This window comes from Mauremys reevesii, linkage group 1 (assembly GCF_016161935.1).
Source record: "Mauremys reevesii isolate NIE-2019 linkage group 1, ASM1616193v1, whole genome shotgun sequence".
NCBI classification, from domain to species: domain Eukaryota; kingdom Metazoa; phylum Chordata; order Testudines; family Geoemydidae; genus Mauremys; species Mauremys reevesii.
The window spans coordinates 178,443,518-178,504,465 of NC_052623.1; the positions used below are offsets into that span (position 1 = coordinate 178,443,518).

A 60,948-nucleotide genomic window follows, 5' to 3' on the forward strand; every position below is an offset into this window, starting at 1 on the left:
AGGCCCAACTTCAATGTATACCCCAAATTAAGAAAAACAGTAAAAGAACTAAAAAAGAGCCACCGTGGCTTAACAACCATGTAAAAGAAGCAGTGAGAGATAAAAAGACTTCCTTTAAAAAGTGGAAGTCAAATCCTAGTGAGACAAATAGAAAGGAGCACAAACACTGCCAACTTAAGTGCAAGAATGTAATAAGAAAAGCCAAAGAGGAGTTTGAAGAAAGGCTAGCCAAAAACTCCAAAGGTAATAACAAAATGTTTTTTAAGTACATCAGAAGCAGGAAGCCTGCTAAACAACCAGTGGGGCCCCTTGATGATGAAAATACAAAAGGAGCGCTTAAAGATGATAAAGTCATTGCGGAGAAACTAAATGGATTCTTTGCTTCAGTCTTCACGGCTGAGGATGTTAGGGAGATTCCCAAACCTGATCTGGCTTTTGTAGGTGACAAATCTGAGGAACTGTCACAGATTGAAGTATCACTAGAGGAGGTTTTGGAATTAATTGATAAACTCAACATTAACAAGTCACCGGGACCAGATGGCATTCACCCAAGAGTTCTGAAAGAACTCAAATGTGAAGTTGCGGAACTATTAACTAAGGTTTGTAACCTGTCCTTTAAATCGGCTTCGGTACCCAATGACTGGAAGTTAGCTAATGTAACGCCAATATTTAAAAAGGGCTCTAGGGGTGATCCCGGCAATTACAGACTGGTAAGTCTAACGTCGGTACCGGGCAAATTAGTTGAAACAATAGTAAAGAATAAAATTGTCAGACACATAGAAAAACATAAACTCTTGAGCAATAGTCAACATGGTTTCTGTAAAGGGAAATCGTGTCTTACTAATCTATTAGAGTTCTTTGAAGGGGTCAACAAACATGTGGACAAGGGGGATCCGGTGGACATAGTGTACTTAGATTTCCAGAAAGCCTTTGACAAGGTCCCTCACCAAAGGCTCTTACATAAATTAAGCTGTCATGGGATAAAAGGAAAGGTCCTTTCATGGACTGAGAACTGGTTAAAGGACAGGAAACAAAGGGTAGGAATAAATGGTAAATTCTCAGAATGGAGAGGGGTAACTAGTGGTGTTCCCCAAGGGTCAGTCCTAGGACCAATCCTATTCAATTTATTCATAAATGATCTGGAGAAAGGGGTAAACAGTGAGGTGGCAAAGTTTGCAGATGATACTAAACTACTCAAGATAGTTAAGACCAAAGCAGATTGTGAAGAACTTCAAAAAGATCTCACAAAACTAAGTGATTGGGCAACAAAATGGCAAATGAAATTTAATGTGGATAAATGTAAAGTAATGCACATTGGAAAAAATAACCCCAACTATACATACAACATGATGGGGGCTAATTTAGCTACAACGAGTCAGGAAAAAGATCTTGGAGTTATCGTGGATAGTTCTCTGAAGATGTCCACGCAGTGTGCAGAGGCGGTCAAAAAAGCAAACAGGATGTTAGGAATCATTAAAAAGGGGACAGAGAATAAGACTGAGAATATATTATTGCCCTTATATAAATCCATGGTACGCCCACATCTCGAATACTGTGTACAGATGTGGTCTCCTCACCTCAAAAAAGATATTCTAGCACTAGAAAAGGTTCAGAAAAGAGCAACTAAAATGATTAGGGGTTTAGAGAGGGTCCCATATGAGGAAAGATTAAAGAGGCTAGGACTCTTCAGTTTGGAAAAGAGAAGATTAAGGGGGGACTTGATAGAGGTATATAAAATCATGAGTGATGTTGAGAAAGTGGATAAGGAAAAGTTATTTACTTATTCCCATAATACAAGAACTAGAAGTCACCAAATGAAATTAATAGGCAGCAGGTTTAAAACAAATAAAAGGAAGTTCTTCTTCACGCAGCGCACAGTCAACTTGTGGAACTCCTTACCTGAGGAGGTTGTGAAGGCTAGGACTATAACAATGTTTAAAAGGGGACTGGATAAATTCATGGTGGCTAAGTCCATAAATGGCTATTAGCCAGGATGGGTAAGAATGGTGTCCCTAGCCTCTGTTCGTCAGAGGATGGAGATGGATGGCAGGAGAGAGATCACTTGATCATTGCCTGTTAGGTTCACTCCCTCAGGGGCACCTGGCATTGGCCACTGTCGGTAGACAGATACTGAGCTAGATGGACCTTTGGTCTGACCTGGTACGGCCTTTCTTATGTTCTTATGTTCTTATGATAATTGGGGCGCAAGGCACCCAGACTATAACTTCCATGAGGCATTGCAGCAGCTCAAGCAAATGCAGCTTAATGTAAAATCAACCTAAATGAAATGTTTCAAATTAGGTGCAACAAATCAGGTGCTCACTCCCAAAAAACTAGTTTGATATAAATAGACCTTCTGTATACAGGAAATATACCAGATTTTATTCTTCATGTCAGTTTTTCTATCCTCTCTTCATCTCCCCCCTCCAATCTCTCCTAAGCAGAATGAGAACCCAGTAACCTTCAAGTATGAGTAAAATGTTTAAGCTCATAGAGCTTGATTCACCACATGCTCTAGGGGCTGCTGTTCCAGCAAGGGCATTCACCCTGGTGAAAGCAGGCTACAGACAATAGTGTGGAGATTTTCCAGAGCATGTAAGGAATTTACAAGCGCAACTACTATTAAAAATCAATGGGAACTGGGTGTCTAACTCCTTTGAGGTCAGTTGAAAATCCCAGCATAAATTCTGAGCTGTTAGCATTTGCCTTACAACTCACTCATTATTTGTTAACACAGCTGAGAGTCATAAAGGTTTCATCTCTCCAGGATTATAGAATCTTCTACTAAAAATCCATATACTTAATCCCATGCCTGTCTAATATTTCTTATTTGTATGTGTTCAGTTCAAACTTCTAGTCATTGCCTAGTATATATAATTTTTGTTTTTATGTAGTATCATTTAATGGAAAAGTAGTTACAACACCATGTGGTAGCTGAGTTATGATGTGGTAGGCTGTTCCTTAGTATGGCAAGGTCAGCTTTCAAGCATTATTCTCTCTCATCCATATCAATGTATAAAGGAAACACACACTGTTATGTGCTTGTATGAACCCCAAAGGCTTTAAAGTACTGAAATTCTCATGAGGAGACTGATACCGCAACATTTCAGCTCATTTGTCAACAGCTCATTTGTCAGGAAGTGTACAGTAAAACAAGTGCTAGAAGTGAAGTATTGTTCTGCATCAACAATATATTTCTAAAGTAAGTGTGGACTGGACTGGAATAGACATAGGAGCTGTAAAAAGGAGGAGCTGTGAGCTTTCACATGTCCATAGTTGCAATTCAGGACTCTGTTAGGTTGCAGTGTTTCAGTACAGTCCTGGACAGAATTTCTTCATCTTTATGGCAAACAGGGAAAGTCTCCAAGGTTTTTATGTGTGTTGCAGGTCCTTTATTTACCATTCTTACAGCCTCTTCCGGCCCAGCACTGAAGTGCAGTACAGGCCTTAAAGTCACTTTCAAAGTGTCATGTCCAAAAGAGTAATAAATTCTGCAGAATTCCAGCCCTTTGATAATTCAGCTGTAAAATCATCCTTACTTTCAATCTGGAATATGGAGAACTCATCCATTCGTTAACAAGCTTCTTTGTTCACAAGTAGAAAGCCAGATTGGCTTTAGCTTTGGCTGACAGTTCAAGCATGGTAAAATGGTTCAGAAACAACCTATTAGTGATAATCCTTTAATAATTTTGCTTAGAACAATCAAGGCAGGGATTATGTGCATTGTTTCAATTAACGTGCCAATTATGCCTTCCTTATATTTTATTTTACCAACACAAATCTTATTTTGATGGCAAAAATAATTTTTGATCCTCTAACATCAAAGATAATTTTTCTAACTACAGCATTTTTCAAAGGCTTCAGCAACATGCAAGAAAAAAGCTGAACTCTCTTTCATAATTCAGTATGCAGAGTCATCATCTAAGTTTCCCTTACTTATTTGTTTACTTACTTGTTTATATTATACTAACAAAGAGGACCCAGTGCATAGTTCAGGAGTATGAACACTGCTCAGGATTCATTTTGTAGCTGCTGATGCAGAAGTTCCACTTTGGCAGTCAAAGATTGTTGTTGGTGTGTGAAGTGTCCTGCAATTTGCTTTATTACCCTGCAGATTTGGTCCCATTGTAGGAATAGATTTCTATTTTTTTCAATGGCTCTGCACCATCACAACATAACCTTTGAGAAGGTTTTTTTGTTTGCCTGTGAACTAGAAGAAAACTAGCAGAGTATTAATTTCTAATGTATACTAACTGGTAGTGAGACACCCTTAATCCCAAACTTGCTGCAGGCAGCACATATCTCTTAGTTTGGACAACAACATTTCAAGGTACATTGACAGTGGAAAATGCAACAAGCTTAGCTTGAGGAGCACAGAGCCTTTTTAATTAGTCCATAAAGAAGTCAAAGATTGTTTGTCCAGTACTTGCTGTACACTCTGGCATATCTGAAAGCTGATGCTTTCATCAAAACAGCCAACCAAAATCCCCACGGGCTTTATATCACAATGCCAGTGTATAGCTTCAGGTACATAGGAACTGCCATCCTAGATCAGATTAGTGTCCGTCTAGTATGATGACCTCTCTCTGACAGTGGTTGGTACCAGAGGCTTCAGAGGAATCCCTGTAATGGACAGTCATGAGTAACTTCTCCATAGGGGAGGTTTCTAACTCCAGGCAGTTAGTGGTCATTTATGCACTGAAGCATGAGCTTTTATATCCCATATAAAGAGGGTGTTTTTTTTCATCCTATCCAATGTAACTGTACATCTCCTAATTATTCATATAAATGTCTGTTCCTTTGTTGAATCCTGGTAAGCCCTTGGTCACAATTGTCTTATGGCAATGAGTTTCACAAGTTAGTTATGCACTCTGTGAGAGACCTATTTCCATCTAGCAGTTTTAAATTTCTTGCCTGTGCATGTAATTGACTGTACCCTCTTTCTTGAATTCTGAGAAGGGGAGATCCCTGTGCCTGATTTACTTTCTCTGAACCCTACATTATTATTTCATATCTCTCTTTTCTGACCTCTCATATTCATTTCCTCTGCATCTTGTTAGTGTCCCTTCATGCTGAGGTCATCATTCCTTTGGTCATTTCTTTTGCCTTTCAGTACCTATCTCTGCTGTGTTGTTGAGTTTTTTTGTTTTTTTATGAGGTGACTTGCATTGACCACAGTATTCTGGGTGATATATGAAAATAGGCCAAAAATGACACAGCAAGGTGCACTCAGAGCTAATTTACAGCCAGGGGTGGCTCTAGAGCCCAGCGGGGCAAGCACCCGCCTGGGGCGGCCCTTTCCCAGGGGGGCGGCAGGCTGGGCCGGTGGACCTGCCGCAGTCATGCCTGCGGGAGGTCCATCGGAGCCTCGGGACGAGCGGACCTGCCGCAGGCACGACTGCGGACGGTTCGCTGGTCCCGCGGCTCGGCTGGACCTCCCGCAGGCATGACTGCGGCAGCTCAACCGGAGCCGCCGGACCAGCGAACCGTCCGCAGCCGCGGGGGGTCCAGCTAAGCCGCGCGACCAGCGGACCCTCCGCAGTCATGCCCGCGGGAGGTCTGCTGCTCCCGCGGCTCGGGGGCGCCTCCCGGGCATGATTGCTTGAGGCGGCCAAATTTGTAGAGCCGCCCCTGTTTACAGCGGTGGGTAAACTTCCAAATGCATCTGAGTCAGTGCAAGCAAGAGCCTAAGCAGCCTGCATTGGTGTAATTACACTTGCTCCTGAACCGATAGTCACTTTTCTTCAACATTCCTCTGTCTCTGCTTCTGAGGTGCTACTGATATCATTGAAGTCAATGGGAGTTTTGCCATTCAGTAGGCCCAGGATTTCACCTCCAGTGAGCAGATGCTGCTGATCTCCATGGTATCGAAAAAGATGCATCCCTTTTCACCATCCTATGTCTGCCTTGCATATCTAGGTTTTAAACCCTTTGAGGAAGGTACAGTCTCCTATGTTTCTACAGCACCTATCACAACAGGACCTTAACCTTACTAGGGGTTTGTAGGCACAAGCGTAATAATACAAAGAAGTTCATTTTAAAATTAAATATCCAAAGAACACAATTAGATGTAAATATAGCATAATTTTAGAACTGTTTCCTCTTGCCCATTTCTATCAGTAGTGCCACAAATTAATACTTATATAGGTACAGAAAATATTAGTCATGCCCAATGCAAATTGGGACTCTATGGGTTGTTTCATATCCCCTAGTTAGCAGTAACAAAGCCATTTGTTTTTAACAAGTGCACAGTCCGTAATGCCTTTTAGAGAGAGTGCACATTAATCCCCAAATTGTAGATATTTTAATTATTATTAGCTCCTACATATTACTGGATGACAGGCCACAGTGGATATATAAGGAACTTGAGTAGCTGATATATGATTTAGTCCTATCAGCAGCAGGTGAACAACATTCCACCCTACAGAGTAGTAATACTATAAATACACTGCTTTATGTAAACGAATTCCATAGAGAGGAAAATCAGGTCCAATCTCTCATTTCCAGCAGTTTTGCAATGGTGTAACTTCTGATTTATACCAGTACAGGTAAGAGTAGAATCAGACCCCTTATTATTAAAAAAAACAGATTAAGTTTGTGTATATATCATTAACCTTTCCCACACTAAAATATCATGGAGAAGTATTTATATTCATACAAAAACCTTTCTTGAATGAAAGATTATCCCTGTTGGAAACTAATGAAGCTGTGTGGCTGAGATAATGACAGAAATATCTATTTCTGCAGAGGGCCTATGAGCCTAGCCTGATGCTATTGAAATCATTGGCTAAATCAGACCCATTACCCTGCCCTTGCAGGAGGTTATAAACTCGGGTCCTGTAGCATAAAGTTATACAGGTTTCCAATGTCATTTATAGTTTTGGAGCAAAATTCTCCCCTCAGATCCAAACTGTGGCTATGGGATCATGCTGCAGATGTAAGGAGAGAGTTTTATCCTTGCTCTGAGTTTTTCTCTCCCTGTTCCCACTTCAGTTTCAAAAGGGAAACAAATATTACAAAAATTATAGTAATTGGAGCACTCACCAGCACTTCAGAAAAAAAGTATTTTCTTCAACATCCTTGCTGCAATGTTTCATTAGTTGCCACTACATTATATTTAAGAATCACAGAACTATTTTCATATTTCAAAATAAAAAGACCCACCTCATACAAGCAATTAGGGCCTGATCCAGAGTCCACTGAAGTTATTGGAAAAGCTCCCATTGATTTCCATGGACTTTTGTCCTTAATGAAAATAGAGATGAATTTTCTATACACAATTTGATCCATGCAGTCTGTATTGTAAACAAAAAGGCTATCTTGTGATGATGAAATTTGAGCTTCTGCCTACATAGAACCTGATGCAAAGCCCACTGTAGTCAATGGGAAAACTCCCTTAACTTGAATGGGTTTTGAATCAGGCTCACAGACTGCATACAGTATGTAACCCCTGCAGGTTCCTATAAAAATAAAAATTAAAGGGAGGCAGAATTAAACATGTTTTGTGTGCATCACACTTTCTCTAACCACAGGTCCATGATGATGCATTTTAAAAAAGTAATTTACAATAAGAGAAATGAATTAACACTAGTGTGGGTGGAAGGTTAGCTTGCGCCTAAAAACAAGAGTGTCTTCTATAATAAAAGAGAGCTAAGAGCTATGGTGATAAAACTTTGTGGCAAAGCATGGAGGATCACCGCAACCTACCTCATCCCTTATTTTTTTGGGGGCTAACAGGCCCCAGTCAGGATCACCTCCGTTGTACTAGCCACTCCTGCCTGTTTGTGGATGTCCAGGCCCTTGGAGAGATCTCTGAACAGGCCACACAGCTGTAAGCCACTGACTTCTTACCCACCCTGTTTCCATAAGTGGAGGAGAGAACAGTTACAGTCCTTAATAAAGATGTCATCCTAATGTTTTAAAGAGTTTGACTGTTATACAAACTCTTCATGTGGCTGAAATCTGGGGGATTGACTTAGGGGAGCTCTCTGGGGGCAGGGAAGCGGTAGAATAAAGAATATTTTTAGGTGGTTTATTTCATGCTCTAACAGGAGTGTATTTATGAGCTGAGAAATGGGAAATAAATGTAGCTGTTAGAATAAAAAAAAATTGACCATGCAACCATTTTAATTTGCTAAATATCCCAGACTGTGCTTTTCAGGGGCTTTTGTGAAATGTGAATAACCTTTTCTGATACTATATTACATTCAAAACAGGAGCTAGCTTCCCACGGACCATGACAATTTGGATTTTGGAAACTAATAAATGGCCAGTTAAAAGCAGCAGTAATGATATTGCCAGTCAAGAAGATATGACAGGTGTGTCTAAGTAATAAGCTCTTTCCTGTTTAAAAAAGAAAATGAAAAATGCCTTTGCTTTCAAGAAAGGGTTATCTGCATAAGACACGCCAAATAGCTTACCCAAGCTCCATGTTGAGCAGATGGAAGGAATAATAACACTGAAGCTATGAGGAGTCCCTACAGGGTGGGTCAGCTGGAAGGTCTAGTTCATTATCTGTTGAAATGTAAATTTTATGTTGCCATGGGGGAAGGGGAAAATGGATTACGCCTTTGTTTAAAAAGACAGGACTCCATGTTTCCTATACTTCAGCAGCAATGACGTTTGCTGAAGCCTTCACTCCCTACTACGGAATCAGGAATCAGCATCTAAGCTTTCATCAAAGAGAAATTAAATTTCTAGCCCTTCTGGCTCTGAAGAAAGATTCCAAAATGTGAACCAAGTATTAACTGATTTAGTCTTGATTCTCCCTACCCTGAAAACAGACAGCTTGAAACAGTAGGCCTGATTTTCAGTTACATTGAAGCCTCTTTATGATGCTGTGGCAGTGTAAAGGAGCCCCAAAGGGGGGGAAAATGGCCCCCATGCAAACCTCCCCACCCTGCATAGAGGACCTTCCTTGCCTATTTTGAACTGTTTTAAAGGTTCTATGATGTCCTAGTCTCAGCCCTCTGTGTAGGGAGCGGATTGGTAGTATCTCCAACATACCCTCAGAGTCCACTCCTTTGTACTTTGTCTATTCTCTGCTTCCAGGACTCCAAAAAGCCCTATTTTACAGGTGAGGAAGGTGAGGTGGAGAGTGGTTCGATATCTTGCCCAAGGTCACACAATGAGTCAGAATAGGACTTTGGGCCTCCTGTGTCTCAATCCCAGTCCACTAGACCACACTCCCCCATTTAGAAGGAGAAATGTGGTGGGAATTGTTCCAGATGCTGCTGTGACTTACCGTATGATGTCTGATGGGTGCTCATGAACTGTAAATTAAAGACTGATTCTGAGTTGTACTGGGCAGCAAATCTGTTTTACTGAATCTATTTGCCTTTTTACTCATGCTATTTAGTATGAATTTATCCCTCGTGGCAAAAATCAGATTAATAAATAAATTTTATTGGTAGGATTAAACTTCAGCTCTGAATTTCCTTGAATTCTGAGGGTTTAAATTAAAGGTTATTTTAACAGAAGTTTTTTGGTCTAATCACTTGTGGCATTTCTGAGGCAATTAACTTTTTATTCTTCCAAGAATGCCACATCCATAAAGAATATTCATTATGTTCCTGTGTCCTGCAGTATTTGGTGGAATATAGGCTATGCCTACACTAGAAATACTACAGCAGTACAGTTGCAACATGTTATAGCACTGTGCTGTAGACACTACAGCAATGGAAGAGGTTCTTCTGTCACAGCAGTAAATCTACTTCTCCCAGAGGTAGAAACTAGGTTGATGGAAGAATTCTTCCATGGACCTAGCATTGAGTATATTGGGGCTTACATTGGTTTAATTACATTGCACAGACCATGAAAAATGTTTACAGCCCCGAGCAAAGCAATTAAAATGACCTAACATTGTAGTGTAGACCAGCCTTATGTGTGAATGACAGTAGAGATGCAGAAAAATAAGATGAGGACAGTTAGCTGCATTCACAGAGACAATTGTGTCTTAAGTCATTTGGGGTACACAAGGCCAGGTGCGGGGGACAAGAAGCCTTTCCTCCTCCCCAACCCTTGTGCAGGGTTTGAGCACCATCCTGATTGTTGTGCTTCCAAGACTTGACCTTACAAGGCACTGAGCGCTCAAATCAAATCATATTGAGGAAGTTGATCAGCACGTGAAAGAATGCTGAGTTCATTGCAGGAGCGATCCCTTGTGCCATTGCCAGTGCAGAGTTCCCAAAAAGGAGAGGGGCCATATCTTGAGGAATGCAGAGGGAGCACACACTCTATCCGATAGCAGTGCCTCCAGTTTTTAGGCTCTTCCACTGTAAAATCAGTAGATACATTTTGTAAAATTCACTTGCACTGCTGGAAAAATGCTTTGTGTGGTGGTCTCAAATATATCAAACCCAGTAGCTAATATGCCTTTCATGAAGTTGATGGAGCTCTTGTTTCACAGGAGATGGAGAAATTGCACTTAGGATAAACCAACAAGCCTGTTTGTAGGGACTTCTAAACCTGAAGAAATAACAAAGGCCAGGCAGGAAAGAAATAAGTCAAGAAATGGTGGAAATAAATAAAAGGCTGCCTGCTGAGCAGGTTACAATAGTGCTGCTTTGTCAGTCTCCTGTGAAGGAATGTGTTTTCATGTCAGGTCAGGGGTGAAGGAGGCTGAAGTGTTGATCTGACTTTCTTCCCAGAAGGATCAATGTGTCACCTTGATTTAAAATTAACACCATTTGGGGAGATTAACTTCTAAGCTACACAGTGCTTTATACTAATCAAAATATGTGAAGAAAATTAACACAAAGTCTTTAGTTCTCCTCAAGGGAGACACTTTTTGGAGTTGTTTCCACTTGATTTAGTTTTTAAATGAGTATGGTTATAATTGGTAATTAAGCTGGCTGCATTTGGGGTATACAGATGAAGATGAAATGAGGAGTTGCTGCTTCTGAGGGGGAAAGGAGAGTAAACATATGGGAAGCAAATGAGGGTAATATGACACAACTCAGTTTCATTAACATTCAGTATTCAAGTCATGCAGTCTCTGCTTCATGTTAACACTACATTTGCTGAACTTTGTGTTTAGATTATATCACAGTCAGTAACAAGGCTGTAGAAAATGCAGAGTTTTCATACATATCTGCCATTAGACCCTAAAAATTAGATGGACCCGTGCCTCAGTTATAACCTAAAGTTTAGACATGAGCCAAGGTCACGAAGGTCAGATCTAGATGAAGATCCAAATTTCCCCAAAGTCTGGAGGACATCTGAAAAGTACAGAATAATCTCAGCTATCACTGTTCCTTTGCCTTATACCAGGCAGAAATTTGCACTGTAGAGAAACATGTCTTAAAACAATAAATAGTTTATATGCATGCCCCGCTTTCCAAGATAGTCAAGCATCGTTCACATGAAGACCCTGGCAGGTTTAAAATATTTCAAGTCCTTTCACAGGGCCTGTTTCTGTTGGTCATTGTTTAATGCCTATACACTCTCAGATGGTGTGTCTCCCAGGTCATTTGATGCAGCTTTGAGTTCTTTGTTTTCTTAGTTCTTTGAACCACCAGACCAAAGCATTCTCTGTGCTTTGTTGGGGGAGAAGGGGAGAGGAGTTTAAAAAGACATGTTACTTGCATTGTTTCAGTATTGCGGATTTGCATTAATTACCCCCTATTGTCTTTAGTTCCTGCAGGAAGTGCTGTTTATCTTACCCATTTAGCCAGGAGTATAATCACTAACAAGCCCTTACAGATACATATAACATTTATAAAGTTAATATAATAGTCTTTGAATATTCCATGATTACATAGCATTTGTCACAGCATCATTCTGTGGTTTGTAAAAGGTGGTTTCACTGGATGTAGTTAAATCTAATGGTATGTAATAAATGAATTGCAATAACATGTATATGGTCAGTTTTAAGTTTCAGATTACAAATTGATTAGGGGAGCACTTCACATTTTAACTCAAAAGGAATTTAGTTGCAACAGGTTCATGTTTTTATTTGTTTCCTGAAAGATAATGTAAAAATTAGATGGTGGCAATCTGTTAATCTATTACAGGGGAAGTAATCTACTAGAGTTCTGGCTTTCTTTCCTGTGTGCCCAGTTTATACCTGAGAAAATAGTTTTGAAAACTGTGACATGACAGTATTTACAGGCTTTGGATTTTTTTTGCTGAATATTATATGTGTGTGTGTGCATGTTTTTGTTTGACCATCAGAAATTGGATGACTTAATTATTTGCTGTTTAATCTTTCAGTTGTTATTATTTATGAATACGCATATGAAGTAAGTAATAGTGTGATGTTGTTATGTGTGAAGTAAGAATCTTCTTCTTTTCTCCTTAGTTGATGTGATTTTTACAGAATTTACACTGTGAATGGCTCTCTATGCAATAGGGATATAGGACTATTGTCCTATATCCCTATCCCTATTAAATGGGAGTTAATTATGGTCACTGACATTGTCTTTATGCCTCGAACTGTGTAACATGTAGGAATAGCAGTGGCTGGGATTATGATGCATAACTGTCTTGAACTGATAATATGGATAATTTGCCATGGACATCATAGGAAGTATAAAATGTATGAAAAAATACAAGTCATGAAAAGTTAACTTGACATATTTGTTACTAATTGTTTTATTGTCAGAATTATAGGGGAAAGTGATTTTGTGCACTGCCCTTATAGAATTGTGCTGTGATTGCGAAGCACCTCATTTGAGTAAGGGACTCAAATTTTCCACTCGTGTCAACATGCAAGGTAACTGTGACATCAGATAACTGCAATTCTGTTACTACAACAATCCAAGGCTGTAGTCAGCATGGCACCAGAACAGGTATTTTGGCTCTGTGGGTGTGTGTGAAGAGTCTGCCCAATACTGGAGGTCTCGAGAAATGTAGCAACAGAGGAGGCAGAGGAGGAGGATATTGAACCAGACATTGCTGAGGACATCCTTATTCCCCTAGACAGAGATAGGTACATAGAGGTCTTGCTAAAGATGAAAATATATTTTATGAAAACTTAGTCTTTTCCCATTTTTAACACACTTGTAATGGGGTATATGGACCTTTAAGGCCAGAAGAAGTCTCAGGAGCCAGGCTGCTCATTCTAGGAATTCTGCAGCAAACAGAAATCTAGGAAATGACTGACAAATGTTTTGAGAAGATAAATGGTACCAGGGTAACAGCTGGGTCTAGAAAAACCCAAGGCAATTGCTCTCTTTAGGGCCTGGAACCAGGAAGGAGTCTTGTAATGTAGGATGAGGCAGAACTCCCCCTCAGCTAATCAGGACAAGTTCTGGAAAGAAGAACAGAAAATGTTCCATCTCTTTCCTATTAGGAGGGAGACACATGTAGGAAGAGGGCTGCCTGCTAACCTCTTCCAGGCCAGAGAGAATAACATGGAGCTGTTTGACTCTGCCTCCAAACTGTAGTGTTGGAGAAACAGCAGACATGCCTGGGGAGAAAGGAATATTTGGTTGTGCAGATTTTGTTTCAGCTAGGAGAAGCTGTCTCAGTGTCATAGCCTGCCCATTTTAAAAAACAGGCCTTTGGGTCAAAGATTTCTTCAGCATGAGCCATAGATGCTGGAACTAGGGGTACTGGGGGTGCTATTGCACCCCCTGGCTTGAAGTGGTTTCCATCATATATAGGGTTTGCAGTTTGGTTCAATGGCTCTCAGCACCCCCACTATACAAATTGTCAGGGGCTTTCCCTACACAAGCGGCATCCCAAGTTTGGGAAACACTGCACTAAAAGATCTGGGCCCTCATGTTTAAAGAACAGTTTTCACCCTTTTAACACTTTTTTTGTTTTAGATGATCCTAGAGGGAGATTATGTTCAAATGGAGACATAATTTCCATAGCACTATGATGTCACACACTAGACTGTGATATCACGGTTGGCTATAGTAGAACAAAAGGCTGGAATATGCTTGAGGGAGACCTTAATGGAGCACAGATAGTTTTGATACTATCAGAGGTAACAGAAAAATACTGACTATACTACATTTTCTATTAATGTTGTTTTTTCCAAGTTTGCTCCTGTGTGATATTATCTCTTTATGACCTTCCCACCCTTCAACTAAAGATTGAGTTCACTGTGGTATCTACTGTGATTTCCTCAGTCCTTATCAACTGGGAGATACAGTGCATTCTAAAGTCTCCTCTATCACATGCTGTGTAGGAAAACTGTGAAAGTTAGCACAGTGAAACTAGTGGGGTTCCCTTCAGATTGCTCTGTCATAAGGGCCTGGGGTTTGGTCCACTAAAACTGGCAGGCATATGTTCTGAGACCCACAAGGAAATTTCACAGATCTCACAATACTTGGGGGAGACGAGTATTTTTAGGGAGGTGCACTACCTCGGAATTAATCTCTGGGCCCCTTTCCCACCATGACAGTGTGGCTCCCTCAGGAGATGGGTTGCACTCCAAATGCTGCAGCCTCTTCTCCCCATCTGGGCACATTCCAATGTGCAAAGGTGTGAGCAGCATGAGAGTCAGCGCTATCTCACCTGGCAAATACTTCTCTGCTATGAAGTGGGGTGATGCTGAGAAGAGCAGTCATCTCTCTCTACACCTTACCCACTCACAGCCCCCACTCCTGTATCTGGACTCCAAGTCACAATGTGTCTGCAGCAGAGCTTCCACGGGATCTGGAGAAGGGGATTCCATTTGCTTCTCCCCTCCCACTACACATCCCATTTGCACTTTCTTTGGAAGCCCTCCACTAATCCAAATGAAGGTGACATTCAGGCCCTAAGTATCTCCAGATGCCAGACTTTCACTTTCCAAAAAGGGTGACTCAAAATATTTTTTTAAAGTGTTATTTTGGATTAAAAAAGAACCAGACATGATGCTCATTACATGGAACCAGCAGGATTTGAAATGAAATAGGATTAGTTCCCTATCCTGCTGAGTTGTTTTCAAGTACCCGGAATGGATTAACAAAACAGGGTGGCTCTTTCTGAATTTAATTCAGGACTGTCAGTCAGTACTTTTTCCTGACTTTGCTAGCCAAAACTTTTAATGAACCCATCAATGGAAACTAGACCTTTGTCAACAATAAGCCTAATACTTTCTGACAGTCTTTAAAGATTAAGGCTCCGCTTGCAGATACATTGATGTGTCCTTTTAGCTTTAATTAAGTAAAAAGCAGAGCTAAACGCAGTCTTTACTATTCATTTAGTTCAGTATAGAAAATACATGTATTTAGCAGTTGAACATGGCACTGTCTGCAGCTTTTACATAATGAAAAATTGGTTCTATATGATGGTTTCTATAATATGGCTAGAAATTTAGCACGTTTTTGTTTAGAAATGTTGGAGTATGTATTTATACAGCTCATCTCTGTGCCCCTTAGGGTTCCCAAGGTCAACAAGCCAACATATTTTATAGGAACTGTCCATCTTCATGAGGCATCTCTCTCTCTCTCTCTCTCTCTCCTTTGCCTACTGCAGCTCAGCATTGAAACTGCGCTTCCTCACAGTGGTATCTGGTAATATTGTACCGTTCGGGGCAACTGCCTCTGTATTTCTCCTCAGTGGTCTGCAAAGGCCCAATCTCAGGCTTCCAGCTCCACAGCTGGTGCCTTTCTTGGGTGCAGACCCTCATCCCTCTCCCTTCTGACCAGGATATTTCCAGGCTACACAGTTCCCTGGCTTCACTGTGATGTTCCCAGGAGAGACAGGCTGCTTAAGTACACCTGCTTGTTTTGCTTCAGAGATTGATAACAGAGTGATTGTCAATAATTATAAGTTACCACACAGCTCTTTCCATGCAAGCCTATTTTATTCTTAAGGTAAAAGCACTACAAAGAAAGCATATTAAAAACAATGAAAGAACCTGGACGCATGCTAATAAGCTTACCAGACACCATTCCAACTCTAACATGGACTCTGGCAAGAGAAGTCTTTCTTTGTGCTCACAAGTCCATCACAGCTCCAACCCAGAACAAGCACATAGTCTTATGGGGCCTCAGTAGGCCAAGATGTTCCAACTCTTCCCTAAGAATTGGGGCCCTCCAGTGATGAGAAGTCCTGTCCATTTGCTGGATCAGAAAGAAGGCCCTGAGCCAGTTTAAAACCGAGCTATTTATTCAAAACTCCATTCTTTGTCTGTTCGTCTCTGGATAATCCAGTTTGAACCAGTATATGTGCACCTCTTCATGGGGATGGCTTCAAAGGGCTGGTAACAGAGGAAGTACATTAGCATCACTCTCCTCCTAGAGAAGGTACATATAATTCCACAATAACACACACAATAACATTTTTAATACAATGGACTGCCAAAGGTATTAACCCTAATTCAATCAGGTTTAATTTAAGAGAATAAAGTTTATTTTAATTCCAGAAGGTTTATCCAGGATATTGTCAGTCTGTCACACTGTGATACGGCACAAGCGCTGACTCCTGGTGCTATGGGATGACTGCATATATAAACAACAAGCCATGATGCTAGCAGTCAGAACTAGCATCACAGTGCTCTGTCAGTGCACTTTGACTCATGCACATGTACCGGGATGCCAGTACTAGCCCCACAATGACCTCCTGCCCCTCAATACGAGACACACAGCAGGATCAGAATAACTTAACTATTGGTGTGATGTCAAGGGTGTAGAGTAGCACTAGTTTAACTAAGGACATATGGAGGATGTGGTTCTCTCTTTCTACAGGGTAAACAAAGCATTTTTAGTAAGTGTTAAGATTTTTTGGATTGTTTATGTCTCTTTTTTTTCTTTAGGAAAAAATGAAATAATTACAATGGAACAGATGAGCCCCTGCCGATATCATGTCAATGTGCACATGAGCACATAAGGAGCCAGGAGCACACTAACATCAGGACTACATTACAGCTTTGAAGCCTGTCACATGAGGCAGTACTATAAAGACAGGCACAGTCTACTTTATATTCTGTTGGTGCAGCTTGTGTTATCAGTTTTCTAGGTAAGTGCAGCGCATTTGCTAAGAGCCTAGACACTCACATACTTCAGCAGTGGCACATCTGTCTGAATGCTCTTTCAGACTTGTATGTGGTTTCAGGGGAATTCTGCACATAAAAGAAAGAAAGTCTTTCAGATGTTTATCATGGAAAGACACTGGCACGTCATTAAAGCTTCCTTGCTCGTTAAAACGGACATCAGTCTAGTTTTGCATTTTCAGGGTGAAGGGAGAGGATTTGCCTTTGGTTCACATAGCTCTTTCAGATCTCTGAAAGGGCACTGCAGTTTCATGATGCTATAAATGAAAGGTTGTGCATCTTTTAATTTAGCTCTACCACGTTGTCATTGCTGTTGTTATAATTTATTTGTATTACAATAGCACTTAGTGGCTCCCAATCAGAGATCAGGGCTCCATTGTGCTAAGTACTGTATACACAAGTGTTGAAAAGACTAGAGTTTACAATGCAGGTTTACAATAAGACACAACAGGTAGATGAAATGGACAAATGGGCATGTTGGGAGGTCAAGGTATGAGTAAAATTAGCATGTTATACTAAGCAGTAGTCTCGGGTCACTATTGCCCAGTCATCATGTGACTGTGCTCTGTAGGCAGCATGGCAGAAATAAGACTATGGGAGGGATTAAAAGAGGACAAAAAATGGCTTTACACTTTTTCCCATATGGAAGGAGCAGATTGGTAGAAAGCACAAAGGTGATTGTGGGAGAAGTAATGTAAAGGAGTAAAGACCAACATTAGCGGCAGAGAGAAAGTGGGAGTTGATTGCTTGCTAAGAGAATAAAACTGATAGACAGGGTAGAGCCAAATAATGACGGGCCTTAAAGAAGAAGACAACAACAAGCTTGTGCACTGGAGAGGAAGAAGTCACTGGGGGGAAGCCACAAAGATGAAGGAGGATAACATGGTCAGAATGACAATCTAGGAAGATGATCCTATCAGCAGCATTTTGAATGATCTTTAGGAGAATTGCAGTAATCATGGTTAAAGGGAAGAGTGTACATTAATTGAGGCATGAAATAAGGGCCTGGACAAAAGCTTTGACAGTCAGAAAAGGCTGGATCTTTGAAATGTTATACGAAGAAGCAGCAGCATCTAGATACAGCCTGAATGTGCTGATCTAGAGAGAGAACCAAGCTGAAGATGATACCTAGATCACAGGCCTGAGTGACTGGGAGGATGATGTGGTATCCACAGTGACAGTGAAAACAGGGTGAGGGAAGGCTACTGGGGGCAAGATCAGCTCAATTCTGGCCATGCTAAATGTAAGTAGGTGACTAGGAGATGTCAGAAAGACAGGCTGAATTGCTGGATTGGATGGAGGGAGATATGGATGGAGGGAGATAGATCAGCAGTAGAGAGGTAGATTTGTGAGTCATTGGCATAAAGATAATAGTCAATGACAAGTTTGTGGATAATGCCTAGAGACAGGACACAGAGTGAGGTGAGGGGCTAAGGAGAGAGTTTTGAGGGGATGTACAATGAAAAAGGGAGTGAGGAGGGAGAGGACCTACTAAACCAGATACTGAAGCAGAGATAGGTGAGAGGTCAGAGGTGAATCAGGAAAGCACAGTCACAAAAACCAATATGAGGACATGGTTTAAAGAAACAGAGAGTGGCTCGTCACGTCAAAAGCCTCTGAAAGATCAAAGAGGAAAAGGATAGAATAGAAGCCCTCGAATTTGGCCGGGAGAAGGTCATTAGACTTTAGTGAGAACAGTTTCGTTAGTTTGGACAGAGTGGAAACTAGATTGTTGGGGGTCAAGTCCACAAATGGCTATTAGCCAGGATGGGTAAGAATGGTGTCCCTAGCCTCTGTTCGTCAGAGGATGGAGATGGATGGCAGGAGAGAGATCACTTGATCATTGCCTGTTAGGTTCACTCCCTCAGGGGCACCTGGCATTGGCCACTGTCGGTAGACAGATACTGGGCTAGATGGACCTTTGGTCTGACCCGGTACGGCCTTTCTTATGTTCTTATGTTCTTATGAGCTGGAAGTGAGAAACTCAAAGCAGCAGTTTTAGACAGCAAATACAATTCATCTGAAGTGGCAGTGGCTTTGTAAAGGGTGTTAAGATCTATAGATGAAAAATGCTGCATAAGCACTGCTTCAGAGCAAAGACTTATTATTAAAAACTAGGATCTTACTCATGGGAGTCAGGAATTTTCAAAGTTTTTCCTGGAAAAACAGAGAATGGGGTAAACTAGTAAATATTGAGACTGCTCAGGTAATTTTCTTAATTAGGTTATTGGAACAACATTTTACGAGAACTTGGAAGGAAGTAGAATCATTCCACTCCTCTGCCTCACATCCGCAGCTGCTGGAGTAGCCATAACTCCACTTTGTTTCATCATGTCTCTAATCCACTGTAATACCTACCACCCCCTCGCTACTGTGACACAATGGAGTAGCTGCTGCTCCAGCCCGGTCCTATATGACTCAGAGCAGTAATTGCAGGTTGGCTTAGCTACCTCACTTCTGTGACCCACTGGATGGATGTACAAGCTTATGGATTCACTTTTTACTTCAGGAGAATATCTGTTTCCCGGCTACCACACACATTTTTTTTTAAATCTGCTGGATGTTGAAATTCAGATGAAATCCTAAAGTAAAAAAACAAACAAAAAAAACCCCACTCTCTCTGCTACTAAAATTTTGTATTTAATAGCAAGATGATGACACTGTCAATAAGCAGGGCCGGCTCCAGGGGTTTTGCTGCCCCAAGCAGCCAAAAAAAAAGAAAAAAAGCCGATCGCGATCTGCGGCAATTCCGCGGGAGGTCCTTCGCTCCGACTGGGAGTGAGGGACCCTCTGCTGAATTGCCGCTGAATAGCTGGACCTGCCGCCCCTCTCCGGAGTGGCCGCCCCAAGCACCTGCTTGCTAAGCTGGTCCCTGGAGCCGGCCCTGTCAATAAGGTCAATGGCACTGAAATTAACGATTAATTTCTTCCTTTTAATGTCCCTCCAGTTCATTACAGAACTTAGTGGTCTATGTCTAACCTCAGTCCTCATGCTCAAAGGAAACCTGCACAGCACTTTCAAAAGATGAACCTTGGAGCTTAAATTCATAACTCTGCTCGACTCTAAAAATCATGAACTGAATAGATACACTGGATTTATGGCTTATTACAACAATTTGTAACCCACTCCCCCCCTCTTTTTGTCCTATAACTGGAGGGGTGTTAATGGGCCACTCTACCTTGAATGGTCCCTTAGAATATGTGCTAACTACTTATGCTAAACAATCTGCTCCCCCTTGCATTTAGCTGTGATGCCCTGAGAACCTGTCCCAGACCCAAAGAAGAGCTCTGTGTGCCTTGAACGCTTGTCTCTCTCACCAACAGAAGTTGGTTCAGTAAAAGATATTACCTCAGCCCCCTTGCCTTTCTAATAGATTTTTATGTCATTTCTTTTTTTTTAATAAAGCAAACTGGAAAAAAAATCCATCGTGCACAACCATATTGACCCCCGCATGGCTCAGCAGAAGGGTTTGGATCTTTAGAGCCACAGCAGAGCCACACCTACTGCTTGAGCTAACTGAACAGCTGATTGCGATAATAGACTGTTGTCCTCTATGGGGACCAGCCACTAGCAGCGGAAGAGAAACATATTTTGCCAATAGGTTTCACAGTTGTTGAGATACTCTGCCCATGGAATGTTGAGACTCTGGACTCCTAGGTCCTATTTCAGGTTCTGAGGGGAGCGTGCTCTAGTAGTCATAGACCCTTCTACCCCTTTTTCCCCAGGCTATTCCCTCATCCTCAGCTCCCCTACACACTACCTCAGACTCATGTCTCCCTCTGCTACTATCCCCTTTCCATTCAAGTCAGGCAATTCCCCCTCCACCACCATGTGGTACAGGTGTCAGCAAGAGGAGCAGTGAAAGCATAGAAGAGACAGTCTCCCTCCTTTGCTCCAGTGCCTGCCACCACAGCAGAGCAATTCTAGGAAAAGTCTTGCATTTACTACAGCCCTAGGCTGGAGCATGTATAACACTGACAGACCCTGGTTGGCGGCAGGCAGGATCAAACCTGGAAGCTTAGTGCATGAGCCTCTACCGCAGAGGTGGGCCCCTGAGCTCCTGGCCAGGGAGGCTCACCCCCAGCCTCTCCCCTGCTGTTCCCCCTCACTGCGCCGCCGGGCAGCTCAGCACCGGCGCACCCCCCTGCAGGGGGGGGGGGGGAGCAGGGGAGAGCAGGGAGGGAGGCTCACCTGCAGTCTCAGGGGAGCAGGTGGCAGAAGTGGGCGGAGGACTGAGGAGGAGCACCGGGCGGCCGCGCAGCCAGATGGAGAGAAGCGGCGCTTTGAAGGGGAAACCACTGCTTCTCTCCGGCTGCGCAGCTGCCCCTGCTCCTCCTGAGTTCTCCGCCCATGTTCGCAGGACCACATTCCGAAAGGGGCTGGGGGGGTTGGATAGGGGGTGGGGTCCTGGGGGATGGTTAGGGGTGGGAGGTCCCAGAAGGGGGCGGTCAGCGGACAAGGAGAGGGGGGGTTGGATGAATCAGGGGCTCTGAGGGGGGCAGTCAGGGGGCGGGAAGTAGGAGGGGACGGATAGGGGGCGGGGGACAGGCTGTTTGGGGAGGGACAGCCTTCCCTAGCTGGCCCTCCATACCATTTTGCAACCCTGATGTGGCCGTCGGGCCAAAAAGTTTGCCCACCCTTGCTCTACCACATGAGCTAAAAGCCAACTGGCTGTTAGCTAAGGCTGTAGCAGACTCATTTTTTATCTCTCTTGCTAAGTGGTCTTGGTGCCACTGGATGGGACAGAACACCACACCCAGGAAGTGTGTGGATTACACATGCATTGTGGCGTTAATGCATGTGAAGTCTGGCCCGAGCATAGGAGATGTGAGGGGAATGGAGGTGCATGCAGGGCTGGCTCCAGGTTTTTTGCTGCCCAAGCAAAAAAAAAAAAGTCAAAGCAAAAATAATAATAAAAAAAGCCGGAGTGCCGCCACCGAAGCAAAAAAAAAAAAAAAAAGGACTGGAGTGCCGCCCCTTAAAAAGTGCTGCATGCCGCCCCAAGCACATGCTGGTGCGTAGAGCTGGCCCTGGGTGCATGCTCAGTACAGAGTGAATCTTTGAAGAATAATACTGCAATTCTCTAACAAACCTCTACTGAGCAGCTATGAACCAATTTTTCAGAGTTCATAACATGGCCACGTTTGAGTGGATGTTCACAGGAACAGCAAAAAGCACATCCCTGACACCAAATTTCAAGTGTCTGCTCCAAAACATGGAGTTGCTAGAGCACCTCACTATAAGAATATAACATAGGCAATTGTTCCTTAATCTTATTCTTGCAAACAGCTAAGATGTTTTATTGAAACTTTAATAAAAATAAATCAGCTTGTGGCAGGCAATATGCAAGGAAAATTTTATCTCAAAACATGTTAAGTTTAGCAAAGTTAGGAGAAACTGAATACAGGGCTTTATAGTGTAAAGTGTTAGGCAACTATCAGTTCTACTATCAATTATACAGATAATAAAGTAAATTACATTTAAAAAAAATCTTTCACTATTATAATCTAATGTGGTAATACAGGTTTAGGTTCCTTGTAATTTTTATTCTTGACAGCATGGAATCAGATTCCCCACAAAAAATGCAGTGAAAAAATATAATAAACATAATTTAAGTACTGTAGAAACAAGTGTTTCTAAGGAGGAAGTATGACGCAGCAAATATCTTCCTATAATATTAAGCCTCTTTCTTGGTGATGAGTGTGGGTAGACACAATCCCGCTCTGACATACAGCCACTGTGACGTACATAGCTTTTTTGAACTGTGGAAACTTCTGAAAGATATAATCTACGCCTAACAGTTTAACTCACTCAGGTTAAGTACAAGTACAGAGCAGACCTGGTTTTCCTTTCACTTTGGATCACACAACCCATATTTGGCAATTTCCACCCTGTCACCCTCCTCCCCCTCCCCACCTTATCTAACCCTCCTACTCCCTCTCAACCCTACTGTCCTCTCTCACTGTTTTGCCTCACTTCTTCACATTCCACATAAAAATAATTTTTAACCCCTCTTTAGTAAAAACACCCTTCCTCCCTTAACTTCACGAGGTGCTGTTGTGAAAATAACAACCTTGTAAAGGATCAAATTTTGCTTCCAAAAAGCTTAACTCTGCAAGTGGCAGGGCATGCTGGCCCTGATCCACCAAAGTACTTGAACACATGCCTATAGTACTGTTGACTTCAGTAGAGTCTATGGGACAACTCGTGCATAAAGTACAGAGGTACCAATTTCACAAATGGTTAAGGCAGCTGAGCTCTGTTTATTTTTCTTCTCAATGTTCAACAAGTTGACTCCTGCCTCCTTCCCTATATACAACTGCTGTATTTACTACACATCCTACTACAGTTGTTCTCAACCAGGGGTACGTGTACCCCTGGGGGTACAAAGAGTTATTCCAGGGGGTACATTAACTCATCTAGATAGTTGCCTAGTTTTACAACAGGCTACATAAAAAGCACTAGCGAAGTCAGTACAAACTAAAATTTCATACAATGACTTGTTTCTGCTGCTCTGTATACTATACGCTGTAAGTACAATATTTATATTTTGATTATTTTATAATTATATTGTAAAAATGAGAAAGTAAGCAATTTTTTCAGTAATAGTGTGCTGTAACACTTTGGTATTTTTATGTCTGTTTTTGTAAGCAAGTAGATTTTAAGTGAGGTGAAACTTGGGGGTACACAAGTCAAATCAGACTCCTGAAAGGGCTACAGTAGTCTGGAAAGGTTGCGAGCCACTGGCCTAATCAATGCGAGTCCCAAATGTGTTCTCAGTTACACTGGTGTATCATTGGAATAAGAGCAGTGATTTCCATAAGCCAAATGCAAATTTAGACTGTGGTAATTACATATGGTATTAGGCCCTACTTGAGACTTGAATTGTATGGAGTCTCTCCCCATTTGAATCACCCTCCAACCTGTTCACTTAGCACACTGTGTCCCCTGGAAATAAGACATAAGATAATTCCAGACTGTAGAGGAATGACCCCAATGCAGGGATGTTTGCAGTGGTGTTGTCTCTTTCACTGATAGAAGATGGCCCAATAAAATATAACATCTCACCCACTTTGCAATGCTCAACCGGCGGGGGCCCAAGTGTGTTTCAACACAATATGTGACAAAACCCCAAAACGCGGGACACAGAAACATCACACAGGAAACTGAGAAGACTGTGGGAGTCACCCCTTCACAGACAATGCATGCCTTTTCCTGGAACTTCAACTTCCCCAAGGGCTAGTTCTGAGGTAGATAACTTCCAGTCACCAAAGTGAAGGGCCGTGCTTGTGGCACCTTAAAGACTAACAACTTATTGTAGCAAGTATGAGCTTTAGGTGACTTAAAGCTTAACAAAGATGCATAGAATGGAACTCACAGAGCACAGAAGATAACACACAGACAGGAGAGCATGATACATACAGACAGCATGAAAAACAGGAAGTCTTGACAGAACAGATGAGTCTAATCAAGGCAGAGAAAAAAAAATTAATTGGAGTGATTAAGATGGCCCATAGAAGGTGGAGAGGAGAACTTAACAAGTGGATAGAGAAATAATGGTGTAAATACCCTTAATCCCAGTCTTTATTATTTTGACAGTACCATTAATGGTCCATTAGTCTACCATATTAATTCAAGTTTAGTCCTCTCTTCTTTCAGTTTTTTTTTTTTTTGTTTTTGAAATTTCAAGTTCTTCAAGTCCACAACTGAGTGGTTCACTGGGTGTGTCTGTTGGTTTTTTTGTTCCTGATGATTGAATGATGTGATTCCTGTGTTTTGATTTTTTGTTCATTTATGTTTTCTTGTTGTTTGGTGGCCAATGTAATGTGCACATGGGGCACACATGCTGTACATGGATGGATATATCACGATGGTAGATGATGGGGTGTCTGAGATGATGTGTGTGATGATGTGTGTGAGGTCCTGTGATGATGTATGTGGATTGGATGATGACAGAGCTGGCATCGAGCTTTGTTGCTTTATTGCAAGGATAGTTTATGTGTTAGTTGTATGTATGTATGGTGTTTTGTGTGTAGGTGGAAGGTTTCAGGTTAGTGTTGGGCCTAAGCTGGGAGGGCTCTCTGTAGAGAGGATCCTGAGTGAGGAGAATCTGTTTAAGATCTTTGAGATATCTTGATGAGGTTTTAGTTGGGGCGCTAGGGGGTTTTTTAGGTGGTGTTCTGTTATGTTCTTTTATTTTTTTTTCTTTTAGTTTCTGGCCTGGTGGCTCTCTCTCTGGTCTCTTCTTCTTCTTCTCTTTTTGTTTTTTCAGTTTTTTAGGTTGTAGGTGTTGTATAAGTTCTTGAGAGGTGTTCTTGTATCTTGTAGGTGTTGTGCTCTGTCCGATTGTGGATTTGGTTGTGCTTGTAGCTTGGCTGTGGTGTGGTGTGATGGTGGATGGTGTGGTGCTGGGAAAATGAAGCTAAGTATGGCGGTCAGTGGGTTTCGGGTATGGGTGGTAGTTGGTATTTATATGTGTATTATTTATTAGCACAGCTAGTGTAGTGGAAATGGTGTGGATTGGGAGGTGTTGAGGCTGAGGTGGGATGGGAATTGAAAAAAATAAAAAATCTCGTGGATTTCCTTCTTTTTTTGAAGAGAGGAGAGACAGAGAGACTTGAAATTGATATATTAATATATACCAACTAAAACCATTCTAAATAAACTAAAAAGATGGTTGGGTCATTATAAATTTGATTTTATTTTTATTTGTAAGTTCTCTCACACCTTTCATGGGCCATCTTTATTTATCACTTCAAAGTTTTTTTTTTTTTGCTCCGCTATAGCTCATCTCAATTGATTAGACTCTGCCTGTTGGTATGCTGCTTTCCACCTTTTCCTTTTCTCTCTGTATGTATATAATATCTGTCTGTGTGTTCCATTCTATGCATCCGAAGAAGTGAGCTTTAGCTCACGAAAGCTCATGCTACAATAAATTTGTTAGTCTTTAAGGTGCCACAAGTACTCCTGTTTTTTTTCAAAGTGAAGGGAGATGTGATGTGTATAAGACTTGGTCAACGTTGGGAACAAAATGCTGCCAGCCCTATAAATGGGAGCCATGCCACCAGTGTGCATGGGGGGGGGGGGGGAGGGCAGAGTTAAGGTTGCCCTGGGCCAGTCCTAGCACCCACACTGACTGTAGTTCAGTCTAGAGTCAGACCGTTTGCGCTCCCCCTCGCCCTGGTTTTTCCCGTGTGGGGGAAGCAACGTCACAATGCGCTGGGTGAGTCCAACTGCTGCACACGGGGAGCGTTATTCCACATTCTACCTGGCCCGCGCGCGAGAGAAGAGAGGAGGGGAGGGGAGGGGCTTTCTGTCCTCTCACTTACCCCGAACCCGCACGGGGCGGGCGTGACGGGAGCCGGGGAGAGGGCAGGGACCACGGTAATCGACCCTTCCCCCCCCCCTTTCTCTGTAGCGCGATGGACTCTCCCGGAAGCGCGCGGGCGAGGCCTCGGGGAGCCCGCCTGGCCGCGCCGCTAACAATAGGGGAGCGGGGCTGGGAGCCGCCGGCCTGAGAGACGCGGGGAGCAGCGCAGCGGTGAGGGGCGGGGCCCGTACGGGGTGGGGGGCGGTTGGTCTCTGTCTGTCCGTGTCCCGGCCGCGCTCGGCGGGCCTGGCCCCGTTCCTCTGCCGCCCCCGCCAGTCCAGCCCGGGCCCCTGGGGCTCGGCTCTGGGAACCTGCTGCGCCCCGGGCCGGCCGCTTCGCCGCCTGGGGGGGGGGGTCCGGCTGCTGGAAATCTCCGTACAGTTTCCAGGCGCTGGTTTCAGAGCCGGGGCTCGTGACAGGCTCTGTCCCGGCAGGCTCCTGGCTGCAGCATCTGCCGGGGCTGCCAGAGGAACCTGCCTGAACTCGTGGTGCCACCAGACCCCGCGGGCGGGCGGGCGGGGGGGACACACCATCGCGTGGGGTAGGAAATGCGTTGTTGTCGTCTAATGTCTGACTGGAGAGTTACGAAGGAGGACGTGGTTTAGGTAAACGTCTCTAGTTCCATTAAAATATTTATGCAGTGGAGTTAACAGAGCGCATATAGAAACCACTTTAGTCCTTGCAGTGTTTTCATGTTGTTTAAATTATGTGAACACATAAGATATGAAAAGGGATAGACATCTGATTGCTTGTATTGCTTTCGGAAGTTACACTCTGATGCATAAAACAATAATACTGCATAAATGAGTTTGTAGCCTTTATTTTCTTCAGTGCATCTGTGTCCAGAACTCAAACCACTTTCAGGAACCACACGGTTTCTGTAGTAAATGTGGATGCATATTGACTGAATAGTGGGTTTTGTTATCTTGTCAAGAAATGCAGAATATATTTCTTGCTTCCTCATTTTGACAAAAGGGTTAGTATAATGTTCTAAAATAACGTTATCACCTTTTCCTTTTTTCTAGGGGCACTATGAATGAAGAGCAGTTTGTTAACATTGACTTGAATGATGATAATGTTTGCAGCGTGTGTAAACTGGGAACAGAAAAAGAAACACTCTCGTTTTGCCACGTCTGTTTTGAGTTAAATATTGAAGGTAAGAAATCAGTACAACTTAGCTCAATAGTGTACTTCATTCTAAATGTCCCAGAAAGAGAAAGAGTTAAAGAGAAAAAGAAGGTTCTAACACAAATTTTAAAAAAGGAAAGTGACTTGGTGGCTTGAAGCCAGAGAGAAACAAACTCTTGTCTGTATCCCTTAGTGCATAAATAGTTATCAGCAAATTTGTAGATGTAATGCATAATTTTAACACTATTTCTAAGTAACTGATAATTTTAAGGATATACTTCCTCAAGGCTTTCAAACCCTGAATATTTAACATACTTTTTTCCATTCTAAATAACTTCTTCCTGAGTAGATAACTTCCATTATTACCCTTTGTCTTTCATGTTTCAGTTAGATTTCTTGATGTACTATAAAAAATCAGCTTGGCTGGGCTTTTGGATAAATAAAAATTTACAAAAAAGTAGACAATCATCTTTTCCGAATAATGCTGTATACTTGCAGTGATAAATAGTATCTAATAACAGGAAATGCTTTTCAAAATACCAAGAGAAATTGTGTAATGGATGTTTTTCTATTTATTATGGGAAAGTGTATTTGTAGAGTGGTAGCGCCTGAAGTTCTCAGTCAGAGATAGGCGGCCGCCTACGCGGTCTTTTCTTCTATGATTTTCTTTGATTCCTGCCCATGAGCTCAGCAGCAGTGATTGGGCTGAATTAAGTCTTTCCACCACTTCCTGTCTTTTTGTGGCTTTGTTCATCTTTAAACCTTTTTGTTCTCTGTCATTCACTGTGTCTATCCAACACATCTTTGGTCTTCATCTATTTCTAGTTCCTTGTTCTCTGGTATGTATCACCATGTATGTTATCCTTTCCGAGCTCATTGCTGACAGGTGTCCAAACCATTGCAATAGTATTTCTTCAATCTTACGTGTTTGGCACTGTACAGAAACGTACTTCAGAAGGCACCCTGTGCCCCTAAGAGTTTACAAATGAACTAACATAATTACATAATTATCAGGTTAAAACATCAGTTTTCATAGGAATAATCTAAACAACCATATTGAGGGCAGGGACAATGCCCGCAGCTTCAAGGGTCCACGTATGCGGATGTTTTTGTGGGACTGAACAGCCTTGTTTTAAAGTGTCAAGTTTTACTTTATTGTACTCTTCTGTGTACGAATTAAATTGCACCACAAAAGGGAGTGCTGCAAATTAGAACTCTTCCATTTTGATACACCATAAATGCTTTGTAGTATCACATTGCTGACAGACTTGGACAACAAAAGTAATCCAGTCTGATTATATAATGGATAGATCTACCCATCCCAGAAGTACTTGTTTAGCAGGGGTGATCCCAGGCCATGCCTGCATTGGAATGCTTTTCTAGTATAAGAATACCATTATACGATGCTGGCAAAGAGCTCCTGGTCTGGATGCATCTGTACTGGCAAAGGTGCGCTTAGTACCGGTATAATAAAACAACCCCCAAAGAGTGAATCACGCTGTGCCTGTAAAAGTGCAGATTTTCCAGTAAAGCTGCTTCTGCAGTGTGGGCTTTTGCTGGCACAGCGATGTTGGTCAGGGATTACAGCATGCCATGCTGATGACCAATATAGCTATGCTGGCAGAAGTCTAGTATAGATCTGGCCTGCATTAGCCATGGGTGACTGAAAGGGAACAAGTTCATTGGTATGCAATGTATGAAGTTAGTGTGCCTTTCTTGCTGTTCTAAGTAGTAGCATCTCGTCCTTCATCTTTTGTCCTGATATAGGAAAGAACTAATTGATTGCATTTAACATGAAGGAGGGGTGGAGGGTCACAAACTTCATCGCTTGTGTAGGCCAAAAATCCCAGTGTGCCATATTCCTGGTCTCTCTTTCAGGGATTCCCTGCATCTCTCCAATCTCCTCCCCCCACCAGAGGTTCTCTGTATTCCCCATTTGCACCACGATGGCTGGTGTTTTGCTTCCCATTTCCTCCTCCCTAGATAGCAAGGGCTGTATATAATAAACGTTCATTTTCCCACTTCCCCCATGCGAGGGGCACTTTCTGCTGCCCCATACCTGGGTCCCTGTTCTCCACTCAAATGAAGGACTGTGTGCGCACGCCTCCATACGCACCCATTCCCCTCCCTCCTCCTCCTCATTTCTGTCTGGGTGATAAGTCATTCATGGTATCAATGTTAAACTATTGGGACGCTGAGCAGAGATGAGAGAGGGTATTGTTATGTTGGAAGACGTTGATGGATGCTATCAACCAGGGTTTTTTAATCTATAGACTAGGGATTGGCAACCTTTGGCACACGGCATGCCAGGGTAAGTCCCCTGGTGGGCCGGGCCGGTTTGCTTACCTGCTGCGTGCGCAGGTAAACAAACCGGCCCAGCCCACCAGGGGGTTTACCCTGGCGAGCCACAGGCCGACGGTTGCCGATCCCTGCTATAGACAATTGTAGAGGTGATTGGAGATTTGCTTACGAGCTGGCAGCAGCTTCATGTGTTTCCCATTGGTCTTGCAGTTTATCCTAAATCAGTCTGGTTCCAGTCTGCATAGAACATTCCCTGAAATATTGGAATTAGTCAGATGCTGCATTCAAAAGTTACCACATTACAAAGAAATGCCATTGAGTTTTTGACCGAGCTTGTAAAGGCCTTAGAGGGTTTTTTGGGAGGGTCAAGGAGCACTGTTGAATTTGAGATCAAGGTCTCCAATACCTTTGCTGTTCCTCAAGCTTTATTGAATGCCAGAAGAGTGAAACTGGTGTGACTCCTTGCTGTCTATAATTATACACTTCTACCTCGATTTAATGCTGTCCTTGGAAGCCAAAAAATCTTACCACGTTATAGGTGAAACCATGTTGTATTGAACTTGCTTTGATCCACTGAAATGCGCAGCCCCGCCCCCCCGGAGCACTGCTTTACTGCGTTATATCCAAATTCGTGTTATATCAAGGTAGCGCTGTATATAAAAATATGCTCTGTTTCCAGTTCTAACTGCAGTTTTAATGCGGACATAATACTAAAGAATGGTAGTTGTACTCCTGTCTTCTAGAAGCCAGAAAATATATTGGTCAGTTTGTGTCGCTTTCATGTGCTTACTCTCAACTCGTTTTGGTAAAAATTAAAATAAAACAGTCTTTAATGTTGTCACTCATTCAATAAAAAAGGTAGTACACATCTTAATCTAGCAAGCACTTGTGTTTAATACTTCGGTAGTACTGCACCATCTGCCTTCCCTTTTTATGTAGAAAGGGCTTCTTACTGTAGCTTCATCTTTTGGTGATGAAACTGGACAGTTGCTTTGAATTAAAGGATATTGTCAGTGTACTTAAAAACTTGGATTTTTTTTTCATAGTTTTTAAAATAACTGATAGACTTACAGATTTCTCTTTCTGGTTATATTTTAATGCCACCACCTACACTTTAGGATTAAAGAAAACCTGGTGCCATAATCCACCAAATACTTTTATTTGCAGTTCAATGCTCTTGTTGCAGTGTAACTGCTGTGCATGACTTGTGAACATAAATGACTTTGATATTCAGACACTTGCTTCTTGCTGGTAGGAGCCTTGATATAAAAATATTTCTGCTTTTATTGTGAGATTACTGTATGTGTTTGTCTCTCCATACTTTGTTTTGAGCAGGTGAGCTTGAATCTGACACAGTAGTGGATAAATATAGCTTTATTAAAAAAACCTCAGATTTAATATGATTGCAACAAAATGCATTTATTTCTGGTAATTTTGAATAGTATTAGAGGTACTAAGACTGCTGCACAAAAGTCTTTGTTATATAGCCTTTATTTTTAAGATTTGTTTTACAACAAGCCTAAAGAAATAGCTATTTAAAACTATTTTTTGTTTAAGGTAAGTGTGATGTGTTTAGTTTCATATACTTATCAATCTAGAAATATTTATTTAAGTGTTGATGCCCTTATCGCCATAGAATCTGAGGACTTCATAATTACTGCCTTTTGCCCTCAGTATACCTCTGTGAATTTGGGAAGTACTATACATATTTACAGAGGGGAAACTCAACTGAGGCACAAAATAAAACAAGTGATTTTTCTGAAGCCTCACTGAAAGTCTGTGGCTGAGCCAGAAAATGAATCCTGGTATCCTGAGTCCCAGCGCAGTGCCATGATCACTAGATCTTTTCTACCTTGAAGTGATATTAAGTTACTTTCATTACCACTTCTTAGACCGTTGACTTTCAGAAGAGTTTGACATTTGGAATGTAGACGAGTAGTAGTGGTCTTCAGTTGTTCAAGACTTGGAAGGGGAACACATTGGGTAATCCACAAACTTTTATAACACAAAATGCATCAGGAATTTTCTTACTAGTTTTACATTTGTATCATTCTGTCATCAGTCACTACTTGCACAAGAAATCAGCAATCATTTGTAATTGCTAATTTTCTTGCACTGAATAGTTATAAATTATGAGATGCAGAATGTCAGAAATGTCAAGACTTTAAAATTTAGTTGCTGCTTTTTATTTGAACTGGATGGCATCAGGCACTCAAACATAAACTTGCAAAGACTTAGTTTATTGGGTGTTTTTTCTATTTGTGAGTGCTAGCTATTCAGCATGAAAAGTAAGCAAGCACTTTTACAGTTCTTCAGAAACGAAAGTGATAGCTAGGAAAGAGATATTTGTTCTAACTATTGTATATAATGTTTGGTTTAACTTAATATCTGAATTTATATTTAGATAAGCAGTTTACGTATAAACAAACTGTTCCCTCTCAATAAAATAAAGAAGCCACTTGTATTTTAAAACAAACTTTCAATACATGTAACTGTGCTTAGTACCTTTCCAAGGTAATAAGCATTTCCAGTGTCCACAGTAGCCCGTGTCAGCTTCCCCTCAACACTTTCTGGAAATGAGTTTTCATTTCCCTCATATTTCACAAAGGACCCAAGCTTTCTCTCTTGACTTGGTCTACTTTAAGGTCAGAGTTCTGTCTTCCCTGGAGAGTATTTGACAGCATTTTTTCCTAAAACTGCCTGTACCAATTTCACACATCTTAAGCAAAACTAAACTTGTTTGGCATGAGATTTAAAACAATAAGAAAACCAGAAAAAGATTGTAGAACATCAAATGTATGTAGATTAAATATTGCAGAAAGTACATATAGCTAGGCTGACTTTTTAATAAACCATAAACCAGTTGGTTAGTATGGATGGAACATTATACCCATGCAGAGCCCCTAAAACTGAAATGAGATTCCAAACAACCGTAGAAGTTCATTTGTATGGATAACAACTGCATCCTTGGGCCTTAGTTAAGTAGAATTAAAAATGTAGTTTGTTTTCATCTAGCTGGTAGGTTGGGAACTTTCCAGTCTGTCATTAGGTTGTTTCCTGGATTGGTGTTAGGGTTTCGGTACGTTTCGACTTCTGCTTTTCTGAGGCTGTTTTTAGGAGTTAAATGTTTATTAGCATGTTTGGACATTAGCTCAGATGGCAGTACATAATCACAAGGATATCTGTACTCAAATTTTAAATGTGTCATTCACAACCTTTTGTGAGTGAGCAGACGAGTTACGAGTTACTCTACCCCCCCTCCCCAGTCACTGTTCTTGTTCATATTAAATGGCATTTTTGCTCATTTAAAAGAATTCCTTTGAACCACTAGGGATTTTAGCCTTTGAGTGAAATATAAATGCATGCTTTGTATAAACTGTTGGTCAATATTTGTATTGAGTTAATACCATAAGCACTAAATCAGGCTCAGACCATTGACCTAGGTCCTGTATAAATGCATATGAAGGCAAGGAGAGTTTTGCTATTGACTTCAGTGGAACCAGGATTTCATTCATGGTCACTCTCATGAAAAGCTTGCAGTCTAAATCAGTAGGGATCCACTTAGGTTTTGGGGTCTACCTGCTTTGAGCTCTTGGCAGGGTTGGGCCAAAATACAGAAGACACAGGAATAGACACATAACATATGCAAAATATTACATTTGCAGCTTTGATTCTCCCTGTTTCTTGATACCTACCTATATAATTTATTTGAAGGGAGGAGGGTTATAAACCATAAATATTTAAAGAAAAACTTGGACTAAGTCACAGTTTAACATTTTTCTATACTTGTGCTAAAGTATTGGTAAACTTCAAACATTATTTCCATTTGAATATAATCTTACATCATTTGTTCACCTGTCTTACACTTTGCTCAGTTTGTGTAGTCAGATTCACTTTCTAGTTCTTATGTGTTAATGTGCACTGTAAGGGAATCTTTGTATCCAAAACTCTTCTTTGGGGGAAAGAGGTGTATTTAGCTATATATAAACCATTTTTATTTTAAAAAAATAATGGTTTTTTGCCAATTCTGAATTTTGTGCCTAAAGTAACTGATAGTGTCCCATAACACTTACTTCAAAATAGACATCTGATAACATTTAAAACCATGTAACTTGTTAGTTATGCTGAACAATGTCTGCAAAAACTATAAAAGGTCAATTCTGTTCATGTAGATCCTCACTGGGTGTTGAATGTCAACTCTTCTATGGCTTTAAAAAGAAGAAAAACCAACAGCTCAACCACACACAATTTAGTTGCTTTTTCACAACTACAGGAAACAGAAGATTTATGGATTGTACTAAGCTCAAAATGGATTTCCTGTTTCTAATTTATAAGGGTTAAATTACTTAAGTAACGTCATGTGATTTCCTGGCTATCTCAGTTCTACGGACTTTCTCTCCCCTCCCCCCACCCTTTGCCCCCACTTTAGAACTCTGTGTTGGTTGTGGGGTAGGGAGGGAAGACTAACTGAACTGTTTTCAGTATTACCCATTAGCTAGCCTGGATCTTTTAACTTTAGCAGAAACCCTGCATGATCTGAGTTGCTTCCCATCCATCCAGACACATCCTCTGTAAACTAGTTTGGAGACTACTTTACTACTGAGCTCTGCTTTGCCTCTCTGATGGATGCTCGTGGGAACCTTCTAATATCAGAAGCGTAAGACATGTGCATGTGCTTATTAAGAGATCAGATTTGGCAGTAAAGGTCTCTTCCAGCATTTTTCCTCCAGAAGTTGGATGTCTTTTTTTTTTTTCTTTTCTTTTTTTTAAGACAAGCAATACAAAAATAGCTCAAAGTATGGTGGTCTGGTGTAATTCAAAAAAGCTTTTACTACTTGCAAGCAAGGTAGTCCATTGTATGCTCCTATCACTTGATATGTTTTGGTGGAAGGGAAAATAACTGTTCAAGATGTACTAACTTAAAATCTCGTTAATACAGAATCATTGAATACGTTTGACAAGTCTATTATTGAACATCAAAAATGTCTTAAATAAAAGCTATACCATATTACATGATAAAATATAAAATCTGACAGCGTCAGATTGAAATTTGTTACTTAACCACAGGACGTGTGCAGTGAAAGTTTCCTTGTCCACTCTTGCCAGTTTTTTCTCCTCCTACAGAAGACTACATGTAGGGGTTTATCTAAAAGAATTTTATGCACTTTACTTATAACTTCACCACCAGCCCAGGAAAACTAGATATTGAGTAATGGCTGGCTTTTGGCCTCAACACATTAGTTCTTGTGTAAGCTACATGGGAATAGTTACTTTGATGTAGTTAAACCAATTTAACATACATTTCCAGTGTTATGTTTACACAGCACGGTGCTATATTCATTTAACTTCAGTATAAGTTGGTATCCCGTGGATGTCATAGCTAAGGCTAGATCTCCCAGGGAAGGCAGAAGCAGACCAGCTGTTAAGTGACTGAAGCATCTCGACAACTGTGGACAAGAAGGAGTGCCTAAAGCCACCTAATAGGCCAGGTAGGAAGGATTGGGTGCTCCAGGGTACTGGATTAATGGGATGGTAACACAGGTGTCGCAGCACTGTCCCAGTGTATCCAGAAGACCATGGAATGCAGTTTGCCTCCTTCCTATACTTTTGTGGATAAGTACCCCCACCCCCAAATCCTGAATTAATGGAAGTTGGGGATAGGACACAGGCACCAGCACTATACCCAGATAGCAGTCTTATACTTCCTCCCCCGGCTCTTTAGAGCTTAGGCCTGGTCTACACACTAAACTGCATCAGTTTAATACTCTTGGGGGCATTCTGCACCAAAAAATTAAAAATTCTGTGCACAATATTTTAAAATTCTGCGAGTTTTATTTGTCAATAAATAAATGCGGAGGCTCCAGCATGGTAGTGGGGAGCACAAGCTGCTGGCTGCATGATGGTGTGAGATCACCCTGCAGCCTGCCCACCACCCACCCCGGGACACAGACTGGGCCTGCCCCAGAAACACCCTGGGGCAGCCTCCCCCCCCCCAGATCTGCCCCTCTGTGCCAGGTGTACCATGTGGGGGGCAGGCAGGCTCAGCCAGGCAGGATCCAAGTATGAAGGGGGATACAGGTGGAAGTGAGAAGGTTCTGTGTGGGACAATCAGTGCAGGCAGCTCAGTGGGGGGGGGGCGGTGTCTAGGTAGGGGGTTCTGAATGCACAGAGGCTTATTTGGGGTGGCAGGGAGGGGACTCTGCAGGGGTTGCAGGTGAAGAAGTTTGGGGCTCAGCAGAGGGGTCTGGGTGTGGGGAGTCTGGATGTTGGGAATGGGGCTTGGTGGGGTCTGGGTGCAGCTAGTTGGGGGTCAGTGGCATGGGGGTCTGGATGTGGGGATGAGGGTGAGGTGCAGGGAGGTGAGGATCATCAGTGTGGGGGTTTAAGTGCAGGGAACTCATGGGGGGTGGTGGTCTAGGTGTAAGGGTTGGGTATCTGGAGGCAGGGGGGCTAGGTGCAGGGGGGCTCCAGATGCAGGGGTTGAGTTCGGTGGGGTGGGGTTTGGGTATGGAGGACTAGGGTGGGTTTTGGGTGTATGGGGTGAGGGTTGGTGGGGGGGTGTCTGGGTATGGGAAGCTCAGGTGCATAGGGGTTGGGCAGATGAGGGAGTAGCTCCACACACAGCGACCCCCTTTCCCCACAGCTGAAGAACGATGGCGCAGGAAGCAGGGGAGGAACCTGAAACGATATACCTGCACTGCTAAGGAGTAGTGCATGACTGCTCTTGCAGCTTCCCTGTCAGAAAGTCATTTTTCTGCGGGGGGACATGAATTCTTCACTCAGGTAGTGGTGCAGAATTCCCCCAGGAGTATTAAAGTTTAATTAACAAGATGCTTTCAAACAGACTCTGTTAACACTTTAAGTGTGTGGACATCTTTAAATTGATTTGTAACTGAATTATCACTTTTAATTTACTCCTGTAAATTTAATTTTTCAGTGGAGGTGAGTGCCAAACTTACTAACCTTATGGTAAACATTTTAATTAAGAAACATTGCAATACAGACCTTCATTAACTGGATTAGTGAGCTTTATAGCATTCATGTATCTGAAAAATGCATTTTATGACTAAAAAGTTCCTTCCTTTCCAGCTACTGATGAAATAAATTGATGTTCACAGTTGTAAAAGCAATTAGAACTGAGAAGTCCTATTAGACGCTTGCTGGGATCTGAAGCTTATTCTGTTACATTAATTTAAATTGATAGGGTGGAAAGACCAAAGTGTCTTAACAGCTACCTAATGAAGTAAAATGCAACAGAAGTTAAGCAAAGCAGGCTGCTGATCACTGAAACTTGGTCATGTAGGCATGTGAAATAGTCTTGGTGTTCAAAAGCACCCTGTTGTGTGTTAAGCATTTGCACCTGTTGAGTGGATTTAATCTTACATCCTTTGAATTTGGGATGACCCCCTCTAGGTGAAGTGATCAAAACACCTGCAAACATGGCTGAGAGCTCTTTTTGTTTAAGCAGCAAAGAGTCCTGTGGCACCTTATAGACTAACAGACGTTTTGGAGCATGAGCTTTCGTGGGTGAATATCCACTTTGTCGGATGCAAGTATTCACCCATGAAAGCTCATGCTCCAAAACGTCTGTTAGTCTATAAGGTGCCACAGGACTCTTTGCTGCTTTTACAGATCCAGACTAACACGGCTACCCCTCTGATAGTTTTTGTTTAGATTATCACCAAGTTTAATCATCACAGGGGCTTGTGATCTGTTACTGCCTAGGTTTTAAGTTGTCAGCCATTTTTGGCTGTTTTTAAATGTACAACTTAATGAATTATACCTGTGATAGCATGGGGTTTGGCTACTAGTATTCTCTGTGTTAATTGCTACAGCATTCCTTCCTTCTCAGAAAACTGGAGAAAGGGCAAATAGGCAAGTGTATACATATACCCGTAAAAGCAACTACTGATGGATACCTGGCCACTAAAGACTAGACTAGCCAAGTCATGCTGGGGGCACAAGTGCAGCAGGCTAGCATGTAAGAATTTTGAGGCACAAGGACCAGTATTTTAAACAGTAAAATAAAGAAACCCTGGGACAAGGTTAGCCAGGGAAGCTCTGGTTAAAAAGTTGGCTAGTGAATATTGCATCATTGCAAGATAAACTTATGCTGTAATTTACCATAACCTTGATGAGCCTTGCTTTGCTTGCTTATTTGTCCCTTTCCGTAGAGTGGAGGAAGAACTAATTTAATTGCTACCTGGACCGAATACCTGTTTTCTTGATTAAAACTGACTAATCTGCTTGGTCCATGACATTCTTCAGTTTGCAAAATGTTTTTGATGAAATACCAGTAAAAGGAAAAAATAAATCTTGAGGAACTGTGGAGTGTGTGTTTCCAAGAGTGGCATTCCAGTTACTGTATAAAGCAGGTGGCCAGTGTTTTGGACTACAATATCTATTGCAAGCAGCAACAAAGAATCCTGTGGCACCTTATAGACTAACAGACGTTTTGCAGCATGAGCTTTCGTGGGTGAATACCCACTTCTTCGGATGCAAGTGCAAGGAGAGTACTTTTTTCTGTAGGCCTGATTCTGGATGAGTGTCTGTTGTTAGCCGGCAATTGTAAGTTCCGAGTTTTCAGTCGAAAATGCCAAAGAACATCAGTTCTAGACCTTAGACAGAGATGCTGTGAAGGAAAGCACAACTTATCACTTAACTGATTTAAAAGATAGTTAGAAACTGTTGCACCAAAATCATATAGTAAGATTGGGAGTGTGGATGTGTGAAATCTTGGAATGCAAAGCATTTATGTAGCTTAAAGGTGACCTCACATGATTTGTGCACCTTTTTTTCCTTTGCTGCTTTGTTGTATAAAGACTACTTCAAATTCCAAATTAAAAAAAAAATGTGTTTAAATGACATAAGAAATTTAAATTTTGGCTGTCTTTGTCTTTTTCATAGACAACGTTGTGCTTGCAAAAAACAAACATTTCTGTAATTTATTACAGAAATAAACGATCATATGGTTTAAAATTATGTGGTTGCACAACTGGCATAGTGCAGGACACATTCTGAATTCTTCTCTTTAATTTCGGCTTATATAACAATTGTCTGAAGCTCACAACTTCTAATATCATACTCTGACACAGAATAGATACGTTTGGTCAGTGTGATAGTTATTTTAAGTCCAGAACAAGAAAATCAATAATGCATAAAATTGTATTTGTTGGAATAATAAAGTTATCAGCCTAGAAGGTTGTTGCAATAGCCTGACTGAATTGACTATATAAAATGATGGGACTAGGGTTGTTCTCATGCTTGTGTGCACTCTCTGGCCTAATATTGAAGCTGTTCCAGAGGGTAAATACTTTGGCTGGGGTGAAGCAAGCATGAGACTCTGTAGTCTAGTGGCTTGAACACTCACTTGGAAAGCGGGAGACCCAGGAACCAGTTCCCCTGCTCCAGTGAATTTTTTAATGGTATGTCTACAGTGGAACCGCTTCAGCAGGGGAGACTGAAGGAGACCCATCTCAGACTATCCCATAGCCCAGTAACAAGGGCACTGACCTGAGAGATGGCAGAGCCCTGTTCAGATCCCTTTTCTCCCTCAGGCAGAGGCGGGTTTTGAACCAGGGGTGTCTCACGTTCCAGGCAAATAACTTTTACCACATTGGGTAGGTTAGTGTGTGAGAGAAGTCCTCCTCCTTTACCCCAGCTTCTTACAAAAACAACTTAATGCTAAAGCAGGGTTTGCAGCTGAGAATTTGAAGTGGATAGAGGCACTTCCCTGCAGCCTGGACATAGGCACCTCTCTCTGAGACAGGCCAAGGGCTTAGTGCACACACTTAGCTTGGGATCTCCTATTGGGCAATTTAAGTGGGGAACCACCTAGTGTGCTGACTTGTATGAATCCCATTCTAATGCACCTATCTGTCCCTCTTCATTGTATACGTAGCATAGTTGACAAACTCAGGCTTTGTGAATCCCAGACCCAGAAAGTTAGGCGTAGTGACCATGCCTAAACTACTTGATGAATAGGGCCCTACCAAATTCACAGTCCATTTTGATCAAAAAGTCATAGGATTTTAAAAATAATAAATTTCATGATTTTGGCTATTTAAATCTGAAACTTCATGGTGGTGTAATTGTAGTGGTCCTGACAGGAAAAAGGAGTTGTTGAAGGGTTTCAAGATTATTGTAGCGGGGTTGCAGTACTGCTGGCGGCGGTGCTGCCTTCAGAGCTGGGTGGCCGCAGAGCAGCGGCTGCTGGCCAGGAGCCCAGCTCTGAAGGCAGAGCCGCTGCCAGCAGCAGTGCAGAAGTAAGTATGGCATTGTGTGGTATTGCCACCCTTACTTCTGCACTGCTGCTGGCAGAGTGCTGCCTTCAGAGCTGGGCACCCGGCCAACAGCTGCCGCTCTCCGGCTGCCTAGCTCTGAAGGCAACACAGAAGTAAGGGTGGCAATACTGCAACCCTCCTAAAATAACCTTGCAATCCCCCAGCAACCCGTCTTTGGGTCAGGACACTCAGTTTGAGAAATGCTGGCTTCCCTCATGAAATCTGTGTAGTACACCTCTACCTCAATATAACGCTGTCCTCAGGAGCCAAAAATCTTACTGCATTATAGGTGAAACCGCGTTATATTGAACTTGATTTGTTCCACCGGAGCGCACCACCCCGCCCACCTGGAGCACTGCTTTACTGCATTATATCCAAGTTCATGTTATTTCGAGTGGCGTTATAACGGGGTAGAGGTGTGTATGGTAAAAGCCCACAAAAGACCAGATCTCATGGTCTGTGACGCATTGTTTTTTTTGTATTTAACACCATTATAAATGCTGGAGGCAAAGTGGGGTTTGGGGAGGAGGTTGACAGCTCGTGACTCCCCATGTAATAACTTTGCGATCCCCTGAGGGGTCCTGACCCCCAGTTTGATAACCCTTGAGGTACAGCATGGTCTCTACACCCCCACTCCCCCCCACACACCCCATATCTCTCTCTCTGTCTTTTGGGAAAGAAAATAGCATATGCCCTGGCTTTTTCTGAATGAAGGATTCTGTCCCTGTTTGCAGCAGATGTTTGACTGTTCTCATGTTAGCCCTCTTGTGAGGATTTCTGGAGGTCATGGACATAAGTTTGTCACTTAAATATTTGAGCAGTTTTAAGGAATAGCTTTTTCTGGACAGTGTCCAAATCCATTTATGCAACCTAGTCTGTGGCCATCTGTGAGCAAATTGATGGACTCTGCTGCCTAATCTGGAATATTTTGTGTGAGATGGAGTCACACTAACTACTTTGCAGGACTGATGTCCTTGCTCAAAAATCCTATGGTTAGTCTGTGTCTGGTAGACTTTTTTCAGCCTTGGTGTGGACCACATGATGTTATTTTGTTTTTAAAGTATTATCTAAATAGATTTGGGACATCAGGGTGTGGGTTTAAAATTCCTTTCCTCCATCCTCCCCATCCCCCGAACAACCATAGTTTAAGAAACTAACTTTGTGGGGAAGAGGACAAGAAATTCATCCTCTATCGAGTAATAACTTTCTTGTTTTGCATGGAGGAAACAAATGAGTATATTGTAAGTATTGGCATAACTCTTTAAACTGATCATTCCATATTACAGTCACCATGTATGGGTACTAGGCAAAAACTTAATCACTTAGAGACATCATATACTGAAACTTGCATTTATTCTGAACTTAATGATAAAACATTTTCTGTCTTCCCTCCCCATTTTCTTGCACAAGACCTTCAGGGCATCCTTAGTTACTGCTGCATTGGACGTTTTTTGTCCAGCCAACAAAAGGAACAGACTTCATTGTGCATTCTGCTTCCTATCCAAATCATTAGTAGCTTCTTTTCTGTGTAGCACTGTTGGCCAAAGAGAGAGTCTTAAAATACAGTAACTTGTATAATACTTTCCTTAAAGAAATGAGAGACTCGATGTTTTTATAAGCATAAAATAACATCAGCATTTCATGCTGAAAAGAGGCGGGGAGGGAGGTTTGATTTTTTTCAATACATCTCAAAAAACCATGGCAGCTTTTAAGCAATGTATTCACTGTAACTTTGACTTACAGATCTTTTTATTCCCCGATGGCTTAAAGATCTAATGGCTTGCAGCAAAGACTTGTTGCCTCTTGAGTTAAGCAGATATGCTATATTTAAGTTATATTAGAAAGCCCTGAAAAGAAAAATGGTTTACCTTTCGTTACTCTATAGTCTTCTGGTGTAAACCAGAGCTCAGAAAAAAAACCCGTTTTCTGCCACATACTAGCCAATGGTAGATATGAAACATGGAGGGTGGAAAGATGTCAGTGAAGAGTTGAGGCAGTATCTTGGTGAGAAGCCCAACCTGTAGCTGCTGGGTAAGGATCTGTCCTTGGACTTTACTTGGATGGTCAGTCTTTCCTGTATCTGGCTAGTAGTGTCTTTTTAACCTATGTAGCTCCTGGAAGGTGAGAAATTTTGTTTCTCCTCCGCCAGACCCTTCTGGCTGCTGAAAAGGGAGAGAAGGTCTCCACTGCTCATCTTGCTCCCTCACTTTCTGTTCTTTTGGTTCCTCTCTCCTCATAAACTGTTTCAGCACTACATGCTTTCTTAAGCCATAGTATGAAACTGACACTCTAAAGTTTCACTGCTGTCCACAGAGTTCAAAATCAGAAATGAAACTAACTTGAGTCTTGTTAATTTAATTCTGCTGCAGCTTGGGAATCTCTAACTGGCAATAAAGAGACTAAGGGTGAAGCCAGTGCATTGTTGTACACTAGCTTCATGTTTGGAAGGTTATCTTTGAAACTGTAAGGGCTAGAAACTTTTTTTTGAGTAAAAGCTTGGATTCTGCAGAAGTTGATGTAGAGCACTCAGCCTTTCCACTCACCAAAGATGAACAGGTAATAAGCTTTCTCAAGCCTTGTGGTAAAAACTATTTAAAGAAGAGTTTTGTGTAGCTCAAAAGCATGTCTCTTTCACCAACAGAAGCTCATCCAATAACTGATATTACATCACCCACCTTCTCTCCAAAACAAAAACAGTAAGTCTAATACTCTGATACTTAAGTGTTGATGCAGCATATATTTATGGCCTTTTTGTGCTCATTGAAGCCTCAGTTGTCTTCAGATCCACTTACATGGAAAACTGCCAACACATTTTGTATGAGAGTCCTGGAAACAATATATAGAACCACAAATTTAACTTCTAAAATGTAAGCATTTGCTTTCTAAGTATTAACGGTATTATGGAATAACACACAATTTATATAGTCAATGTCATTTCTGTCTTTACAGGGGTACCAAAGTCCAATCTTCTACACACAAGATCATTAAGGGGGCACAGAGACTGCTTTGAAAAATTCCATTTAATAGCAAATCAGGACTGCCCTCGGTCAAAACTCTCCAAAAGTACCTATGCAGAAGTAAAAAGTATCTTGAGCAAAAAAATTAACAGGATTATACAGTATGCACAAAACAAAGATTTGGATTCTGATTCAGACAGCACAAAAACTTCTCAACACCAGCTTTTTAACTTCAGACATCAGACAGACAGAAAACTGCTTCCACAATTTGACTCCCAAGTACCCAGGTACTCTGCAAAATGGATAGATGGAAGTTCTGGGAGTATCTCAAAGTGTTCACAAAGTATTTTGGAACAAAAAGAATCTACTGATTTCAGACTTGATATGTTGCAAGAAACAGGAGCTACATTCTGTTGCAAGAGTGTTTTATGGTCTAGTTGCAACCAAGCACCGAAGACAGAAAATGCTAAAAGTGATTCAGATGCCAATGCCCAAAGACAACATCCCCGATACAGCAGGGACGAATGTAAGTAGAGGGGGAATTAGGTGGGTACACTTCTACTTCTCACTATGGTCTGTATATTCTGTAAAACTATCTGTAGACGCTTAACAGTTACATTCTCCCACATACCAGCTATAAGTGTCTAACCTACTGAAACAGTTATTTTATGTCTATAAAAACTAGCTTTCAGGAGTCCACACAACCAAGTGAATCTTTGTGATGTGTTCACTTTATATTTCCATGCTAGTCTTAACCCAACCATCACATATCATGTGTCTCCTAAACTCATGTGAGGAGAGTTTTGCTTATCCTTCATGTTTCAGACATGACAATGACGCACAATCCTGCCAGTGGAGGTTATTAGCAGATTACTGACAGTGACTTTTTCTCATTATTGTTCCTAAAATATGTAATTCAGAGACCAAACTGCCTTGAATGGTAGAATGAATTTGTGGAAACGAGTGAAAACTTTACATAGAAATCAAAATAATGTGCAAAGTAAAATAGTTGAGATTACACTCTAAGTATCCCAAAGTACTTAATTATGTACTGGTAACGATTATAGGTATATACAGAAGCCCTTAGGCACTAAAGCTTTCAAACACCCTTGGACTTTGGAACCGGTCTTATTCAAAGGCATATTGACTAGGAGAGTGAAGTTAACTCCCAGCATAAGATCTATAACTCTCATATGCATGGGAAGTAATCTGCTTGTGTGAATTTACCTTCTATATAGCAGTTTTTCTCAAACTGGGGTCGTCCGCTGCAGGCCAATGGGGGCTGCTGGAAGCTGCGCCAGTAAGTCTCTCAGCCCATGCCGCTTCCAGCAGCCCCCATTGGCCTGGAGCAGTGATCTGCAGCTCCCACTGGCCGCAATCGGCCGGACCTGCCGACAGAGCATGTAAACAAACCGGCCCAGCCCACCAGGGGCTTTCCCTACACATGCGGTGACCCCAGTTTGAGAAACACTGCTATGTAGTATAACACTACACTATGGCCAGTAGTGGAAAAGAGTATTTTATTGGGGAAGGAAGGCACTTTATTTAAAAGGGGTCTCTGACTAAAGCCTTTTAATCAACTGCAGTATAATTCTTGTCATTCTTGTAGTGTAGAGAAATGCTAATTTGTGCTTCTGATTGATCTAGTCAAATCAGAGGTGAACAGCAAGAACTCTATGGCTGTAGTATTCTGGTCGAGCGGTACATACAGTGTGACCACACAATATAATATGAATGCCTCAGGTTTTCTCTCTTGATGGTGCTCATATACTATGCAATATCAGCAGATAATATAATTCAGGTGCCTAAATAAGGTTGTTAATGTTGGCATATTGCTCAGTATCACTTCAAGTTTGTGTAACTATATAGAAATCTTCCATTGCACTGATGTGGAAGAAACCTGAGCATTCTCACTTTCTAGCAGAAAAGGGCTTTTTGAATGGCTGCTTATAGGACAGGGAGAGAAATGATGAGTCCAGAATGGTCAGGTGAAAGCTTTGTGCAGCTTTAAGTTAATGCTTATAGCTCGGGTGCTGTGTTTGTCACGTAGATCATGGAAGTAATGGATTCTGTGACTTCTGCAGTGGCCAGTGTGGGTGACCCCACTCCTTGCCATAGGGGTGTGTGAAGGCCAGTACTATAATGGGGTTCAAAAGGGAGCGAGATAGATTCATGGAGGATAGGTCCATCAATGGCTATTAGCCAGGATGGGCAGGAATGGTGTCCCTAGCCTCTGTTTGTCAGAAGCTCGGATGGGGTGACATGGCATGGAGTACTTCATGATAACCTGTCTGTTCATTCCCTTTGGGGCACCTGCCATTGGCCACTGTCAAAGGACAGGATACTGGGCTTGATGGACCTTTGGTCTGACCCAGTATGGACGTTCTTATGACTAAATAAGTCATGGATGGGTCACCAGCCATGAATTTTTGTTTGTTGCTCGTGACCTGTCCATGACTTTTATTAAAAATATCCACTACTAAATCATAGCCTTACTTATGGTGAATGTAGGTCATTGCTGCCATCTAACACTTGTTACTGCTAATTGTCCTTTCCACATCCATTTAAACAATCTAAAGTGTCTGAAAATATGCTTGGGAATGAACTGAAGAAAATGCCCTTTGAAAAATGGAATTTTGCTTCCGAAAAATGAGTCTTATTTTTCACTGACTCTGTGATCTAATCAGGATTGATATTTTTTTCCCATGTCACTTGAATTCTAAAATTAAGATGTATGGAGAATTGTTCCTGTCTATGCTGCCATAGGTGACTATGCTGACCCTGAAGGCAGTACAAGCATAGGAAAACAAAAAGAAGGAAGGGATAGTTGAGGCCCCTAATGCATGGAAGGCTGGATATAGATCCCTCTGATATCTATTGATGCTGCTGCTTCAGCCTAAGTAGAACATATTTGGGGGCGGATTCACTGGGAAGCAGTACAAGGCATGATTTTCCCAGTCGGAGTACTGCTTCCATTGAGAACAAGGCACAGTATTTGGTCCGTGAGATAATTTGGAGGTTCTGCCTGTACCACTTCTGAATTGCAGATTTTATGAAATTGCAGCATGAGATTAATGTCATGGTAAAAGTGTGTGTGTGTACACCTATCTTCATCATGGGTTAACATGAGAGGAAGCTGTTACAGGGTGAACAAGAGGATGGATCCTGCTTGCCTGATGCAACACAGTTGATTACCCTTCCTGTCCCTTCCCCCAATGGAAGAGTGAGCCAGAGAGGGACATTGCACTTGGGACATTCTGGTGTTTTCTGAGTGATCTGTATTCCTTGCTTTCTCTCTTCAGGAAAGAGCAGTGATGCTAGAATCAGTGCAAGCCTGTCTACTAGTATGTGTTAAGCTTTCATAATCACCACATTGCCCCTGAGAGAGTTGAACTGTAAATCAGAAACTTCACACCTTTTGCGTGGGTTGTGGGATGGGACATATCTAAACAGAATCTGAAGCGTCAGTACTATGCCCAGAGGGACTAGGCAGCTGGATAGCAGGTTCCAACACTCAAAGTAGGTACCAAGTTGGTCTATGTCCTGAGAGGGTGCCTCCAGACCCTGAGATTGGGGCAGTGGCTGGATTCTGTTCCAGCTTTGGGAGCTGGAAACACCGCCAGGTTCCAAAGTGTCAGAAGTTTGGATTGCCCGTTAGCTGGAAGGGGATGCTCGCTAGGATCTGATATACTGACTGCCCTTGTGAGGACTAACGAAATAGTGGGGAAGGTTTTTGACTCTTGGGAAGGTGTGGTGAAAGAAGAGATTAGCTAAGTGTGTGGAAGAGAACTGAAGAAACAAAAGGGAGAGGACAGAGGTAGAATTCAAAATGGAAGGAGGGGACACAGATAAGTGTCTTCATATCAAGGTCTGGCTGTAAGGAGAGATGGTATCTGTTTCTTTGGGCTACTGCTCTCCAAGAAATCCAAACAAAACCTTCCCCTTAAAACTGAAAGTATTCTTCACAGTATTAAATATGAATAAATTAAGCACCATGCTTATGAAGTTCTGAATTTCAGACATGGATTCCAGTATATAATCCTAACTGTTGCAGTGTGTCATATTGCTGATATCTAATGAAGCAACAAATCTCAAAGCAGGCAATAATCGATTTGACCTACCTGTTTTTTGGAATCCTGATTCACTTAATACCAAATTGACAATTTACAGCAAATAAGGTATTATGTAAAGCTTGACCTGGGCTGTGAGTTAGTCTGGCTGAAGTTAGTCATCCTGAGACTTACATGTCTGACCTCTTACTGCTGAAACAAAACCAAAGGTATGAAGCAGTTCTTGTGTTACAAATAGCTTACTTCCTGATGGCTCTGTGTAGCAGGAGGCTTAAAAGGGCTTTAAACTGTAAGAAAATTAATACTAAAAGATCTAATTTTCCATTTGCAACAAAATTTCCATACTCAAAATTTACTGTTGGTTTGTAAGTCACCAGTTGTTTTGAGGTTGCATGTTGATTGTGTCACTTTAGTAGATATTAACGTAATTAAATCTAAACATTTTGTTTAAAAAAAAAAAAAAAGCTGTCTGTCAAAATTGAAGTATGCTGTTCTCAGAGCGTCACCTGCCCTTATAGTAGCAATATAGCTCAGTCTGTCAGCACTCCTACTACAGATTTCTTTTTTTGTGGATTTATAAATGCTGGTTGCTTGGCCAGTATGTTTGTTTTGACTATTATTTCAGATATGGATTACATTAGAATACTGTCACTCAACTAACTTTTCTCCTAGTTTTTTCTGCAGTATGTTTGTTATGGGCATTACTGGGCTGTTACAGACGGGGGCTCGAAAATGTTAACAAAACTTACCAGCCATTGGACTCCAGCTGCTAGCATAGAGGGTAGAGACAAAAATGGGGAGGTGAGAGAGGTTGTTGAAATACCACTAGCAAGGTCCATGTGAGAAGCCTGTTACCAGCTACTGGGAAAGAGTTAGATTTCTATAACATTGCTGTACCTGGAGTCTATTTAGGGACTCTCTTGTCTGCTTCTGGCTAGTAGGTTTCTTAAAATTATTCCTGGGGAAATTCTGTGCCTAAAAATTCTACACACAGTGTTTTAAAACTCTGAATATTTTATTTGTCAAAATAACACAATATAATAACAATCAGTTTCAGTTATTTTGGTAGTTTATTTCAAAATACCTGTCAGCAAGTATGTCAATAACAATAGAGAAGACCAAAAAGATTCAAGAAATGTTTTGACAAATAGATTTCTTACTAGGCATATTACTCAAAGTTGTTAATTCATTTAAACTACAATACAGAAAAATACTTCCCACAGTGCAAAGACTGGGGGGGAGTCAGGGGTAACAGAGGAGCTGAAAGAGAGGGAAGTAATTGCTGGGAAGGAGCCAAAGAGTGAACCTGGAGGAGTGGGGGTTGGGTGTGGATGGGAGAATTATAGAACAGGTTTTTTTGCAGGGGAGGGAGGATTTAGGGAGCCTCCCCCATGCAGACCTATTTGACCCCCTAGCCTCTTCCATTTAGTCAGGCACATCTGACCCTGTCCCTGTTTGTCTCTGCACCCCCCACCCCTGTTCAGCTTCTGGCTCATTACCTCCGTGGCCCCCTCCCGCCATTAGCCCTTCTAAACCCCAGTCTGTGTGCGCCCCACACACACACACACACCAGCAACCCTGTGTGCCCTGCTCTGTCCCTTCTATATCCCGTGCCTCCTCACTTGGCCTTGTGGGCAGGGCACTGTGAAGAAGACAGTAACTAAAAATGGGGCAAGAAAAAATCTTCTTATGATGCATAACAGTCATCTTCTCAGGCAAATTAAATTCAGCCGAGGTTGATTTTAACTTTGACTTTATTTCAAACAAGTGCCAGAATTTTTTTTTTTTTAAATGGGTGCAGTGTGGTGATAAGTCTGCAGTAAGCAACTCTGGTGCTGCTGCTATGCAGCACCCTATGGGCATCTGTGCTAATGACAAGGTTTGTCACTTTCACTCTGCTGCCTCTGAAATCTGAGCAGCAGCAGACCCTACCCAACCTGCCCTGCACTTGTGACAACATAACACTTTCTTGTGAGATTTTTTTTCTTTTTCTTTTCAGACAGATACCAAGCATTGGCCTCACTCTCCTTCCATTGATTTCAGTTGAAGCAGAGTTTGGCACCCCTGAGCACTTTTGAAAACCCTTCCCTTTATTTGTAATGCTCTCTCCCTGAGGACAGTCAAGCTGCATAGGGAAGAAGAGACATGGAAAAAATAATCATGGAACTGGCAGTTGAAAAGCAAGCTGGGTAGATAATAGGAAACTGACAGCCTTCTGGCACTTCAGAGGGCTCTAAGGTGGTAGAGGGTTTGTCTTAGGTGCTTGTGAGAAAGAAATACATGACTTTGTTCTGAGTTCCTGACGGTTTGAAAAATGTTGCCATTGGGCTATTTGTGTACATCATAGGCCAGCATGGCTTTCTACCTTGAAGAAATCATGGCCAGAGGCAGTTTCTGCGGGGCCAGAGGCAGTTTCTGCGGGGTCACAAACTTCATAGCACTTCCTATTCATGCTCACCATCTAATTGTGGAGGCCCCTAAAAATATGAAAATTATGTTTTTTCTAAGTGTGTGTGGGGGGGGGGGAGGAGGGGGTTAATGTGATCATGTAGTTTAAAAACTGCATATCCACTCTTGCAGCTTTAATTCTGGCCCTTCATAACATTGAATGTTTGACTCTTCAACTTTTAACATTGAACTAAGTGGTTTTGTATGAAATAGATGTTTGTCTTAATAGTGCAATTCTCATGCTAGAAAAATCTCAAACATGACAAATTGCTGCTAATCAACATTAATACAGCTATTATCATTAAAGGGTACAAATAAAAAATCTTGAGGATTGGGAAAGTTCATAAATGCTTTTTTGTTATCCCTGGTTTTGGTGGTGTTGATGGATTTTGTTCATGTTGCAGTGAATATGATGACTCCTGAAGAGGTAGAGCAACTGAATGAAAAACTCCTCAAGCAAATCCAAGGTGAGAGATCATTTTTAAATACTTACTGATTTTTTTTATAGTGCACAAAATGTCATTTGAAATGAAACTCTACACTTGCTTAACTGATAAAGTTTTGAAATCTACATAAGCTTGAATTCCAGAGCAGAGAAAGGAAAGACACTTGTACATTTTATAATGTACTTACCCCTTGATAAAAGGTTACAGTTCATAGAAGATGTGCTACTTCAGTTGCTCGTCAGGTATTTGTGCAAAGAGTTTAAACTATATTTTAAACTAACAAGCTCATCTAGCTTAACTTTAAGTAAAATTACAAATACATTAAATGGGGTTATTTAACAAATGCAAGTGTTTAGATGTTAACATCTACTGGGGTGTTGTTTACCAAGGAGTATTGTAGCTAAAAATATTTGAATGTTTTCCCAGTTCACATGCTCTCCATTGTGCACCTGTAAAATATCACACTGCGTATTCCAAAACCAAGTTTAACATTACATTTTCAGGTAATGGCTTTTAAATCTGACTGTCCCTTAAATTAAGCTATTAACCTTCTTACAGATGTTTTTGAAGAGCTGACTCGGGAAGTGCAAGAAAAGGATTCTTTGGCCTCAGAACTGAACGTCCGCCACATTGCTATTGAGCAGCTGCTTAAGAACTGTTCCAAATTACCATGTCTACAGGTGGGAAGAGCAGGAATGAAATCAAATGTCCCCATATAAATGGGATGAAGATCTTACTAGTATTAACTTTCCTTAACAGTTCCATTAAATAAAGCTGCACAGACTTCTAAGAGCTTTTGGGGAAATGGTGAACAAAATTTTTCTTCAAACTTAAATAAAACAATTTGTATGCAACAGCTTTTGGATTCTAACACATGCAAGTGTTTCGATGTTAAAATCTACTGTTTTTGTTCACTCTGGACATAGTTTTTCATGCACAATTGGCAATGTCCCCTGAAGCAGGTGTCATGTCTTACTGATACAGAAATATTTGTTCAATAACAAAGAATGACCAAGAGAGATTTACAAGGAGAGCAGTATTCATGAAATTCCTTATTTATTATGAGCAATATTTTATTATTGAAATTTTATACTGAACAAAAGTTACTATTTTAGGTACTTTTTCAAATCTCTTTATAAAATGTTTGAATAATTCTGTGTAACATTTATGCCTTGTGTATGGTTATCTTTCATGATGCAGATGTTTGAAAAAAACCCTGTTTTCTAAAGACAAATTTATTTCCCATTAAACAAATTGTGATGGTGTATCACTTTTTAGCAACTTTATAATTCAAGAAGGTGATTTCATCAGGCATGGATTGTATCTTCTGGTAGAATAAACTTAAGCACATCACCTCTTTTTTGAAATTCCATATTATGGTTTTAGTGTATGGAGTTGATTTTGTATGTGTGAAATATTTTTCAATGCTTAATAAAAGTATATGGCTTCAAAGAAACTAAATAAACCTGAAATACCTCATTAACTGTCTCAATACTAGTGTTTTAAATAGACTAGGAATTTAAGAGATTTGGTTGTAGTATAGCTGTGTATCTTAAGCCTGGTAAAGAGGAACTAGTGCTGGGAGCACCAATAATACTGTGCTTACCACTATTAAAAAGGCACAGTCTCAGCTCTTTACCTAAATGTTACATATTAGATCCTTTCTTCTGAGACATCTAAACATGGAGTGGTTTGTTTTGTTTTTTGCAGTAGCAACAGAATGAGCAAAAGTTACTAGTAAAGACTGTTCCCAGAGCTGAAATAAATGAAACTGATGCACACATACTGAAGATGGCATGGTGCTGGCTTTCATAGTCAGAAGTAATCTACATGGGGGGAGGAGAGAGGTGGGAGAAAATACTTGTCAGAACAAACTCAAGGGCAGTATTGTTTTCTAGGGTTTGAATACTAATGTGACTGTCGCATGTAGTTCAGATTTTGCAGTTGTTCCTTTCTGACAGGTGAAGACCTCTGAACACCACACATTAGGAACTTATGAATTGTTTAGTGTCACTGGGGTATTTTGTGATTGAAGGGAGGAAGATCTGTAATATCACATGGCTTGCATGCAAAATGAGGCCTAGAAGTACAGTGGTGCATTAGCTAATCCATGAGTATCTAAAACTACCAGAGACTATGGCTTCGCTGTAGACAAGACCACCTTTAAACCTCCTTAATGTAATATCGAGATAACTATAAACATAAATAGGATGTTGAGCAAGAGGATTTTTTAGTAGTGTATTATAAAGGTCTCTGGTTATTTCCCCTTTTAGAGCAGACTAAATTCAACAGTTTAGCCTATGCTTTCATCTAAATCAAAGCAGTAGTTTTGCTGTTAGATTTTTATGTAGACCAGGGATTGGCAACCTTCAGCCCGTGGCTCGTCAGGGTAAGCCCCCTGGTGGCCTGGGCCAGTTTGTTTACCTGCTGTGTTGGCTCCCAGTGGCCGCAGTTCACCACTCCAGGCCAATGGGATGGTGAACCGTGGCCATTGGGAGCCCCAATTGGCTGAACCTGCGGATGCAGCAGGTAAACAAACCAGCCCAGCCCGCCAGGGGGCTTACCCTGCTGAGCTGTGTGCCAAAGGTTGCTGATCCCTGATGTAGACGGACCAGTCTGAAATATTTCACTAGCAAGATGGAGAAGATATAAGAGGAGTTAATAACCACTATGAAAGTAGGCTGTTGCTCCTTCTGAGATGTATGTGCTAGTTGTGTACTTGAGAGATAGAAAAGTTGTCTGCTTGAGAAGCCAAGCAGCTTTTTAATCTGCAGTCTAACATATAGCCCAGTTTGTGGGTTGTTAATAGGTGAAGGATACCCACACCTGCCCAAAACTTAACTCTAGTTGCCCTCTTTGGTCCTCTCTCACACTTAGTACCCTTGTTGATGCTGTAAGCGGTTATCCTTAACAGTGCTAACCAGTTGTGGCCTCCCCATCCTATTCACAGCAGGTGGAGGAGAGCTCTGGCCTCTATTTAGAATATGTCTATACAGGTTGAGTTGACATAGCTGAGGGCAAGCTCTTAGTCTAGCGACCTTAGATCCCAGCTCAGTGAAGCTGTGGCTATGTGAGCTGTACAAGCCAACCTGGAACCCTGTGTAAGGGCTTGCAGGGCAAGCCTACACTAAGGCAACTTCACTGCTGGGACCCAAGCTAGCTCGGCTGTGTCAGTTCAAGCTGCAATCACACCGTGCCATTGCATATCTGTACTCTAAAGGGCTAAGTGTTGCAACACCTAATTTGTATTCACAAACCCAGAGATGGGTGCACAGGTTCCCTATGCAATATGTGGGGAGACATAGGTGCCTGAGAATGAGATCCACAAAAGGCTATTGTAGATGACTTCCTGCTCTGGCAACAGCAGGCAGTGTTAAGAGGGGTATGTCCTAAGCTCTGTCCCTCATTAGGACTTAAGTGCTTGGGATTCACAGCCCTAAACCCTTTCCTGCAAGAAAAGTGGCAAAACAACCTTAACTTTATTCAAAATGCCAGGGAGTGGGAAGAAAGAGGCCTCCCCCATAACCTTTAACCCAGGAGTTAGGGTAGTCTCCAGAAATGTTAGGAGACCCAATTCTCTCATCTGTCTCCCACTTCTCAGATGAGTGGTGTTAGGTTACAGGGATATTGTCACTTTAAATATGCAGAGGGTCAGCGTATGAAAGAAAACTACTTGATAGTCTGATGGTTAGGGCACTCAGCTGCAAAACCAGGTGAATGTACGAGCTGAACCTCTCCCTGCTCGGGCTCATACAGAGGCATGGAACTTAACATCTCACTCCTGATCAATACCACCTTTGTGGATTTCACCAATGAGCTGAAGACCTTTCACAAAACTAATGGTCTTGCAACCTCATCAACCACAGTACTATAGAAAATAGCTAACAAACTCTTCCTAAGAAACAAATTTAGACTAAGGCTATGGCATAGAACCCACTCCTGACAAAATCCTGGTAGAAAGGAGAGATCAAACTGTATTTTACCTTAAACAAGATGATTGGAGTCCAGGGAGTAAGGGTAAGTAACTTCCTCCTATAGAAGCTGAAACTAAAAATTCACTGATAACATACTTACTATATAATAATGCACAAAAATACATACAACAACAGAGGACATTAATAATTCCATATTTTTTATTCAGAATTATACAAAGCAGATGCCCTTCCCCACGCAACACACAGTCCATATGGAAGCCTTTAATGAATTCCTTGATGAGGCTGTGTATCTTGGCCACCCATCAACAGTATAAGTTACTGGCTCATTTCACTGATAAATAGCGATGCAAAGATTCTTGCTGCAGGTTGTTATACCTAAACCAGGACAGCTTTATTAAATCAATCCAACTGCAATATCATACCACTCAGAGGAACATCTGGTAGCGTAATTGCTAGGTCCTAGAGCAGGGGTCGGCAACCTTTCAGAAGTGGTGTGCCAAGTCTTCATTTATTTACTCTACTTTAAGGTTTTGCATGCCAGTAATTTATTTTAACATTTTTAGATGGTCTCTTTCTCTAAGTCTATAATATATAACTCAACTATTGTTGTATGTAAAGTAAATAAGGTTTTTAAAATGTTTAAGAAGTGTCATTTTAAATTAAAATTAAATTAAGTGTGAGCGACACTGAAAATAACCTCGCGTGCTGCCTTTGGCACCTGTGCCATAGGTTACCTAACCCGTCCTAGAGCCTCAAAGGTATTTAGGCACTGAATGCCCATTGAGTTCAATGGGAGTTAGGTGCCTTACTATCTTTGAGCATGTGGGCCTAGCTGCTGAAATAGTCTTCAGCAGAGTTGCTTTGGATGAGCTTGTTAATGTAGTAAAACTAAATGGAATGCAGTATAATATATAGCTAATTAATAAAGGACAAAAACCGCACCCTTTACTGCTATCCAACTACACTGCAAATATTCAAATCCATCATCTGCTCTGCTCAGAATTCAACTTGGAAGTACTTGCACTTTCTGAAGTACCAGGCCTTCTCAAACTTAGTAGAGTATTATACTGTTTATTTCCTCTAGGTGGGCAGCTATGCTGTATGCCGTTCTAATGAACCCTGCCCAAGAGCTAATACAGATGTCATGAACCAAAAAAAAGGACTGGCAATAAGTTTCACACAAACACACCCTATGGTGGAATAGAGCAATATGAGAGGTTAAAGAAATGAACTTCAACCAACAATTATGTCTCACTAATAAAAATTATCTTTAGACTGCAGTGGTCACCCCCCAAACACTTTTTACAAAAATCAAAGCGGCCCCCACTGATCCATGTTGGCTCTCGGCAGAGAGGGAAGCAAAAAAGGACACACACATATATTTTGGTCAGGTATTTGATGCTTCTGGACTGGTACAGGTCATAGTTCAATGCAACTGCACCTGTAGTTGCCTGCAAAGGCACCCATTCTAGGCTCTTATTGCATAAAATTGAGGAGAGACCATATTGTTTCCTCCCCAAAGGGAAAGTCTTAAACATATAAAATTTGTGCTTAGAAAGTGTCACAGACGGTCATCAAAATTAGATCACTGTAAGAACCAAACATGTCAGTTTCATCAAAACTGGAAGTAATTTTTATTTAATTACATTTTTAAAAATTCCAGTTTATGTTCATTGCTTGTGGGCTGTATATGCTTCTATTCACTCCATGTTGCACCAATAATGCATTTGTCTTAGTAAAGTCTTACAAAATCAACATTTAAAAAGCTGAGACTATCATTATTCAAATGTACACATATTTAACAGTTAAAAATCTAAGTGAGAGCTGAAAGAGGGACTAATGGTGTGTGGCCAGAAGATGCCAGGTCTTCCAGGCAGATTAAATTCACTGCAGTTCAAAATGAAGATGCTGCTTTGTTTTGTACTGCAGCAGCCCAGAGATGGATCCCATTGTGGTAGGTGCACCACACACAGTAAGTAGACAACAGTTTCATTGATTTTACCTTCTTGTAATTCATCACCACAGTGCTGAATCCAGCAAGGACTAGAAAGAAGCCATGAGCCTATATATAGCTTGAATGCTTATTTGCAGGTCTGGTCTGTCTTAGGGTAGGTCTATACTTACCTGCCGGGTCGACGCGTAGAGTTCGACTTCTCGGCGTTCGAACTATCGTGTCTAATCTAGATGCGATAGTTCGAACTCCAAACGCGCTCCCATCGACTCCGGAACTCCACCACCGCAAACGGCGGTGGCGGAGTCGACGGGGGAGCCGCGGACTTCGATCCCGTGGCGTCTGGACGGGTGAGTAGTTCGAACTAAGGTAGTTTGAGTTCAGCTACTTAGTTAGTTCAGTTTAGCTGAACTTGCGTAACTTAGTTCGACACACCCCCCCCCAGTGTAGACCAGGCCTTAATCTCATGTTTTGTAATCCTGTTTTCCCCATTACCAAAAACAATTAGATTCATATGAAAGCACTGCTGTATTCACACTCTACATATTGTAATAATGCTTGTGCAAGGTATGCCTTGTGACGTATCCTTCAAAAACTACCACCACACTGATCATTAATATTCTTGTGTAATGTATGTATGAAATGCATATTAAGAGTTATGAACATAATTTCCATTTATAAGTACAATGTGTTTCTCAAAGCACAAACTGACAGCTCTAGCCAGCTGTCATCAAAACTAACAGGCACTCATCTGTCAAGTGGCCAGTCTTTGGCAACAAAGGGGAATAGGAACACATTGCTCAGCATTTTCTTCTTTGGGCATGTCCACACTGCACTGATGCAGCTGTGCCACTGTAATGCTTTTGTGATGGGCTGGGGAGATTTGCTGAAAGACCAGGGTCTGTGGTTGGAGCAGAAGGTCTCTCTGCATATCAACGTGCTGGTGCTTGGAGCCATTCAGGTCCATATCAGGGGCTTAGTTGTTCACATATTTACTGACAATACCAAACTACAACGTATCATGTGAAGAAGCGAGGAGGAGCACACTCCAGGATACTCTGCCAAGAGGGGATCAGGTTTTGACAGCTTTGAATTGAGGAGAGTATCATTCTTATAGCCAACCCCTTGCTTGGGGTTCAGAATCGCTGCATGGCCATGCAGCTGCCTATTAAGCCCTGCACAGGGGCGCAGGGCTGCAGCAGAGAGAGGTGCCCCTCCCCCGGCCCCAATCTGCAGCGAGAGGGCTGTAGAGAATCCTCTTTCCCCACCGCAGCCCCAGTGCATCCTGCACCCCAAAGCCCACCTCCTCCCCCCACCCTAGCCCTCTGACTGAGCTCTGAACCCCATCCCACACCCCAAACCCCTCATCCCCAGCCCCATCCCAGAGCCTGCACCCCCAGCCACAATCCTCATCCCCCCACACCCCAACCCTCTGCCCTGGCCCTGCACCCCCTCCCGCACTCCAAACCCCTCAGCCCCACCCCCACCACATGAATTTTGTTATGTGCACCTGGACATACATTAGAAGGAACACTGTTCAGAATCATCAATGGGGGCTATGGGAAGGGTGGCCAGCACATCCCTCGGCCCGCACCACTTCCCGCAGCCCCCATTGGCCTGGAGCGGGGGACCAAACCTGCAGACGCAGCAGGTAAACAAACTGGCCCAGCCCACCAGGGGCTTTCCCTGAACAGGCAGCGGATCGGCTTTGAGAACCACTGGTCTAGACAACAGTTTTAAACTCAGTCCTCCGCTCATGCTGTAAGTGTCCAATAAGTCAATATGTTTCTGAAATAGCCACTGCTGCAATGCCACTCGCTGTTTCTTTTCCAGCCTTAGGAGACTCCAGGTAGATCCATCTGCAGCCCCAACCAGAAGTGCTGTCTGGTCCTAGCCCAGCTGAAGTGATTACAGCTATGATTGCTGGGCATGGAACCCAAACCAGAGCTCAGCTGCTACCCTTTGCAAATTCAGCAAAAAATGCCTCTTCACTATTACCCACCTCATGTTCATGAAAACACCTCTGTGTACCCTTCAGGCAGAGCGCAGTGGCATATAGGATCAAGTCTTTACCAGTAGAAATCCAGTTTATCACAAAGCAGGAGCAAACCCACTACTACCCAACCATACCAGATTGACATTTTGGTCAAGGTGACCCCTCTCCCCCTGCACAGTTGATGCAGGTCTCATGCCCTTTCATTACACAACAGGGATAATAATGTTCTAGTTCCCCAAACTTAAAAAGTTAACAGAATTTTGACCAAAATGCCCCAAATTGTCACATAACAGAAATGCAAATAAGGCCTGGCCCTTTCAATCATTTGCTCACCAACAGATGTCAGCAGAGATCCCCTTCACCTATGTAGTCTGTACACCTGGAGCTCTTAAGCAGGCTTCTCCCTGTTCACCAACAGTTGTCAATAATAAGCTCCCTGCTGTCTAAGGAGCTTCAGGCCACAAAATTTGCAATGAGACTTTAATAAAAAGGGAAGGCAGTGCTGCTAATTGGTGAGAGCATGTATATTAGTTCATAGTTGAAGGTACTATATATCCTAATGTGAAATTACTTTAAAAATCTATCAGCAGGGATACACTGGACTATTATAATGAAATCTGTGTAAATATACAAGAATAAAAATTGCAAGATGTCACTCATGCATCTCAGGTTGTAGAAAAATGACGACGCTTCATCTGCAATAGCATGTGATCATATCATTAAAGGCAATGTCCTCAGTTCATAGACACAAAGGGGAAGAGTTAGTGTAGTGTATGATCTTAACTTTTACATTTGCTAACGTTTGAGTGTTTAACCATGCAGCCTTAAAGCTCTTGTACCATTTTTTTTTAACAAAAGAAGGTTTAAAAGGAATAATAGTTCATTATTGCTGTTATTTTAAAAGGTGGGGTGGAATGCTGGAAGAAGGCCCCATGGACACAGATTAGTGAGCAGAGGCAGGTGGTGCTATAAGTTTTGGAGCCATCTGCTACATTTGTATTGGTTATGGACTCTGTAATTTAACACATGGCTCTTACCAACACATTTGCGTGAGTGGAGGTGTGTGCACCTATATATTAACAATGTGAGATACATGTGCAAGCATGCTTGAAAATACAGCAAGTTGGTGAAGATCTTTCTAACCTCTCTTTATTAAATGATGTACTCTATTGGAAAATATTTCAATACTTGCCACTCTCCTCCCTTTTTTGGCCAAATGTTTGGAGGAGGGCGGGAGAGACCTTAGACACAAGACTAACACCCAGTTCAATGTTTTTGATGCCTTAAAGGGCCTGGGGAAGGGGGAGGGGGAGGGTGCCCCAATTAGAGCATATAGAGCCAGTATTTCTAATGATTCTTGGTATTGCTGTCTTTTCCGGAGCACAACTAATATGCGATTGTTACCTAAAAGGATATGTAGTCAAAGCAAATTCATGTTACAAAGCACTAAATAGTGTATTATATTGGCAGTGGCTAAACTGGAATTTCAGTGGACCAGGAGTTGATGCAATTTGCCAAACTTCGACTTTTAGTAACTCTTGCTTGGTACAAATTCCTGTGCAGAATAGCACTCCCTGTAATGATTTCACTTTAAAATGTTTCTCCAGCTCTCTGATGCAGCACAAAAATGAGTAAACTGTAAAGGCAAATACCAGCTTATAAAATAAGACTATTTCTTAATCCTCCTTCTAAGGAAAGAAGAAATTATTGGGGAAGAGTGTCAATTTTCCCACCTTTCATGCTAACCTGTTCAGGCTAAAAAAATAAGTCTAGCACGGACCATCAGATTTTCACTAAAAGTCAGTGTTAGCATTTCTTCCCTAGCAGTTTATGGGACTCCAGTAGCTATTTTAATTAGAATTCAAATTCCAATATGTTCACACTTTGAAATGAAAATAGCATGGAGTGCAATTTACTGTGTTTATAGCTGTGCAGTGACTCTGCAATAAAACACACAAAGCTTCCTTGCCAAGATGGTTTCAGAGACTAATACTGAGCACATCTTTCCTTATGCTTTAATCTAGCAAAACAGTCAAGCCTGTGAGCAACTTTAAGCACATGAGCAGCCCCATTGCTTAAAGTTCTGCGTGTGGTTAAGTGCTTCACTGATGGGCCTTAGGAATGATGGTGGTAATTTCCAAGTCTTTTTCAATGGGGGAAAGCAGTGTAAATTTGAATTAGTACTTAACCTTGGAAAATGCAAAATCCCCAGAGTTAGAGGAGTTTGGTAATAGCCCTACCAATGTTGTTGGATCTGCAGGTCTGAATCCTCCCAATGGCATCTGGGAAATGCCCTAATATAAGCAAAGACTGACCATTTCATTGGTTTAATGATAACCACGTCATCTAACAGGAGATGGCTGTGGCTGAGCCTTCCCAGTAGCTGCTGCAGCCATCAACAAAATTCCTGCTTGGCCTGCTGGAGCAGAGATTCTATCCTGATCCTCAACAGCCAAGAATATTCCTGGCTTGTCAGTTTCCACTGTTCTAGGCTGCTGACAGTGTCAGCCCTAAGAGTAATGGACAAGCTCTGTGAAAGTCACATGCCCACAGCTATTTGAAAAGCAAAGGCTTTAAAATAGCTGAGCAGTCATACTGCAGAATCAAAGCTGCACATGAGCATGTGACAACATGTGATCAACCAGCAGTTCAAGCTCAGCCCAAATGGTATAGGGGCCACTTATTTTATAAGTGACATCAAAAGATGCTTTTGCATTTCTATAGAGACTGTGTTACTGGGGAGTCAGAGTGGAGCTGGTCAAAAAAAAATTTTTTAAAGCGCATGTGAATTTGTGTGTGTAAAATGTTCCTGTTTTTTTGACCAACTCTTAGTGCTGGAACTTGAGACTGTCTCCTAGTGCATAATTCTGATTCCTATTGCGTAACCAAAACCAGAGAGAAAGGGCAACTACAATTCTGCAGGTGCTGAGCTGCCACATGCAGTAGTAACAGCTGGAAAAAAGAGGCTTCAGCTACAGTCCAATAGAGCGCTCTCTGCCTTTAACAGTTAGGCTTTGTCTTCAATGCACAGTGTGTTTTTACCCCAAAACAGCTATTTTGATGTGAAATCCTAATGGAGACAAGGCACTTTAGAGGTTTTAACTTGAGGTAGCTTGTCACAGTCAACCTA

The 60,948-nt window shown here is 41.8% G+C and overlaps 1 protein-coding gene and 1 long non-coding RNA gene across 7 annotated transcripts; one reads left to right on the plus strand and one right to left on the minus strand.

The window, feature by feature from the left end:
- Positions 1–12,797: 12,797 nt before the first annotated feature.
- Positions 12,798–51,415, plus strand: C1H21orf91 (chromosome 1 C21orf91 homolog). Of its 6 annotated transcripts, none has more exons than XM_039504366.1 (6): positions 12,798–12,931; positions 16,697–16,899; positions 27,329–27,459; positions 42,965–43,498; positions 49,895–49,957; positions 50,495–51,415. In XM_039504366.1, exons 3-6 carry the CDS (start codon positions 27,336–27,338, stop codon positions 50,653–50,655), a joined length of 882 nt encoding a protein of 293 aa, XP_039360300.1. In that variant the 5' UTR covers positions 12,798–12,931; positions 16,697–16,899; positions 27,329–27,335; the 3' UTR covers positions 50,656–51,415. The 6 variants fall into 6 exon arrangements, 5 of the variants coding, with proteins under 5 accessions (XP_039360300.1, XP_039360302.1, XP_039360303.1 ...); XM_039504368.1 differs by lacking the exon at positions 12,798–12,931 and adding an exon at positions 13,794–13,936; XM_039504369.1 differs by lacking the exons at positions 12,798–12,931; positions 16,697–16,899 and adding an exon at positions 26,293–26,317.
- LOC120385658 lies at positions 15,806–26,367 on the minus strand. Its single transcript, XR_005589388.1, has 3 exons — positions 26,263–26,367; positions 16,938–17,002; positions 15,806–16,141 (listed from the first exon to the last, which is right to left on the minus strand). It is a non-coding gene; the product is annotated as an uncharacterized LOC120385658 (long non-coding RNA).
- Positions 51,416–60,948: the final 9,533 nt, after the last annotated feature.

Coding starts and splice junctions, on each gene's coding strand:
- C1H21orf91 (XM_039504366.1), top strand. CDS start 27,336: ATGAATGAAGAGCAGTTTGTTAACATTGACTTGAATGATGATAATGTT. Junction 27,460..42,964: donor TTTTGAGTTAAATATTGAAG/GTAAGAAATCAG, acceptor CTGTCTTTACAG/GGGTACCAAAGTCCAATCTT. Junction 49,958..50,494: donor ACTCCTCAAGCAAATCCAAG/GTGAGAGATCAT, acceptor ACCTTCTTACAG/ATGTTTTTGAAGAGCTGACT.